Below are 72,089 nucleotides of genomic sequence, written 5' to 3'. Positions count from 1 at the left end.
CTGTTAAACACGCATCCGTTTCACAGCTAAAGCTGTAACACTGTACTGATAAGCAGCATGACCTCAATATGCATATTCTAAACCCCAGAGATCGGAAACAGTCGGGGTGACGTCAGAGATGAGCTACAGCACAGAGATGCTATATGCTTCTACAGAAGAGATACTATACATCTTTCTTATCACTGATCAAAGACAAACAGTTTCCCTAATTACCAGTAATGGGTTAAATGCTATCATAAACAAAGAACATGCACACTCATATTTCTTTGTATTTAAAGAGTTACACTGTAGTCATATAGTTTGTAAGGATGCCGTATTGTGCTGTTTATAATTGTTCAACCTCTTCAAAAGTGGACAAAAATGTGTCATTTTTTCGCTTCCCCAAAGATGCAGGTCTTCAAAAAGCATGGGTACATTACTGTCGTAGAAGAGACCTTACATTAACCAAATACAGTAAAATATGTGAGAAACACGCCAGATCAGTATTCTCGTTACCCACCCCGGTTAGCTGAATTAGGTTATGATAATGCTCATGCTCAGTTAAAAGATGATGCTGTACCCGATGCTGAGTGGCCTACCCAAGGTGAATATTCAACTTAATCAAATACTGAGAGAAAAAACCCATCTGGGTATGGTGCATATAGAAAGCGACAAAAACTTCAGGTAAAAAAAAACTGATTTTTTTTACAATATGATTACATATGTGCTGCAAGTTAACTGATTTTTACTATTCGTATTTTGTATCAGGATTCAAATTTAAATTTGGGGAGCGGGTACAATTTGCTAGAGAAAATTGTTACCAAAAGAAAACAAAGATCATTTTTTATAATCCCTGTCATATGGGTAAACGGGAAAAAAGTCACAGGGAAAAAAAGTCACAATCTGGGTAGGAAAAAAAGTCACTGGAAAGTAAGTCACAGGAAAAAAGTCACAATATGTATAAAGAGTGTCTATGACCACACCTAGCAAAAAAAGTCACAATTTCTTTTGTTCAAAATTTTTGATTGCTTTTGCCTATACTAAGGAAAAAAAGTCACAATATTTATAAAGAGTGACTTTGACCATACGTAGAAAAAATAAAGCACCGATGAATAGTTAACATTTGCTAAAAAAAAAACCAAACATATTTTTTCCTTCTTCCTATGTATGGCTTCAAAGATTGTAAACTGATGCCATTTTGTCTACTTATACAGGGAATACACTGTCTAGAAAAGGGGAAAGGTGCCTTGTGAAGCCACTAATTAATCTCAACAGTCCCTTCAACAACTGTTGTAAATACTTAAAAGTTAATTTTTATTGGGGTTATTTGTTTGTTGCAAACGATTAAAAAAAACCATGGAATCTTCTAACTTTGAATCAAATTTAAGTAAAACTTTTCTCCTTATATAATAATTGACTTTTTTATATATATATATATATATATATATATATATATATATATATATATATATATATATATATATATATATGTAGTTTTCTTTCAAAATATATATACTGTGACTTTCTCCCCCTTTCTTTGTATATGTGACCCTTTTCTATCAAAATATATACTATGAATTTTCCCCTATACATATAATATAATATATATTGTGACTTTTTTTCATACATCTATGTGATTTTTATACAAAATATATATTGTGACTGTTTTTCCTGTGACTTGTTTTCCTGTGATTTTTCATCCGTGACTTTTTTCCCGTGACTTTTTTTCCTACATTCGTTTTATGGTAGGTTTCTTACATTATTTATATGTGACATACATTTTTATAGATAAGGGGTTCAGAATGCCATGATGTCAATTCATTAGACATATACGGCATTTTTGTTGATTTTTTTTCAATATATACATGATATACATACTGGTATATATTTATATATGTTTAGCAATTTAGAGCTTGGGGGGAAGGAGGATCAACAACCTAAATCTGCTGCAAATGTGAATATCAAAGTTTAAGTTTATTACATGATTTCCAATAATATTTTACTGCAATTGAATTTTGTTATTTCTTAAATAAATCAGAGTTCTGATAAGTCTTCAGCCATTGTATTGAATACGTTACGGTGAGAATTTCCAAGAAGCTCACCTCTGACGTATATAACACACACGTGACTCTTATCTCATTAACTGTCGGCACTGCTCGGAGAACTGCTTCGGCTGGTGTTTACAGATTACTATTTCCAGCTGTGCCTTGTTATCAGATGCTTGTTTAACAGATTCAGTGTGAGAATCTGACTTAAGGATTACAAAGACAATGATTACAGACAAATAATTTTTTGTGTCATGTGTCCTTTAATGTACCTTGCTCTTTGTGTATTATAGATCAATGAACTACAAGTATCAACTTTTGGTATCAAAACATGCAAATGAAGTAAAACACATCATGCAGATATCAATCAACCTCTTTACTGGTTTCAGAAGAGTTTACAGTTCTAGTCAGTCTAGTAAAGGAGGGCCATCTTCCTGCCTTTGCGTGATGCAAAACTGTCAATTACTTTCTCTACATTTATAGGAACTTCCCGGTGAATGTGCATCAACCCCAATGCTGAGAGTCGCTCCTGATACATCGTCGTTCGCAACTATGTTTTCACCCGATGTAACACACTGAATGATCTTTCAGCTGTTGCTGTTGCTACAGGCATCGTGAGAAGCACATTCCACATACATGGGTACAACTCCTTCGCGGTCAGACTTAAAGTATGACATAAAGTGAAAGGTTTTTGCTTCGCCAAGCTCCAGCGCAAGATCCAACGATCAACTTCCGTTTTGAAGAAATCAAAATCTCCAGGAATATCCGTTTTGTAGGCATTGAAAATTTCAGCAAGTTTGTCTTCTTCTTCTTGATGTCTTGTAACTTTGACAGGCAGCAAGAAGTTAGCAAGAAATCTGGGCTCTGAAACAATAAGTCTCTGTCTGAGCTCGCCCAAAAGATGGTCCAGAAATACATAATAAAGAGCCCTTCGCCAATAATCAGATGGATTGTCTGCAGGAACATTCGCACGGTGCTGCTGGCGACCAGCCCTTCGTGGAAACGATGGCTCAACGTCGTGTTTGTCAGCAATTTCTGTTGCCTCTTTAAAGAGAGATTCCAAGACCGCGTCATCCTCTCTCTTTCGTTCTAGCTTAGATATTACTACTCGACATTCATCTATTGCAGATAACATATCACAACTGGAATCTTGTAGAAAGCCTGATAAAGGCACAACATCGTGGAGATGTGTTGACAAACGATCAACCCAATAATAAGGTCAAATCGAAGGATCGCAGCTTTGAACATCCTGGCTTTGTCATCATGATTGTGTTGAAGATGTTCCAAGGTATCGACTACTACATCAAAAGCCAGCTTAAAGACTGGCAACGCATCGGATCGACTAAACCATCTCGTTTCGCAAAGTTTTTTTCAGTTTTGTTTTTTTTTTGTCCAGAGCTTCTTTTGCAGCTTCATTTCGGTCGAGTTCATCCAAGAACGATTGTAATCGTTTTGCTGAGTAATCAAAAGCAAATGCTATTTCTTGGACTGTTGCCATCATGGTCCTGACTATAGGCTCTTTATAGCTATGTACGATCGCCAGGTTCAAACAATGCGCCTTACAATGTACATATACGGCATCGGGTGCATGGTTTCTGACGAGTGCTTGAACTCCATTTATTCTACCCGACATGTTACTAGCCCCATCATAACCCTGGACTCTCAGCTTTTCAAGACCTAAGTCATTTTCATTCATAAAATCGACGAGTAAATCAGCAATGGCCTCTCCCTTTGTACTTTTAGCTTGCAAAAATCCAAGAAAGATTTCGTTTGCATTTACATCTGTATCTACAGTTTCTAAATACATGTACCTCGTACAAACTGAGAGCTGTGTTTGTGTTGCCTTATCGGTGGTTTCATCTGCTATGATCGCCAGGAAAGGAGATTTATAACACAGATCCTTGAGGTGGTTAAAAGTTTGCTCAGCACATATTTCAATTAGCTCATTCTGAATCTCAGGGGACGTGTATTTCACTAGAGTTGCAGTTTCCAAAATGCTTGGCCAAGACTTCATCAGATTTAGCAATGGTTTTCAACGTTGCCTTAAAATTACTCTTCTCTTCAGTGTGACCGCGAAGTGGCAAATTCTGATTCCCACAAAGAACTATAACATCGATTATCTTTGAAAGAATATGACGGGTTTTTGCTACAGTTTCATCATGAAGGGACGAAAGCGAAGAAGCTATAGACTTTGATTTTGAATTCGCTACATGAAGAAAAGCTTGTCCTTGTCCAACAAAGTCATGGTGAGGGGAATCATCCTGTAGGTGTCTCTTTACAAAGTTTGACAAGTTTGACCAGTCCGTCACGGGAGAGGATAAGCTAAATGTTTTTGCTTTAGATTCTCGTTTTCCAAAACTTGTACAACAAGCACAGTATATTGCATCTTTAGCCGTAGAATATCGCATCCATGGGTTTTCTTTCAACCATGATGCATTTAAACGCCTCATCTTGCCACCAATTAATCTACAAGAAAGGTGTTACTGTTTTAAAGCTGAAAATTGAACTTAACTTGTATTATATAGTACTAAACAACTGTGCAAAGTTTCAGAAATATATTCGTTGATCCGTTCTAAAGTTATCATCTTAAACCTGTGGGGGGGGGGGGGTGGACGAACAGAGAGACAGACGGACACTTAACTGTTTATTTTTTCGGAGGACATCACATAGTACTAGTACCTCACTACGTGTGGTGGTCATCACATAGTACTAGTACCTCACTACGTGTGGTGGTCATCACATAGTACTAGTACCTCACTACGTGTGGTGGTCATCACATAGTACTAGTACCTCACTACGTGTGGTGGTCATCACATAGTACTAGTACCTCACTACGTGTGGTGGTCATCACATAGTACTAGTACCTCACTACGTGTGGTGGTCATCACATAGTACTAGTACCTCACTACGTGTGGTGGTCATCACATAGTACTAGTACCTCGACACTACGTGTGGTGGTCATCACATAGTACTAGTACCTCACTACGTGTGGTGGTCATCACATAGTACTAGTACCTCACTACGTGTGGTGGCCATCACATAGTACTAGTACCTCACTACGTGTGGTGGTCATCACATAGTACTAGTACCTCACTACGTGTGCTGGTCATCACTTAGTACTAGTACCTCACTACGTGTGGTGGTCATCACATAGTACTAGTACCTCACTACGTGTGCTGGTCATCACATAGTACTAGTACCTCACTACGTGTGGTGGTCATCACATAGTACTAGTACCTCACTACGTGTGGTGGTCATCACATAGTACTAGTACCTCACTACGTGTGGTGGTCATCACATAGTACTAGTACCTCACTACGTGTGGTGGTCATCAGATAGTACTAGTACCTCACTACGTGTGGTGGTCATCACATAGTACTAGTACCTCACTACGTGTGGTGGTCATCACATAGTACTAGTACCTCACTACGTGTGATGGTCATCACATAGTACTAGTACCTCACTACGTGTGGTGGCCATCACATAGTACTAGTACCTCACTACGTGTGGTGGTCATCACATAGTACTAGTACCTCACTACGTGTGGTGGTTATCAGATAGTACTAGTACCTCGACACTACGTGTGGTGGTGTATAAAAATTCAAAAGTTCTGTAGAACAGGAAGTTGATATCAGAGAGCGACAAAACCATAGAAAATTGCTCGTTTGCTGTTTATCGATCGACTCATTTAAAACCCTACCTACTAAAAGGTTGGTTTCCTCTTTTCCAAGACAGGAAGGAACTTTTTAACTTTTTTCAGAAAAAAAATCATTCACCTACCTTCCTATACATGCATTTTTTTTAAAGAAAATAAACATCAAACCAAAAAAATTTTAAGGATGGCCTCGGCCATACACAGGAAGCTGCATACCAAAATTTGAAATCAATCCGTTCAGTGGGAGCTGAGAAAATTGTGACGGAAATTTCGAATGGACGGAACTGATGATGACGGACGGACGGACAGGTGTATTAAAATATACCCCATGCTAGTTGAGTGGGGTATAAAATTGTGTATATGAGACTCGGTTTTATACAATAGGACAGAAACGGAAATGGGGAATACTAGTATTCAAAGACTTTAGAGACAACAACTCAACCATTAAAACTATCAAAGGCCACCGAAGAGTCATCTAGCAGGGAACGACGAGGAACGCCCGACCCCCTGATACTGCCAGCCTGTGGTTTACATAATATCTAAATATCATTGTAATTGCTATATTTTATTACATATTCAATATAGACTACCTTTATAAATATTACATTTCCTAACAAGTATCAAAGTCATACCATTTTGTCGACCTTAAAGTGGACATTCACCATTAAATTAAACGCAAGCAGAAAATATATGTCAAGGTGACCTTATTCATAGTGAATTCAACATTGTTAACAATTATATAAATCCTGCGAAATAGGAACTTTAGGTAGTCATAGATCTTGACCCGGTGGTAAATAAGCATGAAATAAAATATGAGCTATTAGTCCAGTCATTCTACTGTTTTACCTCAAACTAATTGCAACAGAAATGGTTTTTGCGAAACTTGTAGTGGACGCTCTTTGTAATACTGCATATATACTGGTAAGTCAATTTTATCCTCTAAAATACTAGTTTGTTTCAGACGTGCTAATTTTTCACCACTAATTACATTTTCATACGAAAAAAATGACTTTGTATAAAAGCTAATTAGGCCTAATGAAGTTCAACGTTATACGATATTCTATGTATACTATCCATATTATGTCTGATTCTTACAGACATCGGTTCCAAAGCATCTAAAACCAAGTGATCATATATTCAAAGAACTTCAATTTGAAAAATATAAAATATTGGAGTCTAACTTCTCTCCAAAACAAAAATATCATATCAATATGTAAGCCCTCGCTAACAACAAACACAAAAGTATGGAAAGCAGTTTTTGCCATTAGTTGATAATGTTTAGCGTTAAATGTCGCAAAAACATAGGTACAACAAAAACGTATCTCTTATCAATTAATATTCCTTCAAACGTTTATATAATGTTTGTTTGTAGGTGAAATACCACTTGTAATGATTCTTTAACGTGCCAACGTCTGTCGCAACACGAGATCTCCGTTTTAAGGTCATATTCGAAAGACCCGTGATTTTCACTTCGAAATGTCGAGTGTTTGATGAAATAGTAATGGCAGCCTAGGTTTGATACGGCCATGACACGAGCGGCCTTGAACTTAGCTTCTAATTGTACATACATGAGAATAATTTCCAGCTGATTTAGTAAAATCAAATGTTTTTCAAGTATTGGTTATTTGTCCCTCACAAGTGAATTGCATCGACTTTTTAATATTCAGGTAGTGATAGAACACTTGAATTTGCAATACATCTCTTGGTGATAGTCAATATATTGTGAACAGGACCAGTGCCGTCAGAAATGACTCCATTGTCTCGAAAATTCGTTTTTACAAAGACATAGGAATATCCACTTCGAAAAACTTTTCTTAATTTGTGTAGCTCGTTTTGAATTATTGTAGTGTAGTATGGGGTCTCCGAAATTACCACAACATTGAGATGGTTCAGAATTGCGAACTTCGTCATTATCACAGATTCATTCCTTTACCTGCACTACATGTATGACGAATTCGGATGGAAGAATCCTTAACGCTGACACTGTATAAACTATACGATACTAGAATCGTCTAATATCAATGGACAACATTACTAAACATGTGTGAATCAATATAATAAGTCTAACTACTAGACTTCACAAATGAAGTCATTATCTGAATCTTTAAATTCTAAAGGAAATATATAATAGGTTACTATTGAGTAACACTGGTGATTTCAGAACAAGTTGCTTCATAACTATAAGAAGTAGTGGCTAGTACATGTAAAAGTAAATCAACTATTAAGTTATGCTTATATAGAAATATTAAATCAAATTTTAGAGCCGAAAATTAATTTTCCACGAGCATTCCAAAATATCTAAGATCTTTACTTGCACTATGAAGATGTGGTATACTTCCAATTAGAATTCCCTTCGGATGAAACCGAAAAAATTGAGGCCCCGTGTCACAGCAGGTGTGGTATGATAAAGATCCCTCCATGCTCAAAGGCCATAATCGCCGAGTATATAGGCCTATATTTTGCAGCCCTTCACCGGTAATGGTGATGTCTCCATATGAGTGAAATATTCTCGAGAGGGACGTTAAACAATATACAATAAATCACTTTTAATAGATTGTGTAGAAGATGAGATTCACGTTTTACTACCTTGTACTGCATACTTAAATCTCAGAACAGATTATTTACTACTTGTACCCCACATTGTGTATATCAACTTAGATTGTATTATTTTTTATTAACAAATTCCTCTCAGCAAACCACCCAGTTTATACATTCCGCTTATATTTGCAGACATTTTTTGATTTACAGAAAACACTAGGCGTAATTATTGTCTTTGTATTGCTATTATTTCTTTATCATAGTGACATATAGATCCGATGGATCGGGTGTTTTGAATTCGCATTTATACGATATGATGTATGTCACTATAATTACTGACTTACTGTAACAATGAGTGGCGAAAGAGTGCATCAAAAATGTCGCCGTGACTACAGTAATCCCAACACAATAATATTTTTTAAAAAAGAAGGAAATTTGGTGTTTAAATCTACAAGTCTTAATCATGAATAATCAAATCGCGGTCTTCGCTCAACAACACCTACTTTTCACTTCGACAAAAACCGTATATGTTGTGCAAATTTTCTGATAGGAAACGTGGCGTTAATGGCTTTTCTATCCGAACTGATTTCTCAAAGAAACTTATAGATATTTGTAGAGAAAGAAATGAGGAATTGTCAAAAACAATACCCTCGTCCCGGCTAATTTGATGCACCCGATTCAATTTATCACTAAACATGTAGCGTGAATTTTCTAACTTGTAAGTAAATCCCAACACCCTAAGTAAGTTTTTTTCCAAGGTCAAGAAAAGTAGGTCAATTATCAAGGTTACAATGTCAAAATGTTTGGTACCATCTAGAGGCTTTGTCACAAAGAATACACATATTAAATATGAAAATATTGTCATTTACCATTCAAATGTTATGGCCAAAGTTAAACATTTTGCGGACTGACAAACAAACGAACAGAGCAAACACGATTACGGGATCATACACAGGGGCGGATCCAGTAATTGCAGTTAGGGAGGGAGGGGGGGGGGGGGCGCAAGTTTATGAGGCAGGGGGTCTGGGGGCCGCCTTGAACTCCTGCATGGATTTTACAGGGCTTGAAATATGTCTCCTTAGAAGTAGTTATTTTTACTATTTTCTGTCATTTAGGATAAGAGTGAAATTAATAAAATGACACAAATTTTAAGGTTTTTTTTTGGGGGGGGGGATGCAAGTTTTCCCAATAAAAGTAATTAAATAAATCAAACCATTTTGTCATTCATTTCTCCGAGAGTGGAAGAAATTATTGCGTCTTTTATCGTTTACAATTTTCTAAAGAAAAGACCATGATTTACCTTAATTTTGAAAATTTAAACCGGTCGGGGGGGGGGGGGGGGCTGCGACCCCTTAAATCCCCCACTGATACACTCATGATTTTAAAATCTCAAATTATTAAATAATTTTTATGAATAAATTATCACTTCTTTAACTGTCTCATATAAATAGTATCTCATTTTGTGCCAGAATCAATGTTTACGAATTTCATATTAACTCCTCTCATTTTCATCGATTTTTCTTCCAAAATAAGGCTTTACGCCTGATGAAAAATCAATTCTTTGAAATTTTGGTATGAATAAAGTAGTTTGTGAATGTTAACACCGTTCCCGATAATTATAGCAATTGTGTTTCTTTTATTTCTTTCATGTGTGAAGATAAATCCCGGTTTTCGGTGAGTTTTTATCAAAATGTACGATTTTGCCCCCAAAATACACGTTTCCCCTTTGTTTTGTGCTCTCGATTTTTTATATACGCTAGAGCATCTCTTGACTCACCGTTTGAAAACAAAAACATTTCTGTTGCAATTAGTTTGAGGTTACGCTATATTTTTGGCTAGAATGACTGGACTATATGAGATACCACAATCTTATTTTATATTGAATACCAAGACCAATTCACATGTGAAGTATCAATGCTATACCATGTCTAGTTTCTGAGATATGGACCTAAACGCAAACCTTTAACCAAGATCAGAACGGACGGACCAGGGTAAATCTATATGCCCCTGTCACTATCGTGTCAGATCAGGGCATACAAAAGTAAAATGTGATGTAATATAATTGCGCTTATTTGAGGTGAAATAGCAGTCTTAGAATTAATATTCTTAGAAATAACAAGCCTCGATGGAGGTTCATACTGAGTTAAATTGAGTCAAGTTTGAGCTATATTTACTTCAACTATGGAGGTTATATCGTGTGATAAAGTCATACACACACAGTGACAGATTTTTCCAATTTATCTGAGGGATCCGAGTAAAGAGAAAAATGTGACACAAACCTCTGTAATGGGAGGGTGTCCCCGGAACAGGATCCCCGAGGACGGGGTTAGGTCGGGAATCGGGGGTTTGAAGAGTCGGGACGTTGATGGAAGGTATAGGGAACAGTGGTTGACGGGAAGAAAAAATGAAAGGGTAGCCGGGGAAGAGAGTGGTCATGAGGGCGTGAAGCGGTTGTCAAGGTGAAGGGTAGCCCCTCTGTAATACCCCTTCCTCATATTGGGAAATGTAAATGACTTTATAAACAAATAAAAAAAAAATCAATAATCAATTCCTAGTAATATATCATCTGGAAATTAAAAAAAACCTGTCGGGGACGGACCGTCGACAAACGGACGGACATTCAACTCTTAGACCAAGATTCATACAGCATGGATAAATTAACTTATTGATGGGTGAAAGTCAAACATATCATATTTACAACTAGGGACATAATGAAATGTATATGTTTTGTTTCATGAAATTAACTTGCATTCATGGTCATTCATAGTCAATCAATGGAATATATTTTTTTCATATCGTAAGATTTTTTTTAGAGTAATTAAGAAAACTATTTAAATACCTTACAGGAAATGAATAGTTTGTATATTGATTAGAATCCCATGTCTTTTGTAACAGGTTTATTTTAGTTTCATGGTTTGACAAGTCGGCTTCTTTCATTGTTTCAATATCGGGATATGGAGGATCACATGACGATTTTGTCGAACTTAAACTCAGTTCAGTTCAGTTCAATTTATTTCTTTGTGTCATCTGGCACATCAGATATACAATTTTATACATAATGAAATATAGGGTGAACAACATACACATAATCAGAGCTATATATCAGCATATACATACATATAAGTATAAAAGATAATATTTGTAATATAGGTGGCTGCGTGAGAGTTGTATGAAAATAAAAATAGAAGAAAAAAATTTGTGTTAAATGAGAAAAAGAAATGGGATGTAATTACAATTATGAATTATCCTTTCTTATTTTCTCTGCTTGGAATAAAAAATTTCCTAAGTTTCGCAATTCTTTAACATTTTGTACACTTAATAATTGAATTAATTTGAAAACGCTTGGACGTCTAAAATAATACTTTTTGATATATAAATTGCGTATTTCTTGGTATTTTGGACATTTCAAAATAAAGTGAAACTCATCCTCTACGTCTTTTAAATCACGCAATGTACATATTCTATTGTGCCTAAGTTCAGTTTTGTATCGACCTGATTCTATATTAAGATTGTGAGAGGATAATCTGAATCTAGTTATAGTTTTTCTATGTATTTCACTCATTGATTTAGATAAATAATACTGTAATCCAAAATTGTCTGCTATATATTGATAGTATTCCCCTCGTGATGACTTTCTAATTGCAGAAAACATTTCTTGCTTATGTAAATCAAAAAATCTTTGCTCTAATATTTTTTGCGTAGGTTTATCAATAATACTTTCATTAAAAATGTATCCAAGACCTAAGCGATTTAATTCAGTTCGTACGTCATTAACCCAAGGATCATTTAAATTTTCTCTGTCTTCTAAACACGCTCGCAAAATACAATTATCTGAATTCTTTAATTTTATCCAATATTTAAGGATTCTTTATTTTCTAATGATATGCAGGGGAAATCTTCCTAATTCATAATACACTAAGCTATTGCACGTACTTTTCTTTACCCCTAAAACGTTTTTACAGGATAATGCATGTAATTTTTCAACATCTTTGGCTTTATGAAAACCCCAAACTTCACATCCGCAATTTAAAACACTGTTTACATATATAAACTAGAAGTGCTTGCTGTAGGACTTTCAGAAAAAGAGCTGGAACATGGCTCTGCTTCCTGTGGTGGTTTAGTAACACTCCGTTTAAAATATTCATCAATCTTCTTCATTTTGTAATTTGATCGGTTTCACAACTTGCCGGAACAATAATAGAGAAAAACATGCCGTAACGACAACGGTTTAGACCCGGAAAGGTGTAACACTAACAAGATATCCAAGATATCAGTACCAATAGGGAGACTAATGTACCGCAGATACTGCAGACACTAACAAGATATCAGTACCAATAGGGAGACTAATGTACCGCAGATACTGCAGACACTAACAAGATATCCAATATATCAGTACCAATAGGGAGACACTTATTGTTCACCTATGTTTGTAGCATTTAATAGGTGGGTTTTTTTTATGTGTACGCCCGGGCGTTATGACGTAAACGTAGGTACGCGCCTGCCTTCTAAGAAAAATCCTAATGATATTGACCATGTTAAAGTCTTAAGGGAAGCATATGGTATTTATAATATGCATTTCAAAGTTTTCAGCGAGTAAACCCAAATTCAACATCTCAAAAATATTCCTTTGTTTTCTGAATATGGTAATATTGATGAGCGCATATCTATTTCATTAAACTATAACAAACGAAATCCGGAGGGGGAAAATTCTATACCAGGGCGGTTTTCCCGCCCAGGGGGAAACTCTACCGGTATACTGACTTTGTACATAGGGGGAAATTATATGCTGGGGTGCCTAGACCCCACACTTTCAAAACTTCTTGGATCCGCCCCTGCACTAATTGAACAAATCCTAAAACATTAAGGAAATAAAACTCGAACACATAATATAGGATAAGCTCGCATGCGCGAGTACAACAGTTTATTCATACACGTGTACATAGACATCTGGAGGTTCATTATTCCACTCAACTCATTCTACAACAGAAAAAAGTATATCAAAACACAAATATGTATTAAGTAACAAAAACGGAGGTCTACTGCATGAAATCCCCCCCTGCAATGGATATTGTTAATCGTTTTTTAACTATAGATTTGATTATATTTGTACAAAAGGCCGAATTCAATATAAAAAGGGATATAATCAAATAAGTTATATCTATACATTGCTTGCAGATTCCAATTTTTTTTAATGAAAGGAAATGTTTACATGTAACGTAAATGTTAGCAAAACTACCCAACATAAACTAGGTCAAAGCAAACTTTAAAACTATATATTTACTCAAGCGATAACACGTAGATAGTGTGTACAGGCTGACACGCCGCACAAGTATTTAATTCTCAGGACTAGACGGAAGGTCGAAAGAACAGGGAGGCCATGTTGGATTTTAAGGTGAGACTAAATAATTATTATAGTAATGACTGCTGTGTTTTATATCATACTATAATTCTATTTCGTTAATTGTTTTAATCTGTCAACATCTTGAAATGAAATTCCGGTTTTATTTAATCAACAGTAAAGTTCTCGTGTGATCCCGCCATCAGAAATGCATCCCCGGCGCAGTGCTCAGGAAGTCCTACTGTGTGACCTCTGTGAAACTCTCCCCCTACAGAGTCACTGTGAACTTTGTAATATAAATCTCTGTGTTAACTGTGCAGTAAAGCATCTCTCAGACTCGTCTAAAAGACACAATGTCATGCCGTTTTTACACAGAAAGTCTACTAACTACCACAAATGTCCAGACCACGTCGATAAACACTGTGAAATTTACTGTGAAAAATGTGGAGTTCCTGTCTGTTCTACCTGCGCCTTATTTGGAAAACACAAAGGTCACGATGTATCAGATATTCTGGAAAAATTCAGCGCTAAAACAGAAAGTTTACAAAAAGATCTAGAAGAACTCGAGACAAGAATTTACCCGCGATATAAAGAAATGGCGTCTAATGTCGAAACCGAGAAAGCCGAGTTAGAAACGAAATACGGGAAACTGACGACAGATGCCGATGAACAAGGAGAAATCCTACACCGAGAAATCACCGCCATTGTCAACCGACAGAAATCCGCCATTGCGGAGATGAAAACTAAACATCTGGACGCACTAAATAAAAATACAGAAGAAATCACACAGAAAATGGCGGAACTCAAACAGATCATGTCCGACTTGAAATCAATCCTAAAATCAAATGACGTCTCCTTAACCTCTAGTTACAAATCTAGGAATTCCCAATTTAGAACATTACCGCCTAAAGTCCGAGTTACATTACCGAGTTTCTCTCCTCAGAAAATAAACAAAGATCAGCTCAATGAAATGTTTGGTTCTCTGTCGCCATTATCCATTAACACAGAACATGGCGACACAATGAAGTCAGCAGAAGCTGTATCGTCTCCTCCAGTCAAACCACTGCTTGATGAGCCGCGCGTCACCGCCACCATAGACACTGGGTATAACTTTCTATACAGTGTTAGCTGTCTGAGTGAAGATCAAGTCTGGACACGCGGGATAAACAAAACCATGAAGCTACTCAACCTCCAGAGTAAACTACTGACATCAATACAAACCAAGTCAGGGAACAAACCAACAGACATAGCAGTGACACGGGACGGAGATCTTGTTTATACTGACACTAGTAATAACACCGTGAACTTAATTAAGAATAAACAGATACAGACCGTGATCACACTACAGGGGTGGAGACCTCTCTCTGTCTGCTGTACCGTGGGTAACGATCTCCTGGTTATCATGTACAGTGATAGAGAACAATCCAAAGTCGTGCGTTACTCCGGCTCCACAGAGAAACAAAGCATTCAGTTTGATGATCAGGGTCGTCCTCTCTACTCATCTGGTCCTTATAGTGACATTAAATACCTCAGTGAGAACAAGAACCTGGATATCTGTGTGGCTGACTATACAGCTAGTGCAGTAGTGGTGGTCAATCAGTCAGGAAAACTCCGATTTAGATACACTGGTCATCCCTCTAATACCAAGCAATCATTTAAACCACGCGGCATCACTACAGACAGCCAGAGTCACATCCTGACAGCAGACGGTCACAATGACCGTATCCACATCCTAGATCAGGACGGACAGTTCCTCCGTTACATTCACTGTGATTTACGCGCTCCTCGCAGTTTATGTGTGGACATCAGAGACAACCTCTTTGTGGCTGAGTTTTACACTGCTAAAGTGAAGAAAATCCAATATCTATAAACACAGTGTTAATTACACAGCTCTACAGTGTTAATTACATCTACCAACACAGTGTTAATTACATGTCTAATCACAGAGTAACTTACAGCACTGTGTTAATTCCTTCTACTTGTTAATTACATCAGCTTGTTAATTACAGCCCTGTGTACATTACAGTCCTGTGTTAATTACATCCCCGTGTTAATTACAGCCCCGTGTTAATTACAGTCCTCTGTTTGTGATGTGTAACATGTACTTGTGTTTGTGAGTTTAACAGAACATTATTTTGTTTGTGAATTAATTCAAGATGTGTTTGATTTTACAATGTATATATTAGATAAACATGATACAGAGTTCAGTCTTACATTATTACTGAGTACTTACTTAGATTTGTAGTACTGTAACAGAGAGTGACCCCAAACATCCGGTCTTCATCACAGATCTTCAGATTCAAGGTCACCGTCTTCTGTTTACCATCAATAACATCACACCACTTATCTAAATCTCCACCGTCCTACAAAATAAACAAAGTGTAATCATATCAAACTGAATTGTCAAGGATAGTCTGTGATATATTTCCATGTTTACATAGATGTCAATGTAATGGGAAGGAAAAGAAGATATGGCTGAACTGGTGTCACAATGGGGATCGAATCCAAGGCCCTTCGTTCCCACGATATGATAAGACCAGGGATTGGACCTCAGACCCCTGTATTAGTCAGGTGCTCTAACCACTGAGCTATCCAGATTGATATCAGTGGTTTTTACTCGACTAGGAATCGAACCCTAGACCCCTGTACATATGTAATAGTCAGGTGCTCTGAACACTGAACTATCCAGACTGATATCAATGGTTTGACTGGACCGGGAATCAAACCCGAGACCCCTGTATTACTAGTCAGTTGCTCTAACCACTGAAATATCCAGACTGATATCAATGGTTTGACTGGACTGGGAATCAAACCCGAGACCCCTGTATTACATATGTAATAGGCAGGTGCTCTGAACACTGAACTATCCAGGCCAATATAACCAATACAAATTGAACTTTTCCAATTGAAATTTATCTGTTGTTATTGACTTTTTACATTATCATCTTCTTCTCCACAACCACTTGGCCAATTCCAATCAAAACTGCTACCATTCATCCTTAGGTAAAGGGAATTCATGTTTGTTCAAATGATTGATAGAATCTTGTTTAAAATTTAAATTTAGACCTATATTCGGCACTTAAAGGGACTGGTTCACGATTTTTGATAAAAATATTTTTCATTTTTGATGTTAAACATTAGAAATATAGCTCATTTAATGTTGACAGCCAAAATTTTGACCTTCTGAATGCAAGAATAAAAGTAATATTTTAGCCTTAAATATGTGTTATGTAAACAAAGACTCGAGTCTTTTTATGTAAACAAACAAACAAGTGAAATATTGATTTTGTAATATAATGCATCTTAATTCTGCATAGTCACACATTTTAACTTTTAGATGACACATTTCACCCCAAAAATGCTTGAAATGTGAAAGATATAATAATACTTAGATAGATATCCATTTCTTTTGAAAATTTCGTAAACAATAGCATACCGCAAATCTTTGTTTACAAAACAAATAATAAACTCTCTAAAATGAGCTTCTGTGATGATGTATCACCTTAATTTTCAGTGAAATCTTTCAAACACATTAGACAGTAGATTTTGATCATTAAAAGTGAAAAACAAAATTTTGGGTAAAATCGTGAATCAGTCCCTTTAAGGCCATTGAGCAGTGAGCGTTCTTTAGCATGCCACACCTATAATGTACTGTGACATGGTACATCCATTTTTAAGGTCATCTCCGAGGACTCGTGACATTCACACCTGATGTCGAGCGTTTGACAATGGAACTGTCACTACCTGTTCTAACGACTTAGATCTGTTGTGGCCAGGATTCGAACACCGGCCTTCAGCATGCGGGGCGTGCGATTTAATCTCTAGACCACAGTGGCAGTACCGTTTGTTCAAATGAAGAGTCAAAGGGAAAATAATCAAGAAAAGGCAAAAATTGGTGGGTCATTTAACAAGAGGCCCATGAGCCACATCGCTCACCTGGTCACCTTGGCCCATATCTGAAGACTTTCCATATATATTTGCATGTAAAACCTTAGTCCCTATTATGGCCCAAACTACCCTTTGCAAACTTGAATCTACACTATGTCAGAAAGCTTTCATGTAAATGTCAACTTCTTTGGCTCAATGGTTCTTGAGAAGAAGATTTTAAAAGCTTTTTCCTATATTTGTATGTAAAACTTTGACCCCCCTCCCCCACTTGTGGCCCCATCCTACCCCCTGGGAGCCATGATTTGAACAAACTTGAATCTGCACTATGTCAGAAAGTTTTCATGTAAAAATCAGCTTTTCTGGCTCAGTGGTTCTTGAGAAGAAGATTTTTCCTATATATTTGTTTGTAAAACTTTGATCCCCTATTGTGGCCCCATCCAACCCCCCCGGAGCCCATGATTTGAACAAACTTGAATCTGCATTATGTCAGGAAGCTTTCATGTAAACATCAGCTTTTCTGGTTTAGTGGTTCTTGAGAAGAAAATTTTTAAAGTTTTTCCCTATATATTTGTGCGTAAAACTTTGATCCCCCCTTGGGGCCCCATCTTATCCCTAGGGGCCATGATTTGAACAAACTTGAATCTGCACTATGTCAGTAAGTTTTCATGTAAAAATCAGCTTTTCTGGCTTAGTGGTTCTTGAGAAGAAGATTTTTAAAGATTTTTCCTATATATTTTATATGTAAAACTTTGATCCCCCTTGTGGCCCCCTCCTACCACCGGGGGCCATGATTTGAACAAACTTGAATCTGCAATATGTCAGAAAGTTTTCATGTAAAAATCAGCTTTTCTGGCTCAGTGGTTCTTGAGAAGAAGATTTTTAAATGACCCCACCCTATTTTTGCGATTTTGTGATTATCTCCCCTTTGAAAGGGATATGGCCCTTCATTTGAACAAACTTGAAAGCCCTTCACCCAAGGATGCTTTTGGCCATGTTTGGTTGAAATTGGCCCAGTGGTTTTGGAGAAGAAGTTGAAAATGTAAATGTTTAACAGACAGATGGACAGACAGACAGACAGACTACAGACAAAAAGCGATCAGAAAAGCTCACTTGAGCTTTCAGCTCAGGTGAGCTAAATATCTCTCAAAAACCACTGGGCAAGAAAAAATGAGATTGAGGTAAATGTTTTCTGATATAGTATAGATACAAGTTTGTTAAAACCATAGCCTCCTTGGGTTTGTGTAGGGCCTAATCAGGGGTCAAAGTTTTACATGGAGATATAAAGGAAATTTCTTCTTCAAAAGAACGAGAAGGTCATAATTAATCATATCACAAATGTGGTCCTCAGGGGGGGGGGGGGGGGTGAACCACAATAATGGACACAAGTTTTTAAGGAAATGTTTTTGAAATTCTTTTTAATCTCAAAAACAGCAGGGTCATCATTAATCATGTTAATATGCAAACACGTTTAGATAGTGCAGGTAATTCACTTCAACAAATCATTTTCAGGTGTAGCAGGTGTGTGGATTCAAGTGTTTTATACCCCTGCGACTATAGCTGGGGAGGGGGGGGGGCATATTGTCCTGTCCTGTATATCTGCCCCCTACTTTAACATTGCTACTAACTTTTGAATTGTGAGTCATATGGCTCTCATATTTCATACATCGACTTTCTATGTAAAAAGACCTTCCTGATATTACCAGAGATTTCAACCTTGTGACCTAAACCTTACCGTCTGATTTGTTTTAAAGAAACCCAACCTTAGACAGTATCTCCTGAACTATTTAAAGTACGGCCTTTAGATTCCTTCTGACAGAACCTTTCATTTTACACTATTGTCTTTGAAATCTTGACCTTGAAGTTTGACTTATATTTCAAAACTTCAGGGGAAATTTGAACCTTGCTGCTCATCACTATTGAATTGTAAGAGATAGGTCAAATTTGCGAAATATTCTCCAACACAGGTCGTAGAAGTTTGGCATCCATTACGGATTTTTACCGTGATCAACATTCTCAGTGAAACTACCAACGACAGGTTAAACATAAACTACTAGCTTCCAAGAACCAATGAAATTGCGTGTTACGTCCAATGATGAAAGATAGTATGAAAGGATCTAAAATAGATTCACCGGATAAAAATAGTCATGTATATCTATTTTTAAAAAGTGGAATACAAATTTATTAACGGATCGCACAAATGTAAAGAGCGGAATTTCGCTAAAAAGCGGAAGAAAATCAGGTGAGTGATATTAGCTGTGTGGTGCTTGAGAAGAAGTCAAAAATGTTAAAAGTTATGAAGAGACTAAAAGACTGATGCTGGACAAAATATGATCAGAATAGCTCACTTTAGCTTTCAACTCATATGAGCTAAAAAGGGTTAACACTATTTGTCCCAGCCATTGTCTGAATGAGTTATAAAACAATTTACATAATTTCATTAACAAACCTGACAATTTTTACAGCAATAGAGCTATCCAAGTCCTACAAAATGTTAGAGTCCTCATCAATCAGCCGGACATCTCAAGTAACTGCTACCCTGTAAAATTGATTTCAACATTAAGCATTAGGTAACCAAAATTATTTCTTCCCACCATTATATTATGCTATTAGAACAAGAACGTCTACAAAAAAACCATGTAACCCTGTCATCCCCTCTTGTCTCAACGTAAAGTTCAGAAAATAGTTCTCATCCCTGTCAACTCACTACATAAAGTTCTGAAAACAGTTCTCCAACCCATCACGTCTCGACGTCAAGTTCAGAAAATAGTTCTCCATCCCTCACCTCCCAATATGAATTTCAGAAAATAGTTTTCCACCCCCTCACCTCCCAACATAAAGTTCAAAAAATATTTCTCCACCCCCTCATCCCCCGACGTAAAGTTCAGTAAATAGTTCTCCACCCCACCCCCTCACCTCCCAACATAAATTTCAGAAATCAGTTCTCACCCCCTCACCACCCAACGTAAATTTCAGAAATCAGTTCTCACCCCCTCACCACCCAAAGTAAATTTCAGAAATCAGTTCTCACCCCCTCACCATCCAAGTAAAGTTCAGAAATCAGTTCTCACCCCCTCACCACCCAACGTAAAGTTCAGAAAATAGTTCTCCAACCCATCATGTCTCAACATAAAGTTCAGAAAATAGTTCTCCTATCCTAAGGATATAAGGATTTCCCCACATGTTTACATGTAAAACTTTGATCCCTATTGTGGCCCCATCCTACCTCCAGGGTCCATGAATCTTATAAACTTGAATCTGCACTATGTCAGGAAGCTTTCGGGTAAATGTAAATTTCTTTGGCCCAATGGTTATTGAGAAGAAGATTTTTAAAGATGTTCCCTTTATATTTGTATACAAAACTTTGATTCCTTATTGTGACTCCACCTTTCTCCAGTCGTTTCCATATGAACTCGTGAAATATCCTCGAGAAGGACGTTAAACAATATACAATCAATCAATCCACCCTTCTCCTGGGGGCATGATTTTAAAAAACCTTGAATTCGCACTATGTCAGGAAGCTTTCTGGTAAATTCAAACTTTTTTGGCTCAGTGATTTTTCGGAAGATGATTTTTAAAAGATTTTCCCTATACATGTATATATTTATCTATAAAACTGTGATCCCCTAATATGGCCCTATCCTACACTCGGACGCCATAATTTTAACAAACTTGAATCTGCACTATGTCAGGAGGCTTTCATGTAAATTAGTATTTTTTTCTGGCATAGTGGTTCTTGAGAAGATTTTCAAAGATTTTCCCTGTACATTTGAATGTAAAAGTTTGATCTCCTATTGTGGCCCTAATGAATCCCCGGGGATCCTGGTTTTAACAAACTTAAATTTGTTCTATGTCAAGAAACTTTAATGTAAATCTAAGTTCTTCTGGTCCAGTGGTTCCTGCCAAGAGCATTTTTAAACAACACCACCCTATTTCTGCATTTTTGTGATTATCTTTCATTTGAACAATCTTGAATCCCCTTTACCCCTGCAAGTATGTTTTGTGTCATAATTGGATGAAATTGGCCAATTGTTTCTGGAGAAGAAGATTTTCAAAAGTCGTCGATGTATTTTCACTATTTCACTATTAAACCCCACTTGGAAAAGGGCATGACCCTTCATTTGAACAAACATGAATCCCCTTGTGTCAGGTTTGGTTGAAATTGGCCCAGTGGTTCTGGAGAAGAAGATTCTTTAAAGATGTTAATGTAGTTTCACTATTTTGCTATTATCTCCCCTTGGAGAAGAATGTGGTCCTTCATTTGAACAAACTTGAATTCCATTTACCCAAGGATGCTTTGTGTCAAGCTTGGTTGAAATTGTCCCACTGGTTCTGGAGAAGAAGATGAACATGTGAAAAGTTTATGATGACCCCTAAAACAAAGATGACGGACAATGGACAAATTTCTGTAAGAAAAAAAATGGCCTCAATTTACATTATTTCAGGCCAATAAATTTCAGAATGTCCCCTCCGATTTACTATAAATGGGGTCATTGGCCTGTTGTGTTTGTCTTTCCTAAGCACCGGTGACCCTAATCCTATCCCCTGGAACAAGACTTCAAACAATTTACAATATGTCCGTAAGGCTCAGTGATTGGGATAAGGATGCCCCCTGCACCATAGTCGCATTAAATTAAAAAAAAATGGCACATAGAATATTGAAACACTGCGCCAGTCTTTGAAATTAAGCGGTAGCCCGATGACCGTGGCTAGTAAAATCGGGATTGGGCTACCAAAAATTATATACGCGCATGCCCGGCGGGCCAGCACATATTTCCGGCGGCGATTAAGATCGTGATTTCTGGTTGAAAATCGGTGAAACAACCAGTTCTTACAGAAGAGAAAGTTGGTGCTAAGAAGTATGAGGAATCAAAGCAACAAAGAAAATGGTCAGCGTGTTTGGCAGAAGAACTGCCCCTGGCTTGAATACAATGATGGTCTCATATTTTGCATCTGGTGCAGAATGGAAACCATTGGAAATTGTGAGTTCGTGTTCGTCTCAGATAAAGTTACCTATGGCATTACAGTATGTCAGTAGTGTTTAGATTATAATTTACTGGACTCTCAGACTTGTCATTTTAAAATGTCTCATAAAAATTTCAATATGGCGCATTCATTTTAGAAATGTCACATTGACACTAGCTGGTAACGCGCCATTGTCACATTAAGGACATGCGGGACGATGTGGCGAAAAATAACTCGTCAATGAATATTTTATCTTTTTTTCATGAAGCCAGGATGTCCTGTACAATGTGTATAAATTTCATGGCCACTTTCTAGGTATACAAGGGAGATAATAAGCTTTGAATTACCCCCCTTTTCGAAAATTGTGAATTTTACAAGATTATTCCCATTTTCAATTCAAAAAAAATAATTTGATGGAATTTTTATCTATATCTTTTACAATAATTTTTAGAATATATGTAAAATATAAAATATATAATAATAAAATGCTTAAACATAACCATATAATAAGAAATAGAGAAAATTTAAGGATTTGGGGTGGAAATTGGTACCCCAAAACAGGGTAGTCCAGATACTAAATGAAGCACTGCTCAAAAACTTGTCAATGAATTTTTTTGCAAACACTGCAATTAAAGCTGGAAATAAAGGACACCACAGAGTCGTCCACTTCTGCTTCATACTTAGATATTTTATTGAAAGTAGACATTAACGGCAAACTAACAACTCAACTGTATGACAAACGGGATGATTTCAGCTTCTCCATCGTCAACTTCCCACATTTATGTAGCAATATTCCATTATCACCTGCATATGGTGTTTACATATCTCAACTGATTCGATATGCAAGAGCTTGTTCTGGGTATAGTCAGTTTTTAAATCGAGGTAAGCTACTGACAAACAAGTTGATGGTACAGGGATTTCAACAGTCTCGATTGAAGTCAGCATTTCGCAAATTCTATGGTCGTTATAACGATCTAGTTCGTCAATACAACCTCGCATTGGGTCAAATGCTGTCTGACGTGTTTCATACCGATTGTTAAGCCGTTCTTGGCACACTGATTTTGACTGCGGATAACTCAGTTTACCTGATCAGGATATGGGGCTCACGGCGGGTGTGACCGGTCAACAGGGGATGCTTACTCCTCCTAGGCACCTGATCCCACCTCTGGTGTGTCCAGGGGTCCGTGTTTGCCCAACTATCTATTTTGTATTGCTTGTAGGAGTTGTGAGATTGATCACTGTTCGTTATCTTCACCTTGCATTCATATACCTAACTTCCTGTAGAAATATGAAGGGGTGAAGCTAATCTTGATTTTGAGGTAGGCGTCCTTGAAGTTATACATTGATATGTTCACTTGGAGTTAGGCTTGACGAAATATTTTTTTATTAATAACTTTCAAGTTTATATTCTTTCATGTACAACTACTGTTAAAAGTAATGGGGGATGGTACAGTCTCAATTTATTTGCACTTCAAAATTAAAAAAAAGGGGGGGGGGGGGCGGCAGCCTAATTCTTCGTGCCTGTTTTGAAATACATTGTTAGAAACTATATTTGTTTGGAACCTATTGAAATATTTAGAATTTTCATAATTATGGAACAAAAATTGAGTTAATTAATGAAAACAAATTAAAAATTATTTTTTTAAAATATACATGTATATATTAAACATGGCTTCGAACAAAACGTCTTGTCTAGCTCTAAACAATACGTCTTCTTTCAAACCACGGGATAGGTCTAGTTAACGTCAATATGAGCTACTACTTCCTTTACTAGATCAACAGCATTTCCGCGGCCATGGTAGCTAGTGTCGCTTGACTCAATCATCTCCATGCTATTTTTCAAGGTATTTATATATCGCACATGTTGTGACTTTGCACTTTTTTCTTTTTCACATGTCTGCTTCTCGCATAAATTCCGACGTGTGCCATATTTTTTAAATTAGTTACCATTTTAGCAGCAGTGTTTCGTAAAGTTAGTAAAAATAATTTGGAATATGAAATAGTTTCAGAGATAAAGCGTACTTATATTTACATGAAAGTGCTTGCAAAAATTAAACATTCCTAGTATGGACGTTAATATTTGAACAAAAGTAACGATTGTCGTCATAAAGGGGGAGAGGTATTTTTCGCAAACAAGGATCGATTATAAAAGCACCTGAATAGTTTGTACGTTTCACACTACTATAGTAAATATCAACAAACGATCATCATCTTACACTTGCACTGAGTCATTGTTTACAGACGGTTGACTTTCTTTTTGTAAATGCCTAGAGATGCAAATTGCATGTGCATGCTGATGCAGGAGCGATTTCGGTGACTTGTAGGCTATAATATCAAAATTATTGTGGCGCATACTATACATATATATAATATATGCATTGTATATATATGAAAAAGAGACTTGCAATTACTATGAAATAAAATGAAAATTATCATTTGACAAGAATTCAATCAACAGATTTACAGATGACACTTTACAGCGGTGGCAAATTACGACAAAATATGATGACATTTTCCCCGCGATACAACGTCGTGACGTACTTTTTTATGACGACGTATAGTGTGTCTGTACAGCATTGTGATTTTTCTCGGGAAGCTTAACTACGCTGCGTCCAGTTCTAAATTTATAATAAATTCGCAACCATCACGTGATCATCGTCCCGCATATCCTTAAGCTTATCCCAATCACTGAGTAAGGTTTCACATGACTTATAGATGTTTCGTCATTTCTAGCTCCGTAGTTATGGAGACGATTCTTAAATGACCCAATGTTATCTGTTTTCAATTGTTGATTATCTTTGAAGGTCCTTCATTTAAACGATTTCTAATCCTTTAACGGTAGTAAGTTTGGTTGAAATTGGGTTCTGTGATTGCAGAGAATTTAAAAATAAGTTTACAGACAGACAGACAAACAGATGTACGACAAACAATGGGTGATCAGAAAAGCCCACTTGAGCTTATAGCTCAAACAAGCTTAAAAAAAGATAGAAATTTTACCAGCTCCATACAAAAGTTTGTCCCCAGCAATGGATCAGATGCTATGAGAACCTCTGTCTGCTTTTAAGAGATACCGATAGGAACTGCTCCTACTGCAGGGTGTCACCATCTCAAGAGGCCCAGGGAGCTGAAAAACCAAAGTGACAATGAGAGCTGGAATGACCAGAAATCAGACAGGTACTAGTAAAAAAAAGTTTGAGCAAATCAAAATCCTCATGAATTTGTCAAAAGAAGGCAGCTTGATATCCTCACGGTTGCTGAGAGGTTGGACGTTCACCCCGCATGCGGGAGGCTGGGGTTCAAATCCCGGCTGTGACAGACCTAAGTCGTTAAAATTATTAATAGGTAGTGACAGTTCCATCATCAAATGCTCGGCATCAAGTGTGAATGTCATAGGTCCTCGGAGATGACCTTAAAACAGATGTCCCGAGTCACAGTAGGTGTGACACGCTAAAGAACCCTCACTGCTCAATGACTGTAAGCGCTGAGCATAGGCCTAAATTTGAAGCCCTTCACCGGTCTTGGTGACGTCTCCATACGAGTGAAAAATTCTCGTGCGAGACATTAAGTAAGATACAATCAATAAATCTAAACAGGTTACTCACTACAGACAGACACACAGACATTGCTGTATCATAATACATCCCATCTACAGACGGACATACAGACATTGCTGTACCATAATACGTCCCATCTACAGACGGACATACAGACATTGCTGTACCATAATACGTCCCATCTACAGACGGACATACAGACATTGCTGTACCATAATACATCCCATCTAAAGACAGGTATATAACATGTTCAATTGGTAATGCACGACAGACGAAACACAATTATGTATGCAGACCAACAGCAATAATCACTCAGGTAAAAATGCATCCCTAGAGCGTCAGGTACATGTAATCTACTGTTAATTCTGTAGGTAACTGTATGTGAACTGGTACAATACCGGCAGCTATAACTCATGTCTTTGACTACAAACCAAATTGACAACATTCAAACAACATTTAATAAGTGAAATAACATCATTAGCAAGAGCTGTATTATAATTTACATAGTCTAAGGGAGATAACTGTAAAATCTGCCTTCATGCTCTTTACATGAACTAAACTTTTTAAAGTAAAAATGAATACTTCTCTGACTCTTCTCAGGGCGATGACACCCACTGTTTGCTACACCCCAGCAATTTTCAATAAAGTGTTCAGTCTCCAACAGCAGGCAATGAAGGGATATCCAGTGAAGAAAATTTTTTCTGCCCATTCATACAAGTCCCTAAAAAATAAATGATAATTTATAACCCAAATTAAGAAAGTAAATGAGGCTTAAATGATCGAGACACATATGTTGCCAGCTGGTAAATGTCAAGACACTCGGGAGAAATGAGTCCCTACATGAAATCCCTGTTTAAAGTGAGTGGTACCTACTATAACCCCCTGTACACATTATGTATTCGAGGGTGGGTGAGCCATTCTTGCAACCAGAAACACAAACTGTGTACTCCATCCTTAAAAGTGCCACCTCAAAGCATGAAATAATTAAAATGGTGACAAAGAATGAACTTTGCTTTACGTCCCATCTACAGACAGACATTGCTGTGTCACAATACATCCCATCTACAGACAGACATTGCTGTACCATAATACATCCCATCTACAGACAGACACACAGACATTGCTGTACCATAATACGTCCCATCTACAGACAGACACACATACATTGCTGTACCATAATACATCCCATCTACAGACATACACACAGACATTGCTATACCATAATCCATCCCATTTACAGACAGACACACAGACATTGCTGTACCATAATACGTCCCATCTACAGACAGACACACAGACATTGCTGTGTCACAATACGTCCAATCTACAGACAGACACACAGACATTGCTGTACCATAATATGTCCTATCTACACAAACACACAGACATTGCTGTACCATAATACGTCGCATCTACAGAGAGACAAACAGACATTGCTGTGTCACAATATGTCCCATCTACAGACAGACACACATACATTGCTGTACCATAACATATCCCATCTACAGACAGACACACAGACATTGCTGTACCATAATAGGTCCCATATACAGACAGACACACAGGCATTGCTGTGTAATAATACGTCCCATCTACAGACAGACACACAGACATTGCTGTACCATAATACGTCCCATCTACAGACAGACACACAGACATTGCTGTACCATAATACGTCCCATCTACAGAGAGACAAACAGACATTGCTGTGTCACAATATGTCCCATCTACAGACAGACACACATACATTGCTGTACCATAATATATCCCATCTACAGACAGACACACAGACATTGCTGTACCATAATATATCCCATCTACAGACAGACACACAGACATTGCTGTACCATAATACGTCCCATATACAGACAGACACACAGGCATTGCTGTGTAATAATACGTCCCATCTACAGACAGACACACAGACATTGCTGTACCATAATACGTCCCATCTACAGACAGACACACAGACATTGCTGTACCATAATACGTCCCATCTACAGACAGACATACAGACATTGCTGTACCATAATACGTCCAATCTACAGACAGACACACAGACATTGCTGCACCATAATACGTCCCATCTACAGACAGACACACAGACATTGCTGTACCATAATACGTCCCATCTACAGACAGACACACAGACATTGCTGTACCATAATACGTCCCATCTACAGACAGACATACAGACATTGCTGTACCATAATACGTCCCATCTACAGACAGACACACAGACATTGCTGTACCATAATACGTCCCATCTACAGACAGGTATATAACATGTTCAATTGGTAATGCACGACAGACGTAACACAATGATGTATGCAGACCAACAGCAATAATCACTCAGGTAAAAATGCATCCCTAGAGAGTCAGGTACATGTAATCTACTGTTAATTCTGTAGGTAACTGTATGTGAACTGGTACAATACAGGCAGCTATAACTCATGTCTTTGACTACAAACCAAATTGACAAAATTCAAACAACATTTAATAAGTGAAATAACATCATTAGCAAGAGCTGTATTATAATTTACATAGTCTAAGGGAGATAACTGTAAAATCTGCCTTCATCCTCTTTACATGAACTAAACTTTTTCCAATAAAAATGAATACTTCTCTGACTCTTCTCAGGGCAATGACACCCACTGTTTGCTACACCCCAGCGATTTTCAATAAAGTGTTCAGTCTCCAACAGCAGGCAATGATGGGATAGTCAGTTAAGAAAATTTCTTCTGCCCATTCATACAAGTCCCTAAAAAATAAATGATAATTTATAATCCAAATTGAGAATGTAAATGAGGCTTAGATGATCGAGACACATATGTTGCCAGCTGGTAAATGTCAAGACACTCGGGAGAAATGAGTCCCTACATGAAATCCCTGTTTAGAGTGAGTGGTACCTACTATAACCCCCTGTATACATTATGTACTCGGGGGTGGGTGAGCCGTTCTTGCAACCAGAAACACAAACTGTGTACTCCTTCCTTAAAAGTGCCACCTCAAAGCATGAAATAATTAAAATGGTGGCAAAGAATGAACTTTGCTGAATACGTGGGCACTTACTAGATGACAGTGACAAAACGAAGATGACGTCGACTACTGTGTTAGTTTGTGACAACCAAAACCTAGCTCAGACTTATTTTTAAATATCATCTTTAAATTACGTAACAAGAAGACTTGATTTATTTCTTCAAGAGATTATAAATACAGTGTATATATTTTTTTCTTTTCTTAATTATTTGCTAGCAGTTAATATAGTTATTAGGTACAGTATATATACTATGTGTTAGTAAGTTTAATAATGAATGTTTGAAATCTAAGAACTTGTTTTAAATAAAAAAGTTTTCAAATGATTAATCAAAAAAAAATAATTTGATAGCTGGCCAAGTGACCAGGAAGTAGCAACAACCGCGCTCGCTAGATTGCGCATCATGTTCTATTTTTATTTCTACTGGAAAAGTGGGACGAGGTTCCAGTCCCTGTTTTTTACGGGCTAATATGGATAAACCTAGAGCCTACGAATGATGCGAAGTTGATATTTAGCGTATCTCACGTGATTAGGCACATTCCAGAAAATCCCTTTGAGATTGAAGGGTTAAGTAATATTTAGAGTATCCTTGAACGAGTGTATCTTCCGATACCAGTCGAGGGGGCGGAGCCCCCGAGACTGGTATCGGAAGATGCACGGGTTCAAGGTTACTCTAAATGTTTTCTGTCATTGCGCTCAGAAATCATTGCATCATCCTTAATTATAAAACTGTACTCTAACAAGGAACTGCGTGACCAAAATTTAGACCAATCAAAACTCATTATCGAAATCGCATGTTTATCCGATACGGTCGAATAAAACGCTTGTCACTTTTTAAGCAATAACCACCATGGACGATGGCTTGGAATTTTTGCTCTCACATTTTGCAGAATCCGTATATAGAAAATCAGATACATGTTAAAGATTCGTTGCAAAGTATGACGCTCGATCTACCGGGACTAAAAAACGAACCTCATGGATTTCGATATAGGAGATATTTTGGACATGATGGAGACTGATTTGAGTGCGCCAAATTTCTCCAGTCCTGAGGTCGAGATGAAAAATGAACGATTTGAACCGGTGTCCGATGATGAAATTCAGCATTTGATAGACTCACAAAAAATCTTAACACTCGTAAAAATACTAAATGGGCAATTGAAACGTTCAACAAGTGGCGTGCCGCACGGGGCAATGTCCCATTTTTGACCGAGATGAATTACTGGATGCAACGATTTGTGTTGAAGTAAGAAAACAAGAAGACAGCTCGGAATATCCAATACGTTTATTTGAGTTTGTTTTATTGATAATTAAATGGACTAGTTTGTTTATATTGTTTCTCCTCCAATGTAAGGTCAAATATCATTGAGATTGTCGATGCACCCTGACATGCTCTATCTTGATAGAGTATGGTTGTTAGAGCACAACAAGTCATGGTGTATCAAAAATAAAAACACAGTGATCATCAAAGGAAAAACACCACAGCAATGACACAAGCAGAGCGAATACATGTATTACATTGACTTAACGGTGAAATATGAAACAAAGAGTGACATATTAATAAATTTTATGCATAAATAAATTATACTGAGGTCAAACATGGACGATAATTGCCCGTGTTCATATAGTATTTGATTGATTTCAATATCCAAGGAAATATAACTCTCAATATTAACGTACACACAACGTACCGGAAGTATACACTAATACACTGTTTATACATCACATGTGAGTGAATCTTTATTTTCATCAGAATCTTTTCCATCACACTCACAGACCAGGTCCCCATACCCCTACCAGTGTCAATCTGTGACTGATAGTAGTGCGGTATTCAATTTGATATAATCTAGGCTAGAGGAAATTCGAAATATAGTGACATATTTCTTCCTCACTGAATTAGCTGGATTTTTAGTGTTTAAAGAAAAGTGGAGTATGGACTGGGGGGGGGGGAGCTAAAAATGCTATTTGCCAAATTTTCAACAATATTAATGACAAGGCAAGAAAAATTTAAAAGGGGTCTTAAGCTATACAGATGATACAATTTTCACTTGCAAGTTGCAGTGCCACTAGTTTCACTTAGTGACTTACTTACAGATAAATAAAGTAACTTACAGACAAATATTTTATTCATCTATCATTTCATTTCATTTTTTTTAATATCATGGTTTGTACTTGAAGTGCCATTGGGACATTATTGGTGTTGCAGAAAAATCTGATCATTGCAGTTTTTAAATTTCTGAATTCTGAAAAAATAAAAATAACTAAATAATAAACATTTCAACCATTCATTCTCAAACAGATTCTGATACCACTCAACCCCCAGACTGGCTAGTGACTAGTGAGTTAATCTGCTTCTGTCAGTTCTGATGTAACCCAGCCCCCAGACTGGCCAGAGAGTCCAGTGTTTCGGTAAATTCTGATAATGATACAACTCAGCTTCTCTCCCCCTCCCTCGACAGCTCTACCAGAAGTTCTCGGGAAAAGACTTGCTGATGTTTAATAAATCAGTTTTCCTATTAGTTTTACTTTTGCTCCTGTTCACCAGTTCATTAAGCTATGGCCCAATCTGATTAAATTTAAGATATTTGATCCGCTCCGTATACCTCTTTCTTTCCTGTATCTGTGAAGTCCAGAGGTGAGATATATTTTTTCCAAAACAACTAAGAATGTTCATGGAACAATTTAGTATCAATTGTTTTACTTTCTATGTTGTATGCCTTATTTCAAGAAATAACTTTGGGTCACTTTTTAATGTGAAATGGAACATTTTCCGTTTTTGACAACCTGACTGTAGGGGTGTTTAAGACACTATACCTCATTTTCTGTAAGAAAGTGGAGTAAAAGGAATTCAGATTTGGATTCAGCATAATCAAAATTGGTAATTACACCTGATTTTTATTGATTTGGGTAATGATGTTTCAAGAAATAAAGTTGGGTCACTTTTTGATGTGAAATGAAACATTTTCCATTTTTGTCAACCTGACGGTAGGGGTGTTTAAGACACTATACCTCATTTTCTATAAGAAATTGGAGTAAAAGGAATCCAGATTTGAAATCAGCATACTTAAAATTGGTAATTACACCTGATTTTTATTGTTTTGGGTAATTTTTAAAAAATGGGTGGTGTTGCTACAGAAAGTAAAACTAATTGAAGATAATGTAGCTCTGTACCTTGTCATGCTTCTCGAGAAACTTCTCTGATGGGACAAACAGTCCCGGTCACTCTTCTGATAATGGACTAGGCAGATTCATTCCATGTCTGTGTGCAGGGTAGTGCTACGATCCCCACCATTAGCTTAGTGGACAACATCCTAGATAAAATAGACAATAGGAATTAAATAAAAACAAAACAAGCGAAACACAAAGTAGACAGGATTACGAGCCCGAGACAAAAAAGTGGACATCCTGAGCAGCGTTTAGATCCAAATCATTAGTTTTTCATTTATTCTTTGATATTGATATTCTTTTAATTATTACATTAAATGATGCATTTTTGATGCTGTGCCCCACAATGAAACCCCACAGGTGGATACAGTGCATCTTCCCCTACCTGGACTCAGGGGTCACAATGTTAACTATGAATCTACAAGACATGGAGATGCTAGTACACATAATTTAAAAAAAATATAATTCATCATGATTTGGTCCTTTAAAAGATTTTCATTAAAAATGTCTACTTTATTCATACATGTACGTAATCATTACAACTCTTTTGTGACTCCATTCTAATCCCGCAGGGGTCATCTTAACATGAAATAACTGTAATCTACAGTGAATGAGGATGCCCATCTGAGTTGCAGCATTATCTCTTTTAAAACAAAAATCTCAGTTCTGTGTATTCCTCCTTAGTGACCTAATCTTGAACACAAGAGTCGTGTTGTGTACAAATTTTAAAAAGTACAAGATGATGCTTGCATATAGATTTATTTGTAAAATGAATTTAAATCTGTGGCTCCTAAAAAGAAAATTTATCTTGGAAGAAAACACCTTTTCCTCTTGTGACCTCACCCTGACCTCAGTAGTCATTGTGTGAACAAACTTGAATGTACGCTCGGTGTGCATAAATTAAAATTTTCTAAAGTCCTAAGTAGTCCTTACTCCTAACATAAAGGCCACACTATTAAACAACTTGAACCTTTATATCAAATGTCATATTGTACCCTGTGGTTCTTTGAACCTCTTTTAATACCTCATCCTTGTCCCCAGAGACAGCTGTGACATAAACCAGTGGCGGATCCACAGGGGGTTACCCCCCCCCCCCCTCACATTTGGTTGAGTAATTTTTTCAAAAAGAAAGAATTTGTTGTCATTTCATGGCCTTGTGTAGAAAAAGTACACATTTAGGTCGCACCCCTTTCAAAATTGCCTAGATTCGCCACTGGTGTAAACAAACTCAATGTTACATGTACGTTAGGCCTAGGTTGACAATCTGACATTTCTTTTATGCAACTCATATAATAGATAAATAACCAGACAATATATTCAGTGTATTACCTAATAGCATTATACCCGACAGTCAATTTTGCGAAGTACCTGTAAAGATCCCTAAAACAAGCGTTTCTTCAGAATTCGGCATGCATTTCCGTTTTCACAGCAAGTGTCTTCTGCTTCTTAAAGAAAGACAACTCTTGTAGATTTTTAGTGAACATGGACTGAGTTGTATTTCTTGATAACAAATCTGTGGCGGATCCAGAAAATTCCTTCAAAAAGGGAGGTGAATCGAAAACCACAAAAGAGCAAATGCTGATAATTTTTGGTTGATAACGTTCAAATAAAACCCACCCACTAGATCCACTATATCGTCGGTTACCCACGGGTGCTTCTATTCGATTATCTCCATCATATGAGGGAGCGTGAGTGCGACGATGGATCTGCTACTGTAAATTATGTAGTGCTCAGCTAAAATTATCATTTCAATATAGCAGCACATAATATTCCCATTCCACATACTTATTGAATTGTCAAAATATTGTAGATCCCGCCACATTTTTACGCTTTGGCTGTAAGGTTGATTTGAAAAAAAACTTTTCTCGCAATATTCAGATACGAAATAAGCCACAGGAAGACAAGCTGTCATTTCACCCCCCCCCCACCCTTAATTGATTTTTAAATGACAGGATATATCATATATATATATACTCACTCATATTAGGTCCACCCCAATGCTCGAGCTGTGATTCTGCAGGTTTATATTTAAATTTGCAATTTAAATAGCCACTTATAGATCGATAACTGTGTTATTTCTGCACCGATTTTGATGCGCTTTTTTACGCTCGACTCGGTAAAGAAAATTCATTTTAAACACAATTAAGGATGTATGGGACTGACATCAGAGTAATTAAAAAATCCTTAAAATGAGTGAAATAGATAGTATTGTACTCATTTTATCGAAAAAAGACATTTTTTAGATAGGTTCGTGAGTTCGTTTCCATGGTAACGAACATCAAAGATACCCTTGCTGGAGACATTATAATTTACTGAAATTTACTATTTGTCTAAAAGGGGGTATGGAACTGACATCAGAGCAGTGAAAAAATTCCTAAAGTGATTAAAGTAATTAGCATTAGTTTTAATTTAACAGAAAAATTCATTTCTAAATAGGTCTTTGAGTTCGTTACCATGGTAACCATCATCAAGCATATCCTTGCTGGAGACATCATATTTAGAACCTGTAGAGAACCCGGAAGTGTATGGCTGACATTAGAATAATTAAAAAATTCTAAAATTAAGTGAAATGGATAGCATTATATTTATTTTATCAGAAAAAGACATTTTTGACATAGGTCCGTGAGTTCGTTTCCATGGTAACCGTTATCAACCATATCCTTGCTGGAGACATCATGTTCAAAACCTGTAAACAAAAAATGGAAAGGTATGACTGACATGAGAATAATTAAAAAATTCTAAAATTGAATGAAATGGATAGCAGTATGCCTATTCTATCAAAAAATGACATTTTTGACATAGGTCTGTGAGATCGTTCCCATGGTAACCATCATCAAAGATATCCTTGCTGGAGACATCATATTTAAAACCTGTAGAGAACCCGGAAGTGTATGGCTGACATCAGAATAATTAAAAATTCTAAAATTAAGTAAAATGGATAGCATTATGCCTATTCTATCAGAAAATGACATTTTTGACATAGGTCTGTGAGTTCGTTCCCATGGTAACCATCATCAAACATATCCTTGCTGGAGACATCATGTTCAAAACCTGTAAAAAAAACCGGAAGGGTATGACTGACATCAGACTAATTTAAAAATTCTAAAATTGATTGAAATGGGTACCACTATATTTAATTTACCAAAAAAACCCACCTGTTTTGACATACATGTTGGTCTGTGAGTTCGTTTCCATGGTAACAATCGTCAAACATATCCATACTGGAGACATTATATTCAAAACCTGTGAAAAATATAAGTGTAAGGTTGACATCAGAATAATTAAAAAATTCCAAAAATTACGTGAAATGGATAGCATTATATATATTTACTATTAAATAAATATATATATTAAATATAATAAATATTTATATATAAGTATTGCTTTATGAAGGAGCTTTTTAAAGATTTGTTCCCTATATATTCAGATATAAAACTTTGATCCCCTATTGTAGCCCCATCCTACCCCCCAGGAGCCATGGTTTCAACAAACTTTAATCTGCACTATGTCAGGAAGCTGCCATGAACATTTGAACTTTCCCTGCCCAGCAGTTCTTGAGAAGATTTTTAATTGACCCCTCCCTATTTTTGTAATTATCTCTTTTATACCTTTAAAGGTAGCATGGCCCTTCATTGCATGAAATTGGCCTGCTTGTTCTGGAAGTATTGTACTGGATATTGATTGATTGAATATTGTTTTATGTCCCTCTCGAGAATATTTCACTCATATGGAGATGTCACCAATGCCGGTGAAGGGCTGCAACATTTAGGCCTATGCTCGGTGCTTAGGGACATTGAGCAGGGAGGGATCTATCTCGTGCCACATCTGCTGTGACACGGGACCTCGGTTTTTGCAGTCTCATCCGAAGGACCACCCCATTTAGTCGTCTTTTGCGACAAGCAAGGTGGTATTGAGGATCTATTCCAACACAGATCCCCACAGGATTTTTGTGGAGAAATTTTTATAAATTTGTCAATATATATCTACTAATTCGCTATTATTTCCCCTTGGAGCAGGGTGTTACCCTTCATTTCATCAAACTTAAATTGCCTCCACCCAAGGATGCTTTTTGCCAAGTTTGTTTGAAATTGGTCATGTGGTTCTGGAGAAGAAGTCGAAAATGTGAAAAGTTACAGACAGTCAGACGATAGACAATGGGTGATCAGAAATGCTCACTTGAGCTAGAAATGAGTTGCATTTCTGTATAAAATCATATCAAAGATAAAAATTCTGCAATCTAAAGTAAAATCAAAATTCCATTTGTAACTAGTTCTAATTGTAACTGGGACCATTGCATATGTTCCCCAAACCAGTTAAAAAGTATAGTCATTGTAAACCTATAGCAAAAATCATTTTATTTTAGCCTTTAATTACATGTAGTACGTTTACTATGATTTACTATGGTCATTTCAGTGCAAAGAAATAAAAGAAAGCAATGCACGTGCATACACGCACACACGAGTATGATTCCGTACTTTTGTTGATGTCATTCTAGTACAGGCCTTTCTATCATATACCCACAGAAAGAATTTCTTAATGTTTGCATCAAATACAAGAAAGTTATAGTGATTTTAAAATCATCCAATCAGAAATCAGCACACGTGCGTGCACGTGCTGACCAGTAATTTTAACCACAGCAATTTGTAAGGAGTACCAAGACACACCTAAAACCTCAAAATCAAAAGAATTTGATGAAAAACAAAAACATTATCGTCCTTAAAAAAAAATTAACTTTTGAAATATGATGCATGTGCATGCACCTTTGCGTTGGCATTTTTTGTTACACCAATATATAGATACACATATCATCTGCCTATGAAGTGAATATCAACTCATTCGCTTAATTAATAAGAGAGTTACAGATGTTTTAGTACATATATTATCCAATCAAAAAGAAGCGCACGTGCATGCGCGTGCAGATTGGTAATTTTGACAATGCAGATCAGTTAAGGATCTCAATACCTACCTATGATATGAATATCAAACCATTTGAATGAGCACCAAAAAAGTTACACTGATTACAAAATTCTTGTACGAAAAATGTGATGCATGTGCATGCACGCGCGTGCAGACAACACGACTATCATCTTGCATATATACAAATGATATACTAGCTATCATCCTAACAAGGTTTCAGGTTGATTCCTTGTGAATTCTGATTTTCAATTTTTTTTGTACCAAAATTGCAATGCACTTACGTGCGCGTACATGCACATGCAGACAAATTACTATTGTTTAGTTTTGTGTTTGCATCCCACACTCTTCCATGTTTCTTTCCTGTGGGTGCATTGTTCAAATATTGACAACATGTATTTGAACAATTTTAGTTATCTATTAAAAGAATGAATAAATTATATACATGTAGTTGTGTATGTTTAACTTAAAATAAGACATAAAATTGTAATGAAGCATGTGCCCCTATGATAGATATTAATAGAATAAATAAACAATATTAAATTTTACAATGAATATCATAAGTATTCAAGATTATTACTTTAGAGGTTATTTTGTATGCAGGGTCCTGTATAAAAACTGATTACCAATAAATAACATTTACAAGTATAAATTTTGTAGTAAGTTTTTCTGGTTATTGGGTCAATGGCATAGTCAACACACAGAATTTGATCCATCGTTGTTGAGTGCCCATCATGTTTAGGGGCGAAATCAAAAGACCAATGTCAGGAAAAAAAATTAAATTCAAATAGTTAGGGGGCCTCAGGGGGAGTAAAAACTCAAATCAGTTTTTGTCATCCAACATCGATTTCACTTTAGTGGAAAAAAGACAAGTGGTTGTTAAAAACCACAAAATAATATATTACATTTTAATGAACATTAAATATTTTAAATGTACACTTTAATTTGTGAATAAACAGAAGTAAAAGTATAACAGCATTATTTATACTCGCATGTTTTTACTTGTTAATCGATTAGTTTCAACATTCATAATATTTAGATTTAAGGGGAGTGGGATGTGATTTCGTGAAAACTATGTAAAACGTATACGGTACCAATTTTGATGTGAATTTAGTTTTTTGTCAGACATTGAACTTTTGATTTCGCCATCGCCCCTTCACGTCTTAAATGATTTAAGAATTCCTCTCAAAACTTAAAGGTACACTTGCATTAAATATTTGATGTGTGTCTTGCCCAAACAGCATTTAGTATTAGGACTAACTTATTGACAGGTGCAATTATATAAACCTAGATACATTGTGCCTTAATGATAGCCAATAGTATATGATATAATGAAAAAGAGCCAAATTAATTCACTGAATATAACTTTCAATTAAGCTCAATAAAATAATTAGTTAAGGGTACAAATTCAATATATGTGAAACAATAATGGACTTTCAATATTTTGATATAGTCTTAAATTGTGATATTGATTTATTACAGTTGAAAATCAAAGGGTCTTATAAAAGTTACTATATTCACATCAAATACAAAATAATATGTATTAGTAAATAGTTCGAAATAGTTTCAATTTAAATTTTACATAATATCTCCTATTTAGAGAATTCAGAAAATCAAGTATTTTAATAAAAAGACCAGAAGGATATGAAAAGTTAAAAGCCTACCTTTATATATTTATTTGCAAGAGTTATGTATTTGCATCAAAAGATCTATATCTATGATGTAACCCATGTTTCTTTTTTATGCACAAGTAACTTATTTTGGTGAGTGTATACTAATTCATGGTGGGCAGTATATACATGTAGGTATGTATGCATTTAAAAAAAACTAGAGTTCCTTGCAAAATTATGCATATAACAAAAACGTACATATTTACCATAATACCATGCTTGTCATTTTTTCATTATAGGACTTGGGCAATCTTTAATTTGCATATACATGTATATTTTAAAAACAAGCACAATATGATATCATGATATTAAATGCCTTGCAGCAAAATTATCCAGCTAGCTTGACAATTCCCAAATATTGTTTACATGAAATAGATATAGAACAATTATATTTTACTCTCACATGGTATGTGTAACACAGAAAAGGTGAATACAACTAGATTCCATCATTGAATCTGTCTACATGGTCTAGCTGACATTTAATAGTGGACACTTTGGCCGGAAGAAACTAGATAATACATTAGGTGAATAGAAAACTAATAATGTTAAATAAATTTCTTTAATGAAGCGTCTTGTTAAAAAAAAATATTTAGTGTTGTACATGTATAATAGTAGTGTCATAGTGTTGAAATTGTTGGGTTGAATTTAAACTTAATTGGCAGAAAATACCTAGCATCCATCTTCCTGCATGATCGAAAAAGGCCATGGTTACCTTACGATTTTATTGTAATCAGCTATCAATTAGTGTATTACTATTCCTTTGTAATAAAATTACTTTTTTGTTACTCTGGGGGGAGGGGAGGGGGTATTCCCTTAAACAGTTTCAGAGGGGCGCCCCGCCCTGCCGCCTTTTGCCGCCGCCCCTCTGCCCTTTCCAAATCTAAAACAAAAAAATCGCCGCCCTTTTGCCATTGAAGACAACACAAAAATTTCCCTTTTTGTACCCCAATTACAAACGTCTGTTTCTTTTGTGAAGTTCGTTTTAGATCATAATCATGCAGTATTTGACCAGGTAAATTGAACAGATTGTAATTGATCACTTGTGTCTAATCCGATAATTGGAAGCACGTGATAACGGTAAACATCTGTCTAAGTATGGTATCATTTTCAAAAAAAAGTTTATACTACTTCAATCTTGCGAAATTTGTTCGGTATGATATTGTGACAAGTTTTTCAATTTGAAAAAAAAAATGGTGACAGTTTTCTTTTCATCACTATATATATATGCATTTACCATTTTGCTTTTACGGTGAACCACTTTGAATCGGTACACGACTGTTAAGTGAACCTAGCTAGCTAGATGCGCGGATTGGCACGCGCTCTTGTGTACCCCAAGAAGTATGAAGGAGATATTATGAGCAGTTTGAGAAAAGCCATTTGAAACCCATGTCATTTCGTGGCACACCATTCCTTCACTGCTTTTATCACAATTAAGAGAGATGTCAGTTTTATTATCAATTTGAGTAGTAATTCCCCGGCCATTTTGCACACAAAAATACTTGGAAATTCATTTTTAAAACACGAACATGAAGTATTCATCTATGGAAATAACATTCTTAATAATATCTGAAAGATTGTTAAAATTATTCTGATATGTCAAAAGTTGTTAGGTATATCTATAATTAGCGATATCTAAATCAGATAAACAAGAGAGACAACTCAATTTCGCAGAGATCGTGTGACGAGACTATTTTACAGTATCATAATCAAAATAAAATTTAAATATATACGGGTACAATATAAATTAATCCATATCAATTAATCATGATTCCGGTGTCAATTGACTCTGTGCAATATTTCAAAACAAGGCACAGAAATTCCTGAAACATCGCACAGCTTCAATTAAACTTTCAAATGACGTTTTTCAGTCTTGATCTTCCATACGAAAATTTTAAGTGATGGGGAATTGCATGTATTCGATCAACAGCTAACGAAAACAGGAGTTAAAATGTTTTCATTCATGAGTAACAAATAACTTAAGGTAAGGTTTGCGACATTTTGACATGTAGCGAACAAAGTCATGTTGCATATCAGTATGTTCAGTAGGAATTTATCTTTTAAAATTGACTTTTTAAAAAAAATCGCCCGTGTTGTTTTTTGACCAGATGGGCTTAATTTTGTGATGTTTTACATTTACGCGATCTTTGTACAAACGGGAATATTAGTGTTATAAAAACTAATCGAGGCAAACTTATGGGGTAAAAAGCTGGTAGAATTCTTAATAAGAGTATTATCTATAAGATTATACTAGTTGGTAGAAAGTTTTTATTTTAAAATACAGAACATAGCACTTTTTATATCTTTAATAAAATTTTAATTGGTTGCCATGGCAACAAAAAATGCATATTGAGCAGCTTTACAAGGTCTACGTCAGAAAAATTTCACTTTAAACATAATATTTGGACCATAAACATTTAAGAAACCATATAAAATTACTACCCACCGGGCTTTGTTTCCCTAGTAACAGATTAAAAAGAATTATTTGATTCATTGTTACTTTGTTTTATAATTGTACAATTTTTTGAAGAGTGCATTGAGCATTTTCATGAAAACCTTGACTTGTGAGGTTGTGATGTTTAATGCCCCGAACAAAGCGAGGGTTCCCTTCTGCCCCTGTCTGAGGTACTAATTTTCCCTGCCCTTTTGAAGCTGCTGTGGGAATCACTACCGGGCGGGCGGGGGTATTTGAATTACTGAACTGAAAAACAATACTGATACATCAATGAACCTCGGCTATTTACATGAAGTGTTCATATTGGGGCCTAAGGAAGCTGAGTGACAATTCATATTCTTTTTATTGTTCAACACATTCATGCTGGCATACAATTGCAGCATACTGCCATGAATGAGTCAACTTTCACATCTTACGCTAGGCCTATAACTCATTGAAAAATAACCTTTGTTTAAATCATAATACTAAACTAATTTTTATGCAATCTAAAACATTTATCAAAAAACATTTGATCTGGACATAAATTCTATTCATGATTTCAAAAACTTTTAGCAACATTAGATGCAGAAAACATGCATGATTAATGAAATTTATCATTCCATTTCCTTATATATTCCTTTGTAAGAATGGAACACAATCATATAATATGTGTATGGCTGCAATGTTCGGGGAAAAAATAAGACACTGAAACAAGATACTGGAGATATTTGTCTGTTAATGGTGTAAGGGTTACTATGAATTGAATCTTAATAAGTGGATGAAAATGATTTCAAAATCAATTATATAGTAAAATAAATAAAAGTTGACCCATTTATGGCATTATGCTGTATATTTTGCACAAAGTGAAAATAAATCAAAGCATGTCACTGGGTTTGTATAATTTGTATGTGGTGGTAGATTTTTATAGTGTCCTGTCTCTGTTTTCTGTACTGCAAACATCAACTATTAAAGGAAGAAAAAAATCTTACTCATCAATTTATGTAAAACCAAAGATCCACCACTGCTCTATTGTGTATATATCCTAGCTTTATATGACCCCTCCTCCAACAGATATTTAAATTTATAGAGATGTATATTAAAACTTGACAAATACTTTAACATATTGTGACGAATTGGGATCGGGCACGGGATGTATTATTATCTATAAATAGAGCTGATGTGATCCGGACTTTATCGTAGGACAATACGATATGACCCAAGGCATAACGAATGCCGGGTAGTATAAATACGGCTGTTTTGCGAGAGACAGTGTCATTCTGAAGTAAACGCTGGCAAGGAGTTATCGAAGGTACGGTGAATAAAGAAACTAACAGTATACGGTGTCTAGTATACTAGTAGGGAAGCTTTTAAAGGTGGGAACGTTCACCTGGTGTTTATTTTATTTTGTTTGATCAGTCCTTCGACAAAAGGGATCTGTCCGGTATAAGGACACATCTCCCGTACTCCCGGATCTGTCACATCCAGATCTATAGTCTCTTTATGATAAAGATAGGAAATCTTGCACATATCTGTATATATTGACTCGTACATTTGTTTTTATAAAGATAGGAAATCTTGCACATATCTGTATATATTGACTCGTATATTTCCTAATCATTTGTTTAAGATCAATATCAATAAGTATAGGGACTCATCCAAATCTTCGAACCCTAACACGTTACAATATTCATACTCAGATGCTTGTATCGTACATATTTGTATGTTTGGCTAAATAATTTAGGTTGATCTAGATCTTCAAAGTCTATGAACAATCAGCTGACATTGACAATTTAATAAGCGCCGGTGAATTCATACCCTATTTCAATATTGTTTTCAAGCATCGATTTTCATGGAATTTTTGGGAAGATTTGCACTTGAACAATTTTGTTTTCTTCTTATTTGACGTACGTGCGTACTCGGCATTAATTTATTAAGGTAGCAGGGAACAGTTTCGCACTGTAGTATCTGGGGAGTCTTCCCCAGTACGACTTGTTTATCCCCGGATTGCAGAGGATCAACATCCGGCAGCACGAGGAGTTTTCCCGCGGTTATGGTACATGCCAGACGTACCACAAGACCTACCCGAAGTTGGAGACCGACAGCAGGCAGAACAGTGAAGTCCGCGGGACCCATTATTATGTAGATACACTATAATAAAGACTATAGATACTTTATTGGCGCCCAACTCGAGGCCTCGGACTTACCTGGGTGGGTTATTGCATTTTTTTGGGTGCTTTCCCCAGTCACGTTGTTAGGTCGCCATATTGGCGGGTAGTGTCAGATTTGGGATTTTTCTTTTTTCTACTTGATTTCGATTTTAGTGATTAACAGGGATTTCTATTAATTACCGAATCAATTTAGACATTTCTTGATTGCAGTTTTGATACATTTTTTGTGGATTATTTACATGTGAGATGGATATGTCTATAGATGAGGTGTTATGCGGGCTGGGCTTGCGCCCTCACCCGGACACACCTGTGGTCACGCGGAATGTACCCGCGTACTCCCAGGTATCTTCAGGTGATGGCGAACGTTATTTCACGCCGTCCTTGCCATCCTGTTTGAGGGAGGGGGGAGGTAGGTTAAAGGATGCCACAGGTGGGAAAGTGAGGTTTCCTGGCACGCAGTTTGGCTCTGATAATATAAAGGTTATAGCTTAGATTGGGATATGCAACGTAGGTGTGACTTCCCGGGGAATTTAATGGGATTAGATTCGCCCAAGAAAGGGTCTGGACATGACACCCCAGGGTTTAGCGATTGGGGTAGGTGGGAGAAGGATTTCTTGTCCCCTGGTGGGGGCTCAGTTATTCCTAATGTCCCGGTGAGGCCTACTCCAGTCAAGGGGAGTGGTCATGTACCCAGCTCTGGGAGTCTTTCGGAATATCATACCCCTACTCTGCATTCCTACACTCCAGTGTCAATGTCAGCCCCACCCCCTCATTCATTGGTTGATGATCAGGCCCTAGGCCAGCTTTGTCAGGGTTTGCCCCAGATGGGCTTGGGTTCAAGCTTGCAGCACCTCACTCCTGGACCGTATTCCCCAGTTGCCCCATTTTCGGAGCCAGGGATTACCTACGGGAATTACCCTCCTCCACAGCCCAGTCAGGGCTATGATTTGCTTACAGGGTCCCCTGTCTCACATGCCTACCCTTCCCATGTGCAAGACCCTTGGGTTGGGGGGAATGCCCCCCACACCCAGCCTTTGATACCTCCCATGCCTGGCGGTTACGCTAGCACACCTATGCCCTACCCTACCATGATGACTCCTTATCAACAGCAGGGGCCCTTCACCTACCCTGGCACCACAGCTTGTGGGTTGGGGGATAAGAGGGGTAGCGTAGTGCACATTCAACCCCAGTTAGGTGAACCAGAACGACACGCACCATTCTCTGGGCATTCTGCCCAGGGACTAGCTCCAGCGTCTCGCACCACGTACTAGGTCCCCCAGTACTCTTGTAGAGGGGAGCAGTCGATGGGCTTCAGTAGAAATGCACCCCAGTACAAGGATTTGCGGTACGATGGAAATTCTAGCTGGAAGTCCTTCCTGCACAAGTTCATTCGCCTGGCCCGCAGCCAACAGTGGACTGAGATGGAACAACATGATCAGTTCTGCTTCTCCTTGGAGGGGACAGCCAGTGACTACTACACCCTGTTGATGGAAACAGACCGCGGTCTCTCTTTGGCTGACATCATTGGGCGGTTTGAGAAACGTTTTGGGTCATCTGCACCAGGTTTCACGCATCAATTAAACTTTCAGTCTGCATCACAGGATGTGGGCGAGTCATTGCGACATTGGGCTGACAGGGTGATTACCCTGGCTACCCAGGCTTTCCCGTCTGTGCCGGATTTTCATGTATATGCCATCCCCCGGCTGTGCTTCGGTGCTGAGGATAAAGACGCAGGACTTTATGCCCTGGACGGCCAGCCCAAGACAGTTGAGGAAGCAGTCGACCGAATGCAGTACTATCAGCATTCACGACAGATGAAGTCATCCAAGCCCATGAGGGATGTGAGGCAGGTAGCTCAGGTTGAAGCTCCCAATCCTGACAAGGAGATCAAGGAAATGCGCCAGCGCCTTGAGGAGATGGAGAAGGAACTCCGAGGGCGGACCCCCTTTCCTCGGAGACCTTCATCGCCCCCTTTGAGCGGCAATCGGAAGTCAGTAGGTTGCTACAAATGCGGGGCCATGGGGGCACTTCAAGAGGGAATGCCCGGAGATGAAGGGGAAAACTGAGGCGAACCAGGGCCAGGAGACCAAGGTCAAGCTTAGGGGCGGTCAAGACGCACAACCGTGTTCATCAGAACCAAGGGGGTGGGGAGCCAAGACCCGCCAGTCGCAATCTAGTGGAGGGCCTACGCAGCGGGAAGTCAGGGTGCTGACTCCAGAGCGCTCCCCAGTTAGGCCAAGGCCGTGCGACGCTCGCACGGGGACAAGTCGGTTTGCAGGAGGACACAGGCAGGCGCCCTCCTGCATGCGCCGCTCCAGGAAGGGTACACTCCAAGTGCGGTTCAAAGAGGCATCCGAGGAGGAGGAGGAATCCGATGACTGGGTCATAGGGCGGGAGGAGGACAAATACTAGCCCTCTCCCAAGGATATGTTGTCGGGATTCAGGCTCCCTGAGGATATCGTGGTGCCGGAACTACCCAGGTTTGGGGCAGAGAACCAGGGGGATGGGGAGGAATTTCCGGAGGATTCGGAGGACTTGCCGGATCAGGAGCCTTCGCTCATTCAGGAGGAGCAAGTAGGCGCGGACCCCGCGTCCGAGCCTAGCGAGTGCCCGGAGCCAGTTAGGGCGCAGGTTCAGCCCAAGGAGGAATGTGGGCAGGGGGTGGTCAGTGGCCAAGCGGAGAACGGGACTGCGGATATGCCATTCCGGCATGCGGGAGAATCCCACGAAGACTCGCCTGTGCCAATAGGGCAGATACACCCAACCACCGGATTCATGGTCCAAATGGTAGTCCAGGGAGTAAGACTACAGGCAGTGGTAGACACTGGGGCGGAGATGAGTGTGTTTTCCACCCGGGTCTACGAGGAGCTCAACCCCAAGCCTCCCATCAAGCAGCATGTGACCTTGGTCCAGGCAGGGGAAAATCTCAGGATGAGGGGCTTCATCATTGGCCCTGTGGCAGTTCGCCTTGGAGACACGGAACATAATGTCGACCTGTATGTGGCCCCCCTGCAGGACCAAATGCTGCTAGGTATGGAGTTTCTCCATAAGCAGAAGGCTCACATAAATTTGGAACATGGCACAATGACCCTAGGAAAGGAGAAGGTCCCTATGACGTTCCGACGCCCAGGAGGGGGACAGCAGGCCCAGGTTTCAGTAACGAAGTCTATCCGGGTCCCAGCTGCTTCAGTCGTCCTATGTTCTTGTCGTTTGGATAAGGAGTTGGAAGACTTTGTAGTTAGATCAAGCAGACATCGGACGTATTATCGGTGCCGAACACTTATGCTAGGGAGAGAACGTTGGTGACCAGCATTGTCAATGCCTCGGATGAGGAAGTGTCTATCTCCGGAGGCAGTGCAATCGGATCAGCCTTGGAGGCCGAACCATGGGTGCTGGTACCTGACTTGGTCGTTGAGAATGTGAACAGTGTGGATCCCCACACTGAGGCAGGGACTAAGCTCAGCACATTTACAGCAAGAGTTAATGTTGCCCCCTTAGCTTGCCCTGAAACTTGGTCAACTTCCAAGGAGGCCATATTGGATGGTGGGGGAGATTTCCCCCTTGAGCCGACCAACATTGCTGAGGAAATTAGTGTGGTTGAAACTTCCGCTGTTGGCCTTACTCATTGTGCGCCCAGTGAAGGTGTTCAGGATGGTTACAATGGCCCTGTTAGCGAGGCGTCATGGAACTATGTCTCCCGAGAACTTCTCGCGTTCCCAGGTTGGACTCGAGGGGCTGAGTTTTACTTCGAGATGGATCTTGTGGAACACGACTCATTCAGGACCGAAGTCCGACAGTTCAGAGGCATCAGGTTGCCTTGGCCCCCACCTGTATTTAGAGCTGGTGGGAGAATCTACAGATCCTTTTCAGTGATGGATGTGTGACCCAGGGCTCGCCCTGGCCCACACTGGTTGGGATTAGATTAGTCCCAGTCAGTTTTCTCCGGGGCATTTACCCGGACCTTTCCTGCCGGAACTCTTTCCGGCGTCCTCGGATAGTTAATCCGAGGGGGCGTGTCGCGCCCACCTTGACCATTGGTTGGACCCGTTTCTCCGTCCTTCAGAGAAAACGGGGGGAGTGTAGTATCTGGGGAGTCTTCCCCAGTACGACTTGTTTATCCCCGGATTGCAGAGGATCAACATCCGGCAGCACGAGGACTTTTCCCGCGGTTATGGTACATGTCAGACGTACCACAAGACCTACCTGAAGTTGGAGACCGACAGTAGGTAGAACAGTTAAGTCCGCGGGACCCATTATTATGTAGATACACGATAATAAAGACTATAGATACTTTAGCACTATAGACCCGGTCAACTTTTTCAAAAAATGGAATTACCCCGTATTTGAAGTGATATTACATGTGTAAAAATGTATACAATAATTTTAGGATGCATATCAAATGTAGCTCAGTGCTTAGTAAAAATGTTGATATACAACATGTAGGTGTCACCATGATTCCTAGTATATAGATGGGTGCAAATACGAAACTAAGACACGTGGTCAGTTGCTGAAGAAATTCCGGTGAAAACATGCAGGGTCTAGCAAAAGGTCTGTAGCTCTGAGGGAAGGTGGATGGCCCCATATGAGAAGTAGATTTTTGAGAAGGGCAGATAGGGTTCTTGATTGTGCACAGTGTCTAAATCCCCATATTTGGTACTGTGATGGTGTGGGGGTGGTGCGGATTAGCCCAAATGAGGGAAAATCAAAGCAAAAAAGGGGAACCTGCTCAGAGCATGTTTTGTGCACCAGCACCAGTATTTATAGATTACATGTAATTTAGGGTCATAATTTATTAACTACACTAATATGAAATACAAGTATTGACATAAAATGGAAATATGATTTTTCATTAGACTGTCATAATCTGACTTTGGTGTATACCCCCTATCCACATGTTTCAAAACCAAAGAAACTGTCTCCTGCCACCTAACCTGTTAACAGTGATTGACAAACCTGAACACATGTCTTGCGTCTGCGATTGTAAATATAGATGATCCGGCGTCTGGTGTCTTGGTGAGGCAGCTTTCCATCGTCTTCTGTGGGCCAAAAAACCTTGATGTAACGCTGGATCGCTTTAGCTGTCTGAAATCCGCGTTTCCCCCGCATTTCAATGTTTCAAAAGTCTCACTATGTTTACATTGCCGAAAAGTAATTAAAGTCGTAAAATTTACGCGATTTGTTTTTATTTCGAATCTAATGATATTTTTGTCATATTTTATGTAAAATATATCTATAGAATTAATTGCATTGTAGATATTATCTAACATACCTCAGAATGAAACAGGAGATGCGAACGACATAGGATTTATTTACGTCATTGGGAGTTTCGCGGTAATTTCAAAATCGTCAGCCCCGTACATCCTTAATAAAAACTTGGTTTAAATATCATAAAATATAAATATTTTCTTTCATGAAACGACAAATTATGGCATCAAATCGCGTTGATTAATCGTGAATTTTTCATAACATAACAAAACTGCAATTTTTTTTCCTAGTCGGCCTATGTGGCTACGATTTCTGGTCGTTTCGGCCTTTTTTCAGTTCGGCCCCAATTTTTTTCGGCCGTTAGTAGTTTCGGCCTAATGTCGTTTCGGCCCTAGTCGTTTCGGCCTTACTTTTAAATACCTTTGTAATACCAAAAAATAAGTCTTTTTTTTCATCTTACTATATCAAAATTGATATTTCTTTGTTGTGTAAACAGTTATATATGTCTATGGTGTAAACAAGGAAGTCCACACCATCAAAGAAAATGATATGCTATTTACATATTACATAAGCTTGTATTTTAAAAACAAAAATGCCAAAACATATATAATATATTTGTTATGAACATTGCACATTATGATGCTGATTAAATTATTAACCGGTACCATATGATGCAGTTATTTTTAAGGTACAAATATTTTAATGAAAAATCTCTCTCTCTCTCTCTCTCTCTCTCTCTCTCTCTCTCTCTCTCTCTTTCTCTCTCTCTCTCTCTCTCTCTCTCAATATTCTTGATTCTACTGAATCTAAAACATCGCGAGGCGCGCGCGCGAGGACAAATTTCAACCAATGGACAGAAGTTGTGAGTGGACAGAATTGCACCATGTGACCTACAACATGTGAAAGATGTAGATACAAAATATTAGCTTAGTGAGGACAAGCGGTGTGCGGGCATGTCTTTACTAATATTCTTTCAAAAACTTTTTTTTCATAATTCGAAAGAGAGTATTAGATAAACTTTTATAGGTATCCCTATAGCTATACCTAACATAGCACTTTTTTGCCTTTGAAAAAATAGAGAGAGAGAGAGAGAGAGAGAGAGAGAGAGAGAGAGAGAGAGAGAGAGAGAGAGAGAGAGAGAGAGAGAGAGAGAGAGAGAGAGAGAGAGAGAGAGAGATCACATCGGTTATCATTGAATATTTTAAACCCTTACAAATAGTATTACAAAATTCCACAGCAAATGTTGTTGGGTATCATATATCCTTAAATTGAAAATTGACGCACAGCTAATTGTGTGGTCAATAATCAATTTACAAAACCGAAGAATTGGACATGCACTGTACATGTACAGCAATTTTGCATCATATTTTCATGCGTAAAGGTGTGAACTCAGCTTCCCACGAGGCCGTGACCGAATTTCAAACTTTGAAGCACGTGGACCTCGTGTATTACAATCAAGTTTTTAATTGTTCAAGTCAGTTTAGTATGGTTAAATAATTTTCCATGATACTTGACTCATTAATATTCATCTGAACTTGTAAATAAGATTTTACAACACTTCAGTGTAGAATTAATCACTCGCGTTTCTGTTGATCGACTTCTTTATTTGTATACAAAGTTGAACATGTTACATTTATAGTAAAAAATAATTCATAATATGAATTTCTGATAGATAAAAAATAAATAATTCTGTTCATCAGAGTGAAAGATGGGATAAAGCTTTGTAGCTGAATGCATCGTTTACTGACAGTTCAAAAATTAATTGTACCCTTACTAAAATGTAAAGTTTGCTGCATGCCATTTATTTCTCCGGGAAAGAAAGAAATTATTGCTTTTTTAATCGTTTATTACATGTTTTCTAAACAAGATACCACGATTTACCTATAGATATACTAACAAAAAATGCACAATTGTTTGTAGTTTCTTCACTTGATTTCAAAGTGATTTTTAATATTCATTTCAAAATTAAGGATTATCTCCCTCATGCATAGCTCTTATCCTTGGACGAATTTGGCTCCACTTGTTTGGCACGTTGTTTTTGGTTATATTTAGATCTAAAACTTCATAGTTATTTCGGATTTCAAACATTTCGGTTGAGCATCACTGAAGAGACATTATTTGTCGAAATGCGCATCTGGTGCATCAAAATTGGTACCGTATAAGTTTTACATCTAGAGGTTTTGCGGTGAAATCACATGTCAAATGCTAAATTGAAATTTTACAGCACAAATTTGTTAAGAAATCATTATATTTCGAGGTTAAAAAGTTTGCCTTGATGATTTCAAAAACTATTCTCAATTATCATGGTATCACAATTTGCTTAGCATCATGGAAAAGAAAATTTGAACAATTTTGCATATATTTCATTATCGTTTCTAACACTAGGCCTACCTCCATTTATTTCCTCTTCATACAAAATTTCCTCTTCATTAAAGTCTCAAAAGCTTACACTCGAACAGCTTCCATTTCAACAAACAACAATAGCATAAATTCAATACACATCTATATTAACAAAAACAACATCACATTGTCGGTATTTTGTCGCTTACGAAACTTGGGCCGAAACGACTAGGTATCTGAGGCCGAAACGACAAGAGGCCGAAAAAACTTGAGGCCGAACGAACCTAGGGCCGAATTGTAAAAGGGCCGAAACAACTTGCATCGGTGGCTACATCAACTTACATGTTCATGTTTATACTGAATGCATGATCGTTTGGGTCATCCTGCAACAGGAATTCCAGGGTATCTTCTTCTGACATCAGGTCGTTTTAAAGATGTATAAAACAAGCCTTTGCTGTGACAGTGAAGCTGTGTTGTTTTCGTTGAAACGGAAACACGTGTGTTCCCTGTGCACAGTTTCAGGGTGAGTGCTAGTTCAGATCACTCAGAAGTAGGTTGTCGTTCGGAATGCCTCTATTTTTTTAACACAGAGTTCGATAATCGAATTATTCCACCTCGGTTTTCCCGAAATCATTCCACTCATCGCAGTAAATTGAGTAATCAGCAATTTTGTGTAAACAGCTATTATTTCCTTCCGATATTTCACGAAGCTAGGTGTCTTTTATTATTTTTATTAGACATAATAATAGTAGTAGTAATATTTGAATATTTACGTTCGTGTTGTCCCTGCATGTAGAAGAATGTCTGAGTATGAGCCGAAATATGTTGTTGTCAACACGGTGGAAGAAGCCGAAAAGCTAGTGACTAAGTTTGAAATAGACACAGTCACTAAATTTACAATATTTAGGCGAAATAAAGGATTTAGTCATGATCTGGATTTTAAGTACTGGATGTCGTGCAATTATGTATAAATTCCTTATATTCAGCCAAGCTCTGACATAATTAAGTAATCCCTCTTGTTTCTAACTGGTTGAATTAATTAATTAAATGAAAATAACAACTAAGAAAGTAGGTGTATGCAATGATTTTACATCTGAACTGCACCATAGCAGACACAAGTTCTATTACACATTTTAAAAAATGTATACTTTTATACGATATAGGCCTTCAAGGTCATCTGAGTGCTTTGGGAGGACAAGGGACAAAAGGAGGGTGTTAAAGTACCCTGTAATGGCACACCATTCATTATTCTTGGTTTTGATGTCAGAGAATGTCACTTTGGGCCAGACAGAAATACAATGAAAAAGAAGAAGTACCAAATGGAGAAGGTACTAGCTCGCACTGAGTTTATATGCTGCATGTCATTTTCTTCAGGATTGTGTGATTGAGTTATTTTAAAATGCATTTCCAACTTTGAATATGTTTTAACTTTAATCTCATACCAATACTTAAGCATCAATAAAAAAAAAATGCAATTTATGTACAAGTGTATATAATTAAATTTGCAGACCATAGAAGCAGACCAAGATCATTCTTATACACAAAAGAGCAGGACTTTGGTACAAAACACAAAAAACTTGATTGCCCTGCCAGAATTTATATGAAAAAGATATGTAAATTTCCTGATTATAAGGTAAAGCAGTAATCATAAGACATGTACTGGTAAAAATTTCGATTAATGTATTAAACTGGCCAGATTAAATATGGATTAAAGTTTATTTAAATCATAGTTTCTTTTTGTCCTTCATGAATGCTCTGGGTTCAACTTTTGGCTAATGTAGGCAAAGTGACTATCGTGCATCTTAAATATAAAATTGTGGATATTTTTCAATCACTTGAACAGATCCTTGGTCATGATTCTATCTGGAAGAGAAAACACCAAGCGCAGAAGTTGAAGAAGGCTCTTTCCGCAAATGAAGATGTGCACAGGGAAAAGGAAATTCACATTTTTTTCCCAGGAATTGAGAGCCACAAAAATCATTTGACAGGACAGGTTGATCAATATTTAACACAATCTTAACATAAATTCTGAAGAATAGGAAAGCTATATGAAAGGTGCATACCTACATGTAAATTATACTTTTAAAACCATTTGATTGTTAAATTCAGTTTTACTTGACAAATTGAATGCCAAGAAGCCTGATGTGCCTTAATCACATCCTTTCCTTATTAAGTAAGAGTAATAGAAACATGGGGTTTCCAGGTAGTGTAGTGGTTAATGCAACTGTTTCTCACCGCTGCGACCTAAGTTCAAACCCCATAATTAACAGTGGCTGTATGTGAGAGGGTATGGTGGTTGTCCACTCGAACACATGGGTTTCTACTGGGTATTCTGGTTCCCTCCCACAAAATGAACCCCTAGTGCCAGTCTGTGCAAGTCTTTAAATAGCTAGCATATACCATTGTTGTTTGTATGGAACGCCAAATTAACATAAACTCAAATAATTGAAGATATCTTCAATTATTTGAAGATATCATCAATTCATTTGATGCGCACAACAATTTAATTAAAGTTCTCTTCAAATAATTAATGATATTTTCAATTCTGAATTATTGCCTGCATTCATTGAATTGATGATAGCATTAATTATTCAGTTGAATTGATGTGCACTTTAATAGAATTAATGATCTCTTCGAATGAATTAATGATATCAACAATTGAATTGATGCGTGCTACAATTCAGTTGAAGAGAGCAATAATTGATATAATGCGCACATTAAATCAATTGATGAGAGCAATAATTGAATTGATGCATTAATTCAATCATTGCTCTCTTCAATTGAATTAATGATATCTTTACTAGTAATTCATTTGAAGAGAGCAATAATTCTTTTAGAGAAAGCAACTATATGATTAAAGATATCTTCAATTCAACATATCCACAATTGAATTAATGATCTCTTTAATTGAATTGTTGCTCTCTTCAAAGGAATTGATGCGTGCATTAATTCCTAATACAAAAGCATTGTAAATAAGTAATATATCTTCAATTGAATTAAAGAGATCATCAAATTACTTATACCGAGCTCTAAGTTAATTATTGCGAGCAATATTTCTACGAAATTGATGCTCTCATCAATTGCATTGAAGAGAGCAATAATTGAATTAATGCACACATTAATTCAATTATTGCTCTCTTCAATTCAATTGATGTGCGCATTAATTGAATTGATGAGAGCAATAATTGATTTAATGCACTCAATTCAATGAAAGAGAGCAATAATTGAATTGATGATATCTTCAAATAATTGAAGATATACATGTATCTTCAATTATTTGAGTTTATGTTAATTTGGTGCTACATATGTTTGTATGTCTGACTTTATAAAAATTAAGATTATTATTATTGTAGGGAAAAAAGTATTGTGCAATCAACCAGCCTGGGATCATTTGTAAATTACAGGGTTGTTTACTTTTGATAGCTTGCAGGTATTTGTCTACCAATCGACAATACCATCAAGGAAAAAATATCACATCTGATGGATGAAGGAGTGTCTAAAGTTTCAGAAATGAGACGTCACATCAAGTCATTTAGCAGGAAGGAACTTAGAATGACTGATGAAGAAAATCGACGCTTCTTTCCATTGGATAAAGATATTAGAAATCTAATGAATTCTTTAAAGGAACAGACACGGTATCTTTTACTATGTATTGTAGATTCCTTATCATATGTTTTTACTGATCAGATTTATATTCTTAAAATGACTTTTATTTCTTGAATGAAAAAATGCAAAGAACCTACTCACTGTAACATGAGTTACTACATGTAATTAGCTCACCTGAACCGAAGGTTCAAGTGAGCTTTTCTGATCAAAATTTGTCCGTTGTCTGTCGTCGTTGTTGTAAACTTTTCACAATTTTATCTTCTTCTTCAGAACTACTAGGCCAATTTCAACCAAACTTGGCCAAATGCATCCTTGGGTAAAGGGCTTTCAAGTTTGTTCAAATGAAGGGTAATGTTCCTTTCAAAGGGGAGATAATCACAAAAATGCAAAAATAGAGTGGGGTCATTTAAAAATCTTCTTCTCAAGAACCACTGGGCCAGAAGAGCTGAAATTTACCTGAAAGCTTCCTGACATATTGAAGATTCAAATTTGTACAAATCATGGCCCCCGGGGGTAGGATGGGGCCACAAGGGGGGGGGGATCAAAGTTTTACATACAAATATATAGAGAAAAACTTTAAAAATCTTCTCAAGAACCACTAAGCCAAAAAAGCTGAGATTTACATGAAAGCTTCCTGACATAATACAGATTCAAGTTTGTTCAAATCATGGGCTCCGGGGGTTGGATGGGGCCACAATAGGGGATCAAAGTTTTACATACAACTATATAGGAAAAATCTTTAGAAATCTTCTTCTCAAGAACCACTGAGTCAGAAAAGCTGATTTTTACATGAAAACTTTCTGATACAGTGCAGATTCAAGTTTGTTCAAATCATGGCCCCCAGGGGTAGGATGGGGCCACAAGTGGGGTGGGGGTCAAAGTTTTACATACAAATATAGGGGAAAACTTTAAAAATCTTCTCAAGAATCACTAAGCCAGAAAAGCTGAGATTTACATGAAAGCTTCCTGACATAATGCAGATTCAAGTTTGTTCAAATCATGGGCTCCGGGGGTTGGAAGGGGCCACAATAGGGGATCAAAGTTTTCCATACAAATATATAGGAAAAATGTTCTTCTCAAGAACCACTGAGCCAGAAAAGCTGCTTTTACATGAAAACTTTCTAACATAGTGCAGATTCAAGTTGTTCAAATCATGGCCCCCGGGGGTAGAATGGGGCCACAATAGGGGATCAAAGATTTACATACAAATATTTAGGGAAAAACTTTAAAAATCTTCTTCTCAAGAACCAGTAAGCCCAAAAAGCTGAGATTTACATGAAAGCTTCCTGACATAATGCAGATTCAAGTTTGTTCAAATCATGGGCTCCGGGGGTTGGAAGAGGCCACAATAGGGGATCAAAGTTTTACATACAAATATATAGGAAAAATCTTCTTCTCAAGAACCACTGAGCCAGAAAAGCTGAGTTTTACATGAAAACTTTCTGACATAGTGCAGATTCAAGCTGTTCAAATCATGGCCCCCGGGGGTAGAATGGGGCCACAATAGGGGATCAAAGATTTACATACAAATATATAGGGAAAATCTTTAAAAATCTTCTTCTCAAGAACCAGTAAGCCCAAAAAGCTGAGATTTACATGAAAGCTTCCTGACATAATGCAGATTCAAGTTTGTTCAAATCGTGGGCTCCGGGGGGTTGGAAGGGGCCACAATAGGGGATCAAAGTTTTACATACAAATATATAGGAAAAATCTTCTTCTCAAGAACCACTGAGCCAGAAAAGCTGATTTTTACATGAAAACTTTCTAACATAGTGCAGATTCAAGTTTGTTCAAATCATGGCCCCCGGGGGGTAGGATGGGGCCACAAGTGGAGGGGTGGGTGGTCAAAGTTTTACATACAAATATAGGAAAAAACTTTAAAAATCTTCTTCTCAAGAACGATTGGGCCAAAGAGGTTGACATTTACATGAAAGCTTTCTGACATAGTGTAGATCAAGTTCGCAAAAGTTTGTTTTGGCCATAATAGGGACTAAGGTTTTACATGCAAATATATATGGAAAGTCTTCAGATATGGGTCAAGGTGACTCAGGTGAGCGATGTGGCCCATGGGCCTCTTGTTTATTTTGTAGCACAGGTAATGGGGGAAAATATGCGAATTGTTGTGTTATAGTTGTTGCAGAATTAATGTTCCTTGAAATATAAGTCACAACTATTCCCACTCCTTCTGCCTGGTGTGCAAGATAAATAATGTGGTGAAAAGAACTGATGTGCCGAAAGAGAGTCTGATATTTCAAAAAAAGAGCCTGATGTGTGAAAACTTCTGCTTTGAATGATAACTGATATACACTGTATATATAGTGATGTGAAACAAGTCAAATTTCTACATGTATATCCTATATTTTAGACACTGTACATGAACCTACCTATCTACTTCTGAGTGATGTGAAATAAATCAAATATTTAAAACCTACCTCTTGGTGATGTGAAATAAGTTAAATTTTTAATCTCCTATATTGTAAACACCGTACATGAACTTACCTACCTCTGAGTGATGTGAAATAAGTATATTTAAAACCTCCTTCTGAGTGATGTGAAATAAGTCAAATATTTAAAACCTACCTCTGAGTGATGTGAAATAAGTCAGATTTTTATATCCTATGCCTTGGACAAATACATGAACTTTCCTACTTCTGAGTGATACGAAATAAGTCGAATTTCTATATTGTGTATCGTTGACATCGGACTGTAATCTACCTACCTCTGAGTGATGTGAAATAAGTGAAATGTATACATCCTATGTCTTAGACATCGTACATGAAACTACCTACTTTTGAGTGATGTGAAATAAGTCGAACTTCTATATTGTTTGTCTTAGACATCGGACTTTTATCTACTTACCTCTGAGTGATGTGAAATTTTTATCTCCGATATTTTAAACATCGTACATGAACGTACCTACCTCAGAGTGATAGAAATAAATCAGAATTTTATAATCTATGTTTCAGACACTGTACATGAACTTGCCTACTTCTGAGAGATGTAAAATAAATCAAATTTTTAAAACCTACCTCTGAGTGATGTGGAATAAGTCGAACTTTTAAAACCTACCTCTGAGTGATGTAAAATAAGTCAGGATCTTATATCCTATGTCTTACACAGATACATGAACTTTCCTACTTCTAAGTGATACGAAATAAGTCGAATTTGTATATTGTGTATCGTTGACATCGGATTTTAATCTACCTACCTCTGAGTGATGTGAAATAAGTCAAATATTTAAAATCTACCTCTGAGTGATGTGAAATAAGTCAAATTTATATATCCTATGTCTTCGACATCGTACATGAAACTACCTACTTCTGAGTGATGTGAAATAAGTCGAATTTCTTTATTGTGTGTCTTAGACATCTAACGTTTATCTACCTACTTCTGAATGATGTGAAATAGTCAAATTTTAAAACTTACCTAAGAGTGATGTGAAATAAGTCAAATTTTATAATCGATGTCTCAGACACTGTACATGAACTTATATACTTCTGAGTGATGTGAAATAAGTGAAATATTTAAAACCTACTTCTGAGTGATGTGAAATAAGTAAAATATTTAAAACCTACTTCTGAGTGATGTGAAATAAGTCAAATATTTAAAACCTACTTCTGAGTGATGTGAAATAAGTCAACTATTTAAAACCTACTTCTGAGTGACGTGAAATAAGAAAACTTCCTATAACTACCTCTGAGTGATGTGAAATCAGTCCAATTTTTAAAACCTACCTCTGAGTGAAGTGAAATAAGTCAGATTTTTATATCCTATGCCTTGGACAAATACATGAACTTTCCTACTTCTGAGTGATACGAAATAAGTCGAATTTCTATATTGTGTATCGTTGACATCGGACTGTAATCTACCTAGCTCTGAGTGATGTGAAATAAGTGAAATATTTAAAACCTACCTCTGAGTGAAGTGAAATAAGTCGAATATTTAAAACCTACCTCTGAGTGACGTGAAATAAGACGAATATTTAAAGCCTACTTCTGAGTGACGTGAAATGAGTCAAATTATCAAAACCTACCTCTGAGTGATGTGAAATAAGAAAACTTTTTATAACTACCTCTGAGTGATGTGAAATAAGTCCAATTTTTAAAACCTCTCTCTGAGTGATGTGAAATAAGTTAAATTTTTAATACCTCTTCTGAGTGATGTGAAATAAGTGAAATATTTAAAACTTACTTCTGAGTGATGTGAAATAAGTCAAATATTTAAAACCTACCTCTGAGTGAAGTGAAATAAGTCAGATTTTTATATCCTATGCCTTGGACAAATACATGAACTTTCATACTTCTGAGTGATACGAAATAAGTCGAATTTCTATATTGTGTATCGTTGACATCGGACTTTAATCTGCCTACCTCTGAGTGATGTGAAATAAGTGAAATATTTCGAACCTACATCAAAGTGATGTGAAATAAGTCAACTATTTAAAACCTACCTCAGAGTGACGTGAAATAAGTCGAATATTTAAAACCTACCTCTGAGTGATGTGAAATAAGTCGAATTTCTATATTGTGTGTCTTGGACATGGGACTTTTATCTACCTACCTCTGAGTGATGTGAAATAAGTCACATTTTTATCTCCTATATTTTAAACATCGTACATGAACCCACCTACCTCCGATTGATGTGAAATAAGTCAAATATTTAAAACCTACCTCTGAGTGATGCTAAATAAGAAAATTTTCTATATCTACCTCTGAGTGATGTGAAATAAGTCAAATTTTTAAAACCTACCTCTGAGTGATGTGAAATAAGTCGAATTTCTATATCTTTATGTCTTAGACACCGTACATGAATTTACCTACTTCTGAGTGGTGTGAAATAATTCCAATTTCTATATTCTGTGTCTTTGACATCGGACTTTAACCCATCTACCTCTGAGTGATGTGAAATAAGAAAAAAATCCCATACCTACTTCTGATTGTTAAGCCGTTCTTGGCACACTGATTTTGACTGCGGATAACTCCGTTTACCTGATCAGGATATGGGGCTCACGGCGGGTGTGACCGGTCAACAGGGGATGCTTACTCCTCCTAGGCACCTGATCCCACCTCTGGTGTGTCCAGGGGTCCGTGTTTGCCCAACTATCTAATTTGTATTGCTTGTAGGAGTTATGAGATTGATCACTGTTCGTTATCTTCACCTTGCATACCTACTTCTGAGTGACGTGAAATAAGTTAAATTTTTAATCTCCTATATTGTAAACACCGTACATGAACTTACCAACCTCTAAGTGATGTGAAATCAGTCAAATATTTAAAACCTACGTCCAAGTGATTTGAAATAAGAAAACGTTCTATATCTACTGAGTAATGTGAATTAAGTCAAATATTTAAATCCTACCCCTCAGTGATGTAAAATAAGTCAAATTTCTGTACCTACCTCTGAGTGATGTGAAATGAGTAAAATTTCTATATACTATATCTTAGACACCGTAAATATTTATACGATTAATTTACTACCATTATTGATTTTAATTATATTTAAATTATTTTCAAAATTCTTATACTATTTATCCACCTTTCTATTTGAAACAGCTTACACTTTTCGCAACATTAGCAACAAACATTGCTAATACGGTATTGGCTTGAATTTTGATGATGATTATTATATACATCTACTCTTGCTTGTAGTATTTTATTTCTTCCTCTGAATCCTATGTTTTCTTCCATCTATATATTCTTGCATGAAATGTTTTGTTTTTATTTTGTATTCTTTTGCATTGTTGCGCCCGTGAGATATACTTTTATGCTGTCTGACGTGTTTCATACCGATTGTTAAGCCGTTCTTGGCACACTGATTTTGACTGCGGATAACTCTGTTTACCTGATCAGGATATGGGGCTCACGGCGGGTGTGACCGGTCAACAGGGGATGCTTACTCCTCCTAGGCACCTGATCCCACCTCTGGTGTGTCCAGGGGTCCGTGTTTGCCCAACTATCTATTTTGTATTGCTTGTAGGAATTATAGAGGGCGAAGCTCTCCCTATAGGTAACACGTATATACATGTTTAAAAGGAAAATATAGGAAAACAATGAAAAATTAAACCATACCTATGGAACTTGAAAAGTTTGGTACTAATGGCGTCGATTCGAATACTATCGCGTGGACATGTATTTCTCCATTTTGAATCTCGTCTACCCTAGTTCACGTCGTTCTGAGATGTTACAAAAATTCGTAAAAGCATGTAAATCTTATTTTCTTAATCATATATAATCACTCCACCATTAACGCCATGTTTGTTGTTGTGGTTCAGACGCTATGTTTGTAAATTTGCTAAAATACGACGCTGAATATGACGTCACAATATACTGTTTACATCAGTTGCGTTATATTTCCCGCGTTCAATATATAGGCGGATCAAATCCTGCTAACTTCGGGTTGTTTTTTTTCTGTTTTGGATATAGATATTAATGCCAAATTTTTTTTGCTTCGCCCTCAAATACGGTCACGCCGTAAAACATATTAAGATTGATCACTGTTCGTTATCTTCACCTTGCATTAGGATGATTCCGATAGAGTTTAAGACTGATATCACTTAAAAGTGTTAGAAATTCTCATTTGTTTATTACCTGGATGTCATTAGACGTAGAGACAGGAAATGCTTTTCGCACGATAATTACAGAATCCGTGTGATAGGGACGGATATTTTCCGGATTTAGGAAGGACACGTCGACACTTCAAGTTTTAGAAACGAAACTTATAGATAAAATGCTTAGATTACATTAAAAATCATAGATAAATTACCAAGTTATATACGAATTATATTAGTAAGTCAGAAAATCTCACTTTATTGAGAAAAGCATGTTTTAGGAGTGTTAGGTACAGTACATGACGTAATCAGCTGCACCATTGCGTCAAGATATAAAAGCCGCGAATCATAGTCCGCGGCGACAGAATTCCGCAAAAATATATTACATTACGAAGTTTGGCACCGACTGCTGCACCGAAGTTGAGGTATTTCCTTTATTTTAGCAAATACTTTAAGTATTAAAATACGTAGCTTATTTAGATTATCTAGATAGTACAAGAAAGGGAATTTTAGAGAATTAAAGTATAGTAAATTTATTGAGTACTTAGAAATTCATATTAATTCTTGTCGTGAAACTTGATAATCGGTGCACTCGGGGTTCTGTCCCTGGGAGACACGCAAGGTCTCTCCCAGTTAGTTACTAGTTATATTTTATAGTTTATAGTTATTAAAGTTATTGTTATTTCAACGGATCTAGTTGGATCTAATATAAATTAGAAAACTTAGATAAGTTTATAGTTCGGTGCAAAGTTGCACCGTCACCGCACATTTCAGGTGCGTTGAATTTAGAATTGATTAATTATATCTTCTGTATGAATGTATACTTGGTAGCGGTAAATTTGCATGGCATGCATATGATATATCCCTGTTCATCGAATATATAGTCTATGACGGTGTTATAGATTTAGGGTGGTGGACTTTAGTATATTACGCACGGAGTAGTTTTAGAGTCGGTGCAGAAGCACCTTGCACCGAGTTACTTAGATTTCGTACTTAGTTTAACAATGTTCTATATGCATGATATGCTATAGATGTTGGGGGTTGGATTTTACGTATAATTAAATTAGTTCAGGTTGTAATTCTGATGCCATTGTAATCTAGTAGAATATTAGACTAGTCGTAGTGTTCGAGAACGACTACACCTGTAGCACCCAACACCGGAGAATTAATTACACCGGACACCTAGTAGCACCGGGCACCGATCAATACCGGATTTCCATCAGTGTTTTATTACTAAGACATTTTAGCCGAGCAATTGAACTGTGACTATACTTGTGGTTTTGATACTATCAATAAATTATTGTATTAACTATTATACATTTTCTTCATTGATATAGATAGGTACCTTCGAACCCTATTATTGTAACGAGCCTCATAGGTACCGGGTAGATACCTTCTTGGTGTCTTATCATAGATTTTATAATATACATCCAACAGTCGTTACAGCATATGGAGAAATTCTTACCATTTGGCTAATTTGCATGCCGCCATCTTGGAATTCGAACTATCTGTCAAATTACGTAAAGCAATTAATAGAGAAAAATATGTAAAATCACAATTGTAAACTAACCTCTGCATAAACACACGTTTCCAGCACCATATCCCATTCTTCATGTTCGTATCTCTTCAATTAAACAACTTTCAACACCTGATCCCACCTCTGGTGTGTCCAGGGGTCCGTGTTTGCCCAACTATCTAATTTGTATTGCTTGTAGGAGTTATGAGATTGATCACTGTTCGTTATCTTCACCTTGCATGTAACTGATACAAAATTCGGAGTTCCATTTATAGTTAAAGTTTTGAATCGAAGAGCCCCATTTAATCCATTATAAGCATTTCAAGAATCTTTGAAAATCACAAAAAGTTCAAAAAGCAACGGATACAAAATAACGATCACTAATTCCAGCATCGGAAACGACAAATTGACATATGTTTTTCCGGAATCTGTTCACAGATTTATTGAATTATTTTTGAAAAAAAGTTCGTTTTTGAATCAAAACCACCGTTTTCGGCATTTTTAGCATTTCGGCAAAGAGACATCTATGGGGAAAATCAAGTTTAGAAAATGCAGTCATTCCCATGTATTCGTTTGATGAATAGAAATATCATGATTTTTTCTGTCCTTGACACTTGTACTGACGTCACGAAGCCCTCTAAGGGATACCTACAAAATGTTTAAATGATTTCGGAAACCAACATTTATGTAAATATGATGCTTCACTGAACTTGATCCATTTTCAAAATAAAGGAAACATTTATTAGTGAATATGTATTCGTAACTGCAGTTAAAATCAATATTAATACTTGAGATAGAATATTGCTTGGTAAAGGTGGGATCGCCCGATGATCTGTATGTTGTTGTCTAGGGGGAGGGGGGCTATGTTATATACATTGACTTACCGAACAGGATCCTATTTGTGTAATATTATGTGGACAAATATGTACGTGTCGGGGAGTATATTTTGTTTTTAAATTCAGCTCGTGTTTCAAATATTGTGTTGTCAAAACTTTTCAATTTTTAAAAATTAATTTTTACACCATGATTACAATTAAATGTACGCGGTAAAATAATTTCTGATAAAGTTACGCACTTAATGAATATTCATAACCTTAAGATCACCTGATATCAAGCTCATGAATAAAGTGGTTAGAATTTCTCCATATGGTTAATCTGTGTATATGTGTACATGCATGCTATGTGTCTTTGACCTTGACATGAATGTTTGTGATAGTCGGTTAAAAAGCTCTACAGAGCTTGTGATTGATTTGACAAATCAATGTATATAGTGCCGACTTTAAATAAAACTCACTTTACTTTACTTTTACATTATACCTACCTACCTCTGAGTGATGTCAAATAAGACAAAATTCTATATTTGAGACACCCTGTATAAACTTAAGTTTTTATATTTTGGACACGGTATATAAACTTAAGTTTCTATTTTTAGACACTAGACCAATCTCCCTCTGTGTGATGTGAAATAAGTCGAATTCGTATCTATGTACTATACTCCTCAAGACAAGACGTGAATAAATGTACTTTAATGAGAAAAATAAAACATTATCTATTAACCATTATTTTCTATAGTTATTTGGCGATTTAATTTCGGTGAATTAAAAAATACACAAATTTGGTCTTCCTCATATTCCTGTATGAAATAGAAATAAAATATATATACAGAGGTGTTGTATCTATTATGACAACGACTCAATGCACCACGATTGAGAAATTTTAATAAAAAGGATGTCATCACTTTCACAGCTAATGCCCTTTGACAAACTACATAGCATATCATAATTAACTTGCTGTTAATGACTATGTAACTCTTAAATTAGGTTAAGGGAATTTGATACCACAGTGAAGAATATTATATTGTAAAATGTACAAATGTGCAGCCTTGTAATTTATTAAACATAACAATAATATGATTTCACAAAGTGTATTAATCTGTAATTTACAGTATCCCTTATACCATTCATAAATGTATTTTAACATAATGCATTTAGTACTATTGTGTGCTGGATTATTTTTCAACCCCATGTAAATAATGAATTACATTCAAGGGCAACAACTCCTCTAGACACATATTCTGTTTTCAACACATTTTCTTCCATAGTCATAAGATATACATTATCATTTAAACTAATGTGCTAACATGTGCATACCATAGGAAAAGATTCCACACATATATCATAACCTATTATTCATTGTGTAAATGTACATGGACTCCGTAGTATAGATATCGTATGTCTAAAAATATGTTCATTTGAGATATTAATAAGTACAATGTCAGCTACAGTATGAGTTGAGGATTTTTTTTTCAAGTTTTGCATAGCAAAATCAGGATGGTATGTAAATCTATCCAAATACATCAGGGTCTTAGTACAGTTTCCTGCACATCCATTCATATTCCTGGTCATCCTATCTCCAACAATCTAGACATGACTTAGTTCTCTCCATGCCAAAACACATGGGGCTGAGACTCTTTCCAATCCACTCTGTTCTATTGCTACCATCTTGATCTCATTCCAGTTTCTTCATTCTGCAATCTTTCTTTCTGCTTCTACTGTTCCTCTCCAGGTTGTTTTCGGTCTCTTAAATGCCCTCTTCCCTTCTGGTGTCCAACCTAACGCCATCTCACTGTCATTGTCACCTCCCCTCCATAGCACGTGTCCTATATAGTTCCATCACCGTCTCCTCAGCTCATTGTTTATTGCATTCATGTCCGCCCTGTCTGCCACTTTTTTTCATCATTTTCTGCCTTTATCCCCAGTATCCTCTGCAAGCATCTGATCTGGTAAGCATCTATTGACTTCCCACCTTGTCACCTTCCAAGACATGGACATGCAAAATTTCTGAAAAAATAAATGCAAATATACCCCATGATAAATTTTAAATACATGCATCGTAAACAGTACAAAAGAGCATTATCGCTCACCGGGGTAACCTCGGCCCTGCCATTGTAAAGTTGTTGTGATTTTAAAAAGATTTCAATCTTTATTCCCATGAAAAATGTTGATCCCATATTGTGGCCCCAGCCTATATGAGCCCAAAAGGATCACAACATTACTGAAAATGAATTCACATAACACAGAAATGCCTCAATACCAATATGATTGACATGATCTTGCTGTTCTGGATAAGACCAAGGTCACAAGGTAATTGATCATGGTATGATACAAAAGATCTTGCCATAAGAAATCTTTATACAAAATATGAAAGCTCTATCTTAAGGTAGTGAGTGCATGGGTCATTAAAAATTAATGAATCTATGAATTTTTTTTTATTTTTACATATTTTGTAGTTGACAATAACTGTAACTCATTGTGAAATTATAATATAATATATGGTTTTCACGAATTGTGACGCTACGGTTGCCATGGTATCCCCTCTTGTCGACTTTCCATAATAAATGGTACATGTATTTCAGATGGTTTTTAAGATTGAAACAAAAAGAGTAAGTGATATAAATTGAGAAAAAGATAACAGCCAATGCTGCTTTTTAGAATACACACTTTTTTATTTCTCTTAACATCCACGTTACATAGTAGTATTCCAGATTTATGTGTACTAACACCATACACATGTTATGAAATTCATAGCATATTATTACTTTAATATAGGTCTAGTGGTTTGTGAATTAAATTTACATGCTGTAAGACTGAAAATTAACGGGGGGGGGGGGGGGTATATGCATTTTGGAGACTTAGGGCCTAAAGACTATTATTTAAAAGATAATTAGTTACATAAAGAATTTTTCATTTGTATTGTATTTCATTCCTATAGTTCTAAACATATTTTCACTTTACCCTGTGCTTGGTTTTAGCTGCAAGTTTTTGTGTCCATCGTCTGTCATTATTACTGATGTTTAAGCGCTTGCCGTATTCCGGGATCGCAAGCGAAAATAGCCTCTTTTTAGATACTACATGTACATGAATAAACCACGTGATGCCTTGCAATCACTACCTTAAATAGTTGAGATATTTTGAGGTCCGTGTTTGCCCAACTATCTATTTTGTATTGCTTGTAGGAGTTATGAGATTGATCACTGTTCGTTATCTTCACCTTGCATGGAATAGGTCAGATTTTTATCAAAAGTAGGTCAAACTTCCAGGTCAAAGTCTCAAGACTGAACACCGTTACATCACATGAAAGAACTTTTCTTAAAGAATGTATATATACAAAATATAAAAGCCTTAGCTTAAATAGTTCAAGAAATATTTTTTAAAATGATTTTTTCTATATACTTGTATGTAAAACCTTTATCCCCTATTGAGGCCCACCCTACCCTCGGATCCATGATTTAAAAAAATTGAATCTGCACTATGTCAGAGAGCTGTCATGTAAATTTGAAATTTCCTGGCCCAGTGGTTCTTGTGGAGATTTTTAAATGACTCCCCTCCTATTTTTACATTTTTGTGATTACCTCCCCTTTGAAGGGGACATGGCCTTTCATTTCAACAAACTTAACCCATGGATGATGTACGCCAAGTTTGGTTGAATTTGGCCCAGTGGTTCTGGAGAAGATGAAAATGTGTAACGTTTACAGACATACGGCAGATAAAAGGTGATTAAAATAGCTTACTTGAGCTTTCAGCTCAGGTGAGCTAACAATATATCTTTTAAGATGTTTCAGCATATATTTATCTTTCATTAATAAAAACTTCTTACTCTGCCCCTTTTCTTTTCAGTGGAATGAAATCTGGGTTCTAAGGTGTTAGTTACAATACTAGCCATTTTTTGTTGATTTTTAGCTTTCTGGAAACGTCATTTTGAAGTTTCAGGCAGGCTTTGTTTCCTGAAATTAAACTTTAAAAGAAAAAAAATGTTAGAATTTCTGATTTTATTTTAAACTATGTACATGTATTTGGAATAAGTAAATACTTGTAATGTTCAAGGGACATTATATGGAACGAGTGTGGGATTTTAATATCAATTTATATACTTAGCTGTTACCTTCCCATTGCATGTGTCATGGAAGGATGGTTGTATAGGACATCAGCTGCTGATTCACAATGGCCTTTCTTGTTTTTCCTTGGTATTTTGAGTTGCATTCCCTTTTCGTCTGAATTACATTGGTTTCCATCTGTCTGAATATTGAAAATGTTGTCAGATTTCACATATGAGTTAAATGTAGATATTGTTGGAGACTATCATTTTCATAATTTTTTTCCATTTAACAAGCCTCGAACATCTTGTATTTAGTGGCTTTGTGTTACCACCATGATTTTGACCTTCAATTCTTATTGAATCTATTAAATCTGGGTAGATCTACAGTTCACAGACAATACCCATAGTCTAGTCAATCTAGCTCAAAAATGAGCAAAACCTCAAACTAATTGCAACAGAAATGAAATTTTGATTATTCATGCAAGAAAACACATGCAAACAACATAATTATTAAAAATCGGCTTTTGTATTTCCATGGGAAAATTGGAATTTTGGGGTAAAAGGATGTGTTTTTTCATGAAAATCGCTAAAAACTGGAAATTGAAGAAAATGTCCATTTTATGTAACATACAGTAAAAATAAGTTTCATATCTCAAATTTCAAACTGGAAATGTTCGATTTTTTTTTTTTTTTACAGCAGAATATATTCTTTCCTTGACTGTAATTTTTGGGTAAAATCTTGCTTTTTTTAATATAATTGTTAAAGATTGAAATTTTAAGAAGAAAACCCACATTTTGTCATACATTTGAGTCTACCAATAAAAAAAAAATGAAGTTAGGATTTATTTTAAAAACTGCTCAACAAGTAAGATATATAGATTATTGGCAATATATATGAAAAATACCATTTCAGGTAGGAAAACCTACCTTTTTCTAAAACAAAAATAGTGAAAAACTGGAAATGATAGGAAATGACTGTTTTATAGAAGAGATGACATTGATCTTATAAATTTAAGAATAAAACGTCCAAATGCACAACTAAACTTTTCTGCACCAATATTTATTTTCCCTTGCCGAATTTTGGGCTGAAATCTTCATTTTCCAACAAAAATCGTTAAAAACTGGATTTTGGAAGAAAATACTTTTTCCTGTCCATTAGGCATATATGAGTTACCACATGAAGATTTATACATTAAAACAAACTGTTAACACAAAACAAGTGCCCCTTCAAAAATGGTCTGTAAAAGATGACCGACATTTTTGCAGTTACTCCCCTTACATCGGAAGTTGGAGGCGCGCTTACCATTCCGGTCCTATGTTTCACATAAATACATGTAGTATTTTAAAACAAACAGTGTATAGTAAAGCTTACGTTACCAAATTCTTTATTAAGCTGAGTTTTAACAGTTTGTACTACATCTATGACGAAACAAGGTTCAGTTTCTTCGATTTTATAAAGAAATCTTTAATACGTGCACTTCGTCAAGTTCTAGTGTTTGGGAAAGAGGGGGGAGGGGGGGGGGGGGTATAGCCGTATTTGATGTTTAGTTCTATCCAAATTATTGTGCAATTAATACCGAGAATCTGTTTTAAAAAACAATGGACACATAGAATTAAAAGCAAATGAATCAGGCACGCAGCATCGTACAAAAAAAGGGGGGTGTGAAGATAATTTCACAATATTGCCTGAAAATTGACAAGTAAATTTTAATCCAAAGTTATAAAAATCCTTGATGGTGTGTGTGGTGGTGGTGGTGGTGGTGGGGGGGGGGGGTAAGGTTGTTCTCTCAGTTCAATCTTACACGTCCACTGTGTACAGTTCACGACAATGCTATTTTTTTTTAAAAAAAAGAAAAAGAGGAGGGAGGGCAACCAATCTGTCTAAAAATCGACCTCTGTACGTAAAAATTTATCAACTTTGCATGTAATGATAAAAGGTGTAGAGCCATTATTGCTACGTGCCTGATAATTATATAAGTGATCATTTGAGTAATTGCAGTACAGTTCAGTCCATGTTTTTACAAGTACAACAGCTAGTGTCACAATTTGCCTTGCATTTACAAAAAACTAAGTTCACACAGTTTTCACCAAGAACCAACCCCCCCCCCCCCCCGCTTTAAAACTTAATATGACAAATGTTGAAACTAATCGAATAAATAGAAAAGAAACGTACGATTATAAATAACACTCTGTATACCTCTGTATACCTTTTCTACTGTTTATTCACAAATGAAAGTGTACATTAAATCTATTAAATGTTCATTAATATGTTTTAAATATTATGTGGTATTCAACAGTCGCTTGTCTTTTCCTTTTTCCACTAAAGTGTAATCGATGTCGGATGACAGAAACTTGCGGGAGTTTTTATCCCCCCCCCCCTAACTAATTGAATTTAAATTTTCATCCGACATTGATTTCGTCCCTTAGGGCAGTTATGTTTATTTCAGTGTTCGTTGCTATTTCTGTGCTTTATATATAGACATTTCAAACACAATGTGCATTAATGTTGTATGATCCTCTTGAATTTACGATAAATAATCCCATTTTCATTCTCAATGATCGTGTGCCAGCGTGGCGAGAATTCCATCGTCATCGAAAACAAGTTTTGTCTTGAATAGATGGTCGGGCGGTCTAGCGCGCTGTTCGCATGCTGCTAGGAGATATGGTTCCGCAGGTCGTGAGCCCAAGACTAATTAGAAAGAGTAACTACTCGATTTTACATCAAATCATGATACTATGCGCAACTGTTTACTTACATTGATTTTTATTATTTATATTATCAATGTTTTATTATCATTATTATTACCCATGAATGACTCCCCAAACCTGAATTTGAAAAAGAAAAGCAAAAATACTTTACTTACTTAGTTTTATAAAAGTTTTTAATACAAAACGCTTGCTCAAATGATGAAGATACAAAATAACTGAAACTTTTAATCCGAATGGCTTTCCATACTTTTTTTTTAACAACCGTAATTCCCCCTTGTAAATTGACACTAATTCTTTAAGATTTCATTTATAATTTATTATTCATAACTTTTAAAGTAAATATTGTGTTTTATAATTAAAATTAATTCAGTAGAGGGTCAAACAAAATATTTTGAAGCTTTATTCGCGAAAGTTCCCCGGGAATGGAAGTCGGCAAAAAATATAAGATGCTGAGCAATATTGTATGTATATAGAAGGTTTTAAAATCACCTTTTTAATACAACTGTTAAGCTGTTTAATCGCGTTTTTTATTACATGCACTTTAGATTGTCGTGTATAACTTTATTCCGATGACTGTCACAGTTAAGTTACTCCCCTTTACGTGTACGGCGTGCCGTAAACACCACAAAATATCGATGGTTTACTAAAACATTTAAGGTAGCTCCATCCTCGTGTGACTTATCAATATTAATGGTTAAAAGTGGAAAAACTTTATTAATTTCTACTCAATATAGTTTAATTCAATTAATAACCAAAGAAAATGTATATGTCATCACCTTTTTAAAGATGTCAGACATACAAAAACAGAAGTATACATCAACATCAGAAAATCACACATTTTCGTTAAACAGAATAATAAAAATAGATAAAAACTTGTTGAAATGACAAAATTTAAATATCAACAGTTTTAAAATAACTGCTAATTCATAAATATGTATAGATTAATTGTGGATATTAGGGAAACCAATGTATAATAGACATCCTGTATAGGAAATCCCAGCACAGGAGTTATTGCCCTTAACAACATTTTTAAAATCATAAATAATTGATTATCTATGGAAAATATAAACTTTTTCAGTATTATTAGTTTACCAGATATTTTATTATATCCATTGAATAGCATTCCTTAGAAAGATATATTTCTATCATGTGCAAAGTTAAATTTATTAAGATTTTTGCAAAAACCTATGACATCACATGAGGATCGATCAATCTTAAGTCTAAATTTTAAATATTTCCCATTGTCCGATTTTGTCCGATTTTTTGTATGTCGTTAATCACGCTTTTGTTTAACAAATTCCGTCGAGTTTGTTTCTGTTGCAATTACTTTGAGGTGATTTGCTAGATTGACTAGACTAAAGTGAAGAGTAATTCTTGGAGTAATACACTCATTAGTATATTTCCATTTTTATATGTAAGCATTAGTACCCAGTTGATACATGTGTGTTATCCCTAATGCAATATATAAGATGCTTGATACATCAACAAGAGGCAGCAAGAGTTGGTGCTAAAAATATTCCACTTCAGCCTCATGTAGAATGAACAGATACATCATGTATAGAGAATAAATATAAAGTTTATATGTTGAACTGTATCTGTAAATTACACTAAACTGCAATGTCAGAACAGCAAGAGACAGTGCTAACGGATAGTATATTATTAGTATTATATGTTAGTTAATCCACTAAGAGTGAGTAACAACATTCTCAGTCCAACAACATAGGTGTGATCGGTCGACAGAGAATGTTTACTCCTCCTAGGCACCCGATCCCACCTCTGGTGTGCCCAGGGGTCTGTGTTTGCCCAACTGAGATTAATCACTGTTTGTTATCTTCACCTTTCACTGTGTTTACTAGTTCTGGTATACATGCTATATCTGATAAATTTGATAACATCCCTTGAGCCTCCCATTTCAATCTTAACACTTTAGCCTACACCCATCCCCCCCGA

General features: G+C 36.6%; 3 protein-coding genes and 3 long non-coding RNA genes across 7 annotated transcripts in view; 2 read left to right on the top strand and 4 right to left on the bottom strand.

Annotated features, from left to right (window-relative positions):
- The first annotated feature begins 13,510 nt into the window (after positions 1 to 13,510).
- Positions 13,511 to 15,757, top strand: LOC130047733 (E3 ubiquitin-protein ligase TRIM71-like). The gene is made up of 2 exons (XM_056143111.1): positions 13,511 to 13,609; positions 13,734 to 15,757. Exon 2 carries the CDS (start codon positions 13,764 to 13,766, stop codon positions 15,423 to 15,425), a length of 1,662 nt encoding a protein of 553 aa, XP_055999086.1. The 5' UTR covers positions 13,511 to 13,609; positions 13,734 to 13,763; the 3' UTR covers positions 15,426 to 15,757.
- On the bottom strand, positions 15,751 to 25,862 carry LOC130047734 (uncharacterized). Its single transcript, XR_008796551.1, has 3 exons — positions 25,403 to 25,862; positions 19,890 to 19,979; positions 15,751 to 15,918 (listed from the first exon to the last, which is right to left on the bottom strand). It is a non-coding gene; the product is annotated as an uncharacterized LOC130047734 (long non-coding RNA).
- Positions 25,863 to 26,467: 605 nt separating this feature from the next.
- LOC130047731 (uncharacterized) lies at positions 26,468 to 51,369 on the bottom strand. The gene is made up of 4 exons (XR_008796549.1): positions 51,229 to 51,369; positions 32,165 to 32,304; positions 28,582 to 28,720; positions 26,468 to 26,680 (listed from the first exon to the last, which is right to left on the bottom strand). It is a non-coding gene; the product is annotated as an uncharacterized LOC130047731 (long non-coding RNA).
- Positions 34,724 to 48,475, bottom strand: LOC125657006 (uncharacterized). 2 transcript variants are annotated; one of them, XM_048887645.2, is made up of 3 exons: positions 48,295 to 48,475; positions 35,314 to 35,401; positions 34,724 to 34,844 (listed from the first exon to the last, which is right to left on the bottom strand). In XM_048887645.2, the coding sequence occupies exons 1-3, from the start codon at positions 48,445 to 48,447 to the stop codon at positions 34,744 to 34,746; spliced, it is 342 nt and encodes a 113-aa protein (XP_048743602.2). In that variant the 5' UTR covers positions 48,448 to 48,475; the 3' UTR covers positions 34,724 to 34,743. The 2 variants fall into 2 exon arrangements, with proteins under 2 accessions (XP_048743602.2, XP_048743601.2); XM_048887644.2 differs by lacking the exon at positions 34,724 to 34,844 and adding an exon at positions 34,878 to 35,209.
- A 317-nt stretch (positions 51,370 to 51,686) lies between the features above and the next one.
- On the top strand, positions 51,687 to 57,471 carry LOC130047595 (calcium-responsive transcription factor-like). The gene is given in 8 exon segments (XM_056142923.1): positions 51,687 to 51,829; positions 51,956 to 51,960; positions 52,069 to 52,214; positions 52,395 to 52,461; positions 52,464 to 52,519; positions 52,730 to 52,879; positions 54,310 to 54,521; positions 57,459 to 57,471. Coding segments are annotated over 8 exon segments (792 nt in total).
- Positions 57,472 to 67,272: 9,801 nt separating this feature from the next.
- The window catches only part of LOC130047732 (uncharacterized), a 5,049-nt gene continuing 232 nt past the window's right edge, over positions 67,273 to 72,089 (bottom strand). Inside the window, exons 2-3 of the long non-coding RNA XR_008796550.1 lie at positions 67,497 to 67,630; positions 67,273 to 67,349 (exon numbers count right to left, since the gene is read on the bottom strand). This is a non-coding gene — a long non-coding RNA (uncharacterized LOC130047732). The remainder of the gene's footprint in view (positions 67,350 to 67,496; positions 67,631 to 72,089) is intronic.

This window comes from Ostrea edulis, chromosome 7, assembly GCF_947568905.1.
Source record: "Ostrea edulis chromosome 7, xbOstEdul1.1, whole genome shotgun sequence".
In the NCBI taxonomy this organism is placed as follows: Eukaryota; Metazoa; Mollusca; class Bivalvia; order Ostreida; family Ostreidae; genus Ostrea; species Ostrea edulis.
The sequence above is the reverse complement of the archived record's forward strand: the minus strand, read 5'-3'. Positions and strand labels throughout refer to the sequence as shown.

Coding starts and splice junctions, on each gene's coding strand:
- LOC130047733 (XM_056143111.1), top strand. CDS start 13,764: ATGCATCCCCGGCGCAGTGCTCAGGAAGTCCTACTGTGTGACCTCTGT.
- LOC125657006 (XM_048887645.2), bottom strand. CDS start 48,447: ATGCGGGGGAAACGCGGATTTCAGACAGCTAAAGCGATCCAGCGTTAC. Junction 35,402..48,294: donor GACGCAAGACATGTGTTCAG/GTTTGTCAATCA, acceptor TATTTTTCACAG/GTTTTGAATATAATGTCTCC. Junction 34,845..35,313: donor CAACATGTATGTCAAAACAG/GTGGGTTTTTTT, acceptor TTTTGTTTACAG/GTTTTGAACATGATGTCTCC.